Here is a 54,013-nt window from a genome sequence, read left to right as displayed (position 1 = left end):
ACATTAAATTGGAAGATTTTATATTTAAATATTACAGATTTCTCTTGGAAAATCTGAAAGATCGGCTACAGTTGAGTCACCTGCCTAAGAAACTCGCTGGAGCGGAGCAGCGGGCACCTCCTTTACGTAAAGGCACCATTTTCTAGCCTTCAGTTTCCGGCTGGCCAGCTGCCTGACTCACACTACCAAGCTCCTGTCAGAGGGGGATTTTGATTTGCCTCCCCTGACTCTAAAATTTGCTCTGGGATAAGCAAGAGCAGCAGAAAGCTACGTACTGGGAGAGTAGGACAGGGGCTGCCCTCAAAGATTATGGAATCGCCTCTGGACATGACCTTATTCACCCACGCAGAACACTGGTGAGAAACTAGCAACCTGGCACCATTGCTGTACTTAACGGCGACACTGAGTTGAGGCTGTGGACCTCTCCCTTACATGGTTTCTTCTCCACGAGCGCACACGGGAGACATCTCTTTCTAGTCTCAGCGTCAGGACTGCTATAGTGGTGTTTCCCTCAGAGATCAGCTGTGTGTTTAAATCATGTGAATAGCATGCAGGACTGTTTCCCTATGCTCAGCATCAGGCTTATCGCTCAGAAGCACTCCATGGCCTGCCTTAGGGGCTACCCTTAGGAGTAGCTCCATTCTACTTGTTAGTCTACTTTTACTCTTTTTCCTACTTTTTCTTTAAAAAATCTGAGTGTAAGATCTGCATCTTTTCAAGAGTAAGACCTCCAGTCTTCACTAGAATAAGGCAGTTTCTGGGGCAGCTTGGGGGGCTCAGTTTGTTTGGCTCAGGTCATGATGCTAGGGTCATGGGGTTGAGCCTGACATCAGGCTCTGCACTGAGCATGGAACCTACTTAAGACTCTCTCTCTCTCTCTCTCTCTCTCCCTCCCCCCCCCCCCCCCCCGCTTCTTTCCCTGCTTGTGTGTGCATTCTCTTTCTCACACAAATTTAAAAACAAAAAACGAGTAAGGCAGTTTCTGTATCCTCTGTATATCTTGATTATAGCACCTCCTATATGTTACATCTGTTAGATGTTGGCCTCCTCTACTAGATGGTGATGAAGGGGTTACATTTTACTGTCACTGTGTTACTAATACCTAGCCTAGGGACTGACACGTAGATGGCATTTATTAGGTGTTTGGAGAATGAGATTAAAGATGTTGGAGAATTGGCATTGCAGAGACCCACAGAACTGGTGGAGGGGTCCACAAGGCAGGACTTCTCAGACCAAAGGGAGGGAAGAGATCAGTTGGTATGTTCTGCTCTGCTGTGTTCCTCTCTAACTCAAGGAGCATTCCATTACTCTGGTTATGACATCACCTGAGTATACTGAGTTTGGAGAATCCACAAAAGTTTTCTGGCAGGGTAGACAGAGGTTGGGCTTTGGAGCTGATTTGGGAGTTTGAAACCCAAGAATGTGTTTTTTTTTTAAGTGATTGTGGGGAACTGAGCCTCCTATAGTTTTTGGTTCTAATGGATCCTTAACTATCTTCTCACTTTACACTGTTAGTGAATTCATTGCTCTCTGGCACGCTTCTGAGAGCAGAAATCTTAGAATACCTTCCTGTGTACATAAATACAAGACATGCTAAAACGTATTAAATAATTTTATTCTTTTCTCCTTTATATTACTAACAGTAGCCCATATTCAGCATTTTAGAAAACCTGAAGAAATTTAAAAATGGGGGTTTACACACACACGTATAAAAATATATATTCAGATAAGCAAGTATCTGTTCATCACGTTGCCCAACTTTAAGAGTGCCAAAAATAAATAAATAAAATACCTGCAAATCAAATGAGAGGGCTAGATGGTTTTGTTAAAGTTCATTTTAACAACTTTAAGTGACCAACCTGTGCTAATGAATTTCAAGTTAAAGTTACAGCCAGTTAATATGAAAGAAAACACTGTGTGTGGCTACTAAGGAGTATTCCTTAAGCAGAATCGGTCTTGTGCTTCTATCAGAACACAGCTCTGCAGACAAAGATCAAGAAAAATTCCAACTTTTCTAATAACCGCCTTATAATAGGAAAAAATGTAAAAAGTATTACCAGCTTTTAACAATGGATGTGAAAATTGGAATTGTAGGTTTATGATGTCTGAAAAAAAAAAAAGTCAACATAGTAAGATCCTTGGTAATTAACTTTGATTTTTAAAAACCTACAAAAAAACATAAAATATTTGCTTGCTGGTGCAACAGATTTAGCCCACAAGCAATAACCTGAACTATCTCTTCCTTATCAAGTACTTTAACAGTGCAAAATGTTAGCTGTCTCAGCTCACCTCATTCCATCACTGAAGCCTGAGGATGAACCATCTCAGGGAGGTATCACTACCAACGAAAATGCAAAGCAGCCAAAAAAACCCAAAAAACAAAAACAACAATGATTCACTCCTATGCCAGAGTCTCAAAGGTAGAGAGGCAGTTTCTTATATAAGAGGTGAAATAAGTAATTCAAAACGTCCATAAGCTAATGTAAGATACAGTATTGAATCTTTTGCCACAAAAACAAAGAATAATTATATTGCTATTTTGAACAGTATTCAACGTGGACAAGTAGATCTCGATGCTCGGTGGCTGGGTACTGTATATTGCACTTGGGACATTCCACCAGGCTTTCATTTAGTGCGGCAGTGGGACTTTTTGGTGAGGCAACTTTTACTCTGTTTTCAGACTCTCCTTGGAAAGTGACTAATGGCTCTGTTAAGGCAAATTCACGAAGCTGCTTCTGAAAAACAAATGTATATGAAGTAGTTATAAATTACCCAAATTACCCACAAAGTACTAGAATTGGGTGTTTACATGGATAGGTTTTATTAAAATGCGTAGAGCCAGACCTATGTGCAAGGCTGACAAAATTTGTTAGTTTTGTAAAAGGGCAAGTTCAGCAATAAAAAAAACTACACAGAATTAAGAGTAGCAAAGAATCTTAGCAGATCAAACAGGTTACACACAGAAATGATGATAATATTGTATAATATCTTTGTGACTTTCCTTTTTAATGGTTTTTTTTCCCCTGAGGAAGTCAGAATAGTCAATACAGCTTAAAAATGAATATTTTACAGCATACTCTAAAGATGAGGGACAGCAGAAAAACAAAGAAAAGTACAGGAAAATTATCCATTCTTTTGTATACCCTCTGGCTTCCTATACTTTGAAAAACAGTCATTAACAGAAATGAACTATAAATTTCAATTTGAAATATTATAAGTGGTCAAAATGGATGACTTACTAAAGAACAGAGTCAAAATATATTTTGTCTTTTACTCATAAAGAAGCTACAAATGATTTTTTTTAACAATTGCTTTTTTCTCTTTCAAAAACTGAGGAATTCTATTTGTAACATTTTACCTTCTGCAAATATTCTGCAGTACTAGGATCATGTATAAAATATGTGCTGGGGCGCCTGGGTGGCTCAGTTGGTTAAGTGTCTAACTTCAGCTCAGATCATGATCTCATGGTTTGTGAGTTCGAGCCCCACATCGGGCCCCTCACTGACAGTGCAGAGCCTGCTTGGGATTCTCTCTCTCCCTCTCTCTCTCAACCTCTCTCCCTTCATGCACATGTACTTACTCTCTCCCTGTCTCTATCTCAAAATGAATTAAAAATAAATATGTGCTAATGGGACACACATGCACAAACACAGTTACCAATAGGTTTGGTTCAAAAGCTTCTTAGGAAGATGAAAACAGTAAGTTAAAAGTCATTTCCTCATAGAAGCAATCTTATGTAAAATGTTTATGTTTTAAAAGATTGTGCGTTCAAGGTAACCCACAAAATGTGCTTAACTCAACATGCCTGCAACCGTGTTATTAGCAGAACCATCCATTATCACTAAAAATGGCATTTCTTTGTTCTTAAATAGAAAAACATGGTTTCAGTTCAGGATTTACAGCTGCCCTCCCTTATCCCTTCTCCCCCAGGCCAGCCCCTGTTTAGTGCATCTAGAGTCACAGAGGTGATCCCAGGCAGCAATAATGTCATCCTTACACAGAGGCACACAGGGCCCTCATTCTAGTGCTCTGGCTTGATGCTCAACGGGCAGGTGTGCTGCCAATGAAGCAGGGCTTCTGCCTGTTGATCTGAGAAACAGCCATTCTCCAAGCTGTATCCTCCCAGTCTGGGCACTGGTTTGATACATAAATGGGAAAATGGCAGCAAGGGAAAGAAAAAAATAAGGTTTAGTTTAACCATTCCAGACTCACCAAGGATTCCAACTGTGTTATTTGATTTCTTGCTTTTCTCAGTTCCTTAAGAATTACGTGCAGTTGGTGCTGCATATTTTGACGGTCAACTTTTTCATTTTCGAAGTCTAAAGTACATGCATGCATCTGGAAAAATACCCAGGCCGAGACAATTATGGTTAGTACATACTATCAAGTTCTCTTGACTGGGTGCTTGAATTTTTTTTATTAGCATAAGAGGCAAACATTTGCTGTGCCGTCATGGCAAGGATTTATCCAAGTACAGTGAGATGTTGACAAAGAGAAGTTTATGGCTTGGGGTTTGGTTTATCCAAGGAGCGAAGCCAGTGCTTGAGGTGAGCGAGGAGCAGCTTAAGAAGTTGCTGGTTGGAATGTGTCCTCCCCGACCCCCCTTCTGTTCTGGGGCAGGAGAAGAAGGGAAAGAGATGGCTGTTCCCTGGTTTGGAATACACTAAAAATCTCTTGTCTGTATTCTGAGAATAAATGGTATCTCTCTGAGTTCTACGTGAAGTTATAAGGTCGCCCTCTTAGGAAGATCCTGCTCGCTTAGAGTCAGGACTTCCGAAGCCATGCAGGGAACAGCAAGATTTACCGAGGCAAACATTTCCCTGGCAAAACAACTGCCACGCTGCAAGACGGGAATAAATGGCAAGTGCAGATAGTCACTTGCATTTTTGTTGTTGTTAGAGTTTATCAAAAACATTTTTTCATGACTTTCAAATGGTTCTTCATAGAAGAGTGTAAACATGAGGAAAAGTTCCATTTTCTAACAAGTTAAGCTGAATTTAGAAGCAGCCCCAGTAAGTACCTGTTGTTCCAACAGAGCTACCCTTGTTTGTTCTTCTTGATGCTTTAACAGAGACGTGTAAAGAAACTGGACCTGTAGGGTGGAAACAGAGCCAAGCTGTTATACCCGCTCTTTACTGCTTGACCTGGGATGCAGGAAAGGCTCACAAATGTCATAGTGGCTATCTGTACAAGCAGCTAAGCAGGACCACCTTGGCTGAGGGTTCCCTGAGGCAGAGACTGTGAGCCCATAAATGGCACTGATCTCTGCAGTGCACACACCCCCTTTCCTGGAGGTTCTGACATCCGCTAATATTTCTAGGATAATGAAGCTGGCGGTGCCCCACCTCCTTGCCCACAGAGTTGGAACAAAATTCCCCACCATTTCTGCTTAATCTTTTGTAAATATCACTGCTCGCACCTGCAGGCAGAAGCCGGGGTGGTAAAGACTAGGAAGGCAAATGTTACGGACTGTTTTGTTCTCCCTCTCTCAACTTCTGGATGATTAAAAAAAAATTACTATTCTAATGCCAGGAATAACTAACATTGACCCCAGCCCTTTACTTTATTTTCACATTCTCTCAGTTGACATAAGCCCTACAAGGCCAAAAAAAAGAAGAAAGACTGTTGTTATTAACTTGACACATCAATAATCTTCAAGTGAAGGAAGTTAGCTGATTTTCCTAAGGGCATACATCCCGAACTAGAGACCAGGTATGGACCCCAAATAATGATGTTTCCATTATTCCATGCTGCCAAGCAAGATTTAAATGAACGAGTTTCTGCTGAAGAAGTATTCAGTTCTAATAATCCTAATTTAGTAACTCCAACATTACTGGCAGAGACATCCTGGCAGGAAGTCGTGAGTATAATGAGAACATAAATGGTATCAGGTGATTAACTTGAGCACAGTATCATCACGATCGAGGTGCCTGCCTGGGAACCAGCACCGATTCCCCTCTTTGCTTCACACCTCTTGGCTTCTCACACACACACCTGCCTCGTCTTCCCTGAGGGCCTCTGTACATGAGCTCCTCCACAGAAGGGAATTCCTGCTCTCTTCACTGGCTCCTTCTTGCCAAAAGGCCTTTGTCCAAATACCATCTCTGCAGTGAGGCCTCCCTGGCCCCCAGTTCCTGTGTCAGATTGCCCTCCTTTATTTTCCGGAGTTCTTTAGGTACTGGTTTATGGTCTGTTTCCAGTCTAAATAAGAATCCCAGAGCAGGGCAGGAACTTGTTTTGTTCCTTGCTGGTTCCCTACTGGTTAACAGAGTCTCTGATGCTTGATAAGTACAATGGCAATTCTGAATCCTGAATCATAGAAAGTCTTACTGGTTAGGCTCACCTGAGATAAGAGCTCTTCAGATCTTTTCTTCTCTTCTTCAAGCTTTTCCCTCGCAATATCATTCTCTTCCTTGAGCTTTTGTATTTTCTCTGTCTTATGCCTATCGTCTTCCAGATGTTGTACATCTGCTTTTCTTTGTGAACACAACAATTGATATAAATCTTGAACTTCTTTCTGGGTTTCTTCATATTTTCTTCGAAATTCACTAAGTTCAAAGCTCAACTGAGTTATGGTCTGTCGTTCAACCTCAAGATCTTTTTTTGCATTTGCCAAGAGATGGTTGTAATATTTTTGCTTTTCTTCTTGAAGATAACCTATGAGAAACACATCAGGGCACAACTCACTTTATAAAATAGATAATATTCCTGTGAAGCTAAAACTAAAGACATTTCTGTAAAAAAGATATTACAAAATGAAGGGTCAAGAGATAGAGTTGATATCTGATGGGACAAGATACAGAAACTCAAGAACATTATTTGAAGTTAAACTAATAAATAGAAGAACTGAAAACAGTGATATGGCTATTCTATGGGAGGGAAAGTCACTAACGTCTAAAGATAAATCAACAAATGAGATATAAGCTCATTATTTATAGGTATACTCACCAAAATCAAAACCAGAAATGTTAAAAGCAGCTGCTCTATTGGGAGAAGGAAATAGCAACCTGTGATGGACTAGGAAGAGTGGGGCGAGTCCTCCTATATTACTATTAAATTACTTTAACAAGAGCTTATACTACCCTGATAAAACACATATACATGCAGAGAACACTATCGCCAAAGAAGAAATTAGACTTAGCCCACAACTAAAATCTTACTTTTACGTGTTAAGATATAACTTACAAAGGAATTACAGTTAAGTAACTTTGTGCCCAGTTCTTTTTATATTTTCTTTTTCACCATTAGTTTCATTTTAAATACTTAAATGTGAAACTCCAAGATTAGGAATCTTGTCTCCCTTTCTTTAGCCTTCTCTTTATATAATTCAAGCCTTCAGTCCCATTAGGACTATCAGTCTTTTTTTTTTTTTTTTTAAGATTTTATTTTTAAGTAATCTCGACACCTAATGTGGGGCTTGAACTCACAACCTCAAGATCAAGAGTCGCATGCTACACTGACTGAGCCAGCCAGGTGCCCCTGGGCTGTCAGTCTTTTAACAAGTGCTTTGCACGGGGGTTTCTCTTTTCTTAGCTAGTCACCTGGCACTACTGAACATATCTCCCCATCTATAAAATGAGAATACTGACCCTTCCTGCCCCGCCTCTTAAGAGTTCTTGTGAAACTCAATGTCAAGGAAGCTGCAAAGAACTTGACAAAAATACTGATTCATTCTTAGGAGCCTTCATTTCAATTTTGTGGGAAATTCAAGACTGAAGAATCATCTATAAGATATATTCTTTCTCCTGGGATTGATATGAATACATGCAAGGAAGCAGAGTAAAAAGGTAATCAGTGACAAGGCAGACTCTGAGGGAAATAAAGCTGGAGAAGATCTTTGAAGGCAGAGAAGGACATGCACGAAGGAGAAAATGTAATGTGCCTTCAGATGTGCCAGAGATCCATTACTCTGTGGCTTTGCCCCCTTTTATCAAAAACCAGTGAGAAAACAGACTTGCTAACATGGTATTTCTTACTTCAAGGTTAGAAGATTTGCTTACTTTACTTTCTAACACATATTTATAAAAATTTAAATTTGATGAATTTCTCCTTTTGGAAAATGTCAGGCAGGCCTATCCCAAAAGAACATTTTTATACCATTACCTTCTGATTCAGCCTTTTTTGTCTGCTGTGGGAGTGAATGAGCAGCTGTTTCTGATTTCTGTTCCAACTCGAAGATCTTGGCTAAAAGTCCTTTTACATAGGCCTCCCGCTGCTGATCATACACAAGCCACTGCTGATTTTTCTCCAGAGCCTCGAAATGAAAATGAAAGCAAACCATTAAAACGAAAGACCAAAATCTTAAAATGAGAGGGAGCCAAAGTGATGTGGCCTTTTCCAGTATGCAGACCCTCTTGTGGTTCATATAGTAGAAGTCTAGACCACCACTGCATGGCTTGCTACCTCAAAATCCATTCTAACATCAGGCTCCTTCAGAGCACCTAACACCACGGCAAAGTCATGTTCCCATGGGGTCAAGTTCATTCATCTGCTGTCTCCTATGTGTATATATACTTGCTTTGCATCTGTGCCCATGTCGTTCTCTGTAAACTAGAATGCCTCTGTGGCAGAGGTGAGGTGCGCTGCTCAGGCTCCCTTTAAGAAAGGTGGATTTCTACCCAACACATAACTCTGCTCGGGAGCTCTCCTTGGAGACGTCGACCCTGTCAGGCTTGCAGTCTGGTGTTCCTGCCCCATCCTGCCACCCTTCTTCTCCTTTCACAGGTGTTGCTGCCCAATAAACTGCTCTCCAAACTCCATCTCAGTGGCTGCTTCTTAGAGGATCAACTAAAGAGCTTCCCCCCCTCTTCATCACCAATTTTCATCATTTACATCTCTTACAACTCAAGCAAAAATCCAAAACTGGGATCACTCACTTGTTTTGTATAGAGGCTTATGAACTCAGTTGTTACACAGATCTACATATTTTAAAAATTATTTTACCAAACATCTTCAGCTTTTTATCTGTACTTGCTATGTCTTTCAAATAGTAAGTTTCTTGAAGTGGCAGACCATGCTCTTCTGAGAGGATTCCCAGCTTTGTGTACAATATGTATACTCAAGAGTTATTTGGATGATGGGATAGTATTAATATGACAGTGTCTATGTAAGTTAGCTCGTAACAGGGAAACTGATTCACTTCACCGTTACTGCTAACACTAGTTTTTCCTTTTGGTTATATCTTTCCCTCAAGAAACTAGATATGCTCTGATAGCCTTACCAGGCCACCTAGCTAAGTTCGAAAACCTGACCCCACCTGATCTGTGGCAAGACACTAGCAAACACTCCTATAAGAAGCTACATTAGCTTTAGTGGATAAAACAAGCTGGAACACCTGGACAAAGGCATGTCCTTTCTGAGGTGGTTCATTATTATCAGTCAGGACAAGCTCATATCACCTCTGATTCTAGCTCTCACTGTTCTTAACCACTGGATCCTTGGAAATTCAGTGAAAGGCAAAGTATCTCCAGTAATTGCACGCTACCCCACCCCTTTGACTCCTGCCCTAGTTTCGCCAGAGAGGTGGAGTTTTGTTAATGAAAGTGGGGCCCAGATTCAAGTTGAAAGCTAGTAAAAAAGATGATTCATCGGCTGGCACTGGGGGGGTGGGGGTGGGGGCGTCTAGAAATTCTTAAATAAGCACTGTTATGCAATGAGATAACTCTTCTTTCCTTTCTAATCTAGAAGTTCAATCTAAGAAGATGGGACTGTCCCTTTCTCGTTCTTTGCTCCTAAGAGGCTGAGGAAATAAGTCTCAATGACTATTTGTGTAGAGAGGCTGTTCATATCTAAACCTGATGTCACACGTGTAAAATGTTACAGATGAAGGGTCCCAGAAGGAGGCACACACAGTGATGTAAACACCCCTTCGTGAAGCCAAGCTCATTAGTACGGAGTGCTCTGGCCCTGGTGCCCATGCTATGACCTGTTTGCCCCCACAAGAATGCCTACTTGAGCAATGATTCACTATTGGATCTTGGTAAACCCTGTGTCTGGATTAAGAGAAAAAAGGAAAAATATGTCTATTTTTTGCTCAATAATACAAATCCTCAGTTGGAAGGCAATTTCCCCATTAAGAGAGTAAGAAGAAGCACAGGCTATCACCAAAAGCTCTAGGTTAATTAATACAATGATCACTCGTATTTTGCAGAAAAACAGCTACTCCTTATAAATTCAGTTCAACCTCTCCGTTGGTCCCCCAAAGTGCTATATCATTTTAATTATATTAGTAACAGAATTTTTGAAAGCTTCATGACACCACTTGCTGAAACTGGAGCTGTGTTCCCTTAGGCTAACATTAAAATGGTCCACAATGTGCCTCATCCCATCTCTTTAAGTTACAGCCTGGCCATTCCTGGCCTTCGCTGCCACCTTGTTGTCTACAGAACTATACACACTCTGTGCCTTGCTTAAACTCTTCCCTCAGCCCAGAATGCCCTAGAACTCCTTCCTATATCACCCACTCACTTAAATCCCACCTTTTCATCAAGTTCTAGTGCATCCGGGCTTGTCTTTCAAGGCTCCTCACCATAACTGCCCTCACCAAGTTCCCTCTCCTTTGTAAGCCAACAGTGATTTTAATGTCCATTCAGTCCATTTGGTATCTCGTACACTCATGACCTTGATTGCCTCCTGATTCTAGTTCTTATCTGAACTAGAACATGAGCCCCCAGAAAGCTGAGCCCAGGCTTGTTTAGATTCTGTAGGTTCTACTCATGTGTTCGATGTTTCCATAGCAAGCACCTGCCTGATGAGTGTTTGTGAATGATGGTGACGACATGGAGTGGAGGAACACTGACTGCCAGAATCAACAAGCATCCAAGCAAGTCTTTCAGACCCAGATTGAAGTTGAGAGTATTCAGGGAAGGGAGGAAATAGCATGAAAGAATCTAGTAGAAGTTCCTTACATACAGTAGGACAATCCATTTAGAATGATTCAAAAAGAATCAAACACCTTCACGAATCTATTACTCATTAACTAAGGAATGTATGGAAATGTAATCAAACCTCTTCGTATTGGACCTACCACAGCTATTTCTGTGATTTTAACAAGTGCGTAATATGTACCCCTCATGTCATCATTCATCCTACACCTGTTGGAATTTATTATTATCAATGGTTGAAGTGGCAGCCAGGGTGTAAAATTTCATATCCTTCAGGGGAGCCAAAAAAGATGGTACAAAGTTCTTGACAAAAATGCTGCATGATCAAATCGGACTGAAGCAAAACATACATACTGGAATACATCTTCAAAAGTGCTCAATTCTTTTTGAATCACACTGCATTTGTTGTAGGTATACTGAAAAATGGGGACTCCCCTCCCCTACAAGCTGGCATCTCCCCTAGGGAGTGAGATGGGAAAAGTGGTAAGGAATATACTGGACATTTTTGGTTGTAATCAAGGCATCTTCTTTCAGATAAGAATTTCTATCTTTAGGGGCGCCTGGGTGGCTTAGTCGGTTAAGCGTCCGACTTTCGCTTAGGTCATGATCTTGCGGTTCGTGGGTTCGGGCCCCACGTTGGGCTCTGTGCTGACTGCCAGCTCAGAACCTGGAGCCTGTTTCAGTCTGTGACTCCCTCTCTCTCTGACCCTCCCCTGCTCACGCTGTCTCTCTCCTAGAAATAAATAAAACATTAAAAAAAAATTAAAAAAAAAAAAAGAATTTCTATCTTTAAAGATATAAACAACTGAGTCTCAAGTCTAAAAAGATCTCTCTATATAAAAACTCTTAAGTCTATAGAGTTCCTCTAACCTTTGCTAGGTTCTTTCCATGAGCATCCTACAAACTCATGAGCATCTGCCCCTCTCCCTTGCTCATGCTTGCTCTCTCTCTCAAATTAAAAAATATATATATATATATATATAAACTAAAAATTAAATGAACCTGTCCATACATTATTTAAGTATGAGAAACAGAACTACAGGTTAAGATTTGAGGTGCAATATTTTAAAAAGCCACGTGGTGGCAATATTACTTTACTAAAGTAGTAAACATTTCTTTACGTGGGCCTCTTCTCAGACTCTGCGTTTGCTTGCTTCTCTAAATAGCATCAATAATTAATGGATTTGATGGACTAGTATCAATAAATGGCTGATAGTAGTTTTGCATCTTTCCAGTCATCATTATATTACTATCTCTTCCAGCTTTGTGTCCTCTACACATTCCTTAGGCATGCATTTAAAATGTCCACTCAAGTTACCAACAAAAATATAGGGCAGAAGAGGACAAAAGGGAAGCCCTGTGGAATGCTACTAAAGCTCTTCCTCCTGGCTTCCCAGAGATGCATTACATGCTTCTTGGGCAAAAACTGAAATGCAGGTTGAAATGTTAGCCTATACTAGAGGAATAAAAATGTGAGTCAATTGACAAAACTGGAATATGGCTGGTAGATTACACAGAAGTATAGTGTCCTTCTTAAATTATTATTAAAGTTGCTATCGGTACTGTAGTAGTGTAAGAGGACATCCTTGTTCTGAGTAATATATATATTAAAGTATATAGGTTTAAAGGGCTGTAATATATGCAACTCACTCTCAAATGGTTCAGCAAAAAATATTATATGGGGGGTATTGAAAGAGAGAGGTATAAGTTGGAGCAAAATGTTAACAATGTTTGAATTTTGGTAACGAGTACTGGGTGTTGTTTTATGTATCATTTTCGTCCTTGTAACTTTTCGGCAAATTACTTTTTCCAAATAATTAATTATTACCTATCTTCCCTAAATTCTGTTTAAAAATCAGATTTTAAAAATTAAGAGCAAATATTTCAACTTCCTCTTAGCTATTTGGTTTGCAAGTTAATGACATTGTACGTTTACAGTATGAATGCCATGTGATTATTTCAAATAGGTCAGCCAGACTTAAACTGTAGCAGAGAAATGATAAAGCTAGGCTTTAAGAAAGGTAAGCATGAGTTTTTAGGTCTTATTTTACCAAAACAAATACTGATTTTTAAAATAGGTGGGCAAAGCGCTCCAGGAAGCTTTGCAAGAGACTGGAGGAAGGGTAAGGGACTGGAATTGCTGGGCTCTCAAGGTGGAATAATGCTACAGTGCCTGTGCTCAGAAGAGTGACTGGTCACTTTCCTTGCTCCCTAGTCTCCTCCTGGGCTCAGAGACAACCAGAGCTAAACCATCTCTTGTTCCTCAAACATGTAAGTTAATACAGCAGCAGCTGGGAACTTGTTGGAAATGCAGAATCTTTGGCCCTAACCTTGATCAATGAAATCAGAATCCGCATTTTATGAAAATTGCGTAGTCTCATACGCACATGAGAGTCTGGGAGGCATTGCTCGGTCTATTGAAGGTGAGTTGGGTTAAATTTTACTCTACTTGTCTAAAAGTCTTTTCAAGGTAAACAGAGCAGAGAAGCACAATGTGATCCTTAAGTAAGCCGGGAAGATAACATGGAATAAAAAGACTGGGTATACATGCATAACATTTCAAAGTTACTTTCATATAAAGAATTGTCATTATCTGAGGCGCCTGGGTGGCTTAGTCGGTTAAGCGTCTGAGGGGCGCCTGGGTGGCTTAGTCGGTTAAGCGTCCGACTTTCGCTTAGGTCATGATCTCGCAGTTCGTGGGTTCGGGCCCCACATCGGGCTCTGTGCTGACTGGCAGCTCACAGCCTGGAGCCTGTTTCAGTCTGTGACTCCCTCTCTCTCTGACCCTCCCCTGCTCATGCTGTCTCTCTCTCTCTCTCCTAGAAATAAATAAAACATTAAAAAAAAAAAAAAAGAATTGTCATTATCTAAAAATAACCTTAGCTGATATTTGATGCAGTTGGTGCTGAGAAACCTAAAAATTACAGATAAGTTTAAGACAATAGCATATTTTTTTAGGTACTAATAAAATTCAAATGTTCTAGTCACTGGGGATATAGCAATGAAAAAAACAGAAATCCTTCCCTCATAAAACATATACTAATGTATACACAACGGAATATTACACTGTGATCAAAAAGAATGAAATCTTGCCATTTGCAACAAAGTGGATGGAACTAGAAAGTATTATGCTAATCAAAATAAGTTAGTCAGAGAAAGACAAATATCATATGATTTACACTCTTATGTGGAACTTAAGAAATGAAACAGATGAACATTGGGGAAGGGAAGGAAAAAGAAGAGGGTTGCTGGAGGGAAGGAGGTTGGGGGGATGGGCTACATGGGTGATGGGCATTAAGGAGGGCATCTGTTTGGATGAGCACTGGGTGTTATATGTTAAGTGATGAACCACTAAATTCCACTCCTGAAACCATTATTACACTATATGTCAAGTAACCTGGATTTAAATAAAATGAAAAAAATATATATACCAATGTAAGAGTCATGTAATAAAGTGAATAAAATATATTGTAAGTTTAACAGTTTACATGTGATGAGGGGAAAAGTTACAAAGCAAGAGAAGGGAATAGGAATTGTCTGGGAGCTATAATTTTACAAAAGTGGCCAGGTAACCCCTGGCTACACTCCCCCACCCCTCACTACTCCCAGAAAGTGACAATTAAGTATTATCTGATGAGGTGAGGAAATGGGTCCTGAAGCTATCTGAGGGAAGTGTGCCAGGCAGAGGGAAGAGAAAGACAAAAGGCAGTGTGATGCAGGAGTAGCTAGAAAGCCAGCGTGGCTGGAGAAGAAAAGGGGGAAAACTAGAGGTGGGGAGGTAAATTATTCATAGATATGTGCCTCCGGTAGGTACTGATATACACAGAATGATAAAGGTCAGAGTAACATACAACACAAAGAATTTATTTTGATAGATCTTTAAAATTTATGTTTCTTCTTCTTTATCTTAGTTACCTGTAGGTAAATTACTTTGAGAAGGCAAGGCTACTATAGGGTCCTGCTATACAGACACTGGACAGATTTAAATTCTTTTTAAAATCAAATAGACCTCAAGGTACACTTGCCAGATGAAATAAAACAGGAATCTTAAGAGCAACTTAGAGCAGGGTAGACATGCCAGTAATATTTCTAGAATCAAAATACCTACCTACTGGCCTAATAATTAACTCAAGAATGTTATACTTTGTATATCTGATACTAAAACTCAAAAAAAAAATACAACCCTGAATTTATTCAATTCCTAATTAAACACCTTACTATATTAAGACAGAGATTTGAAATAATATAGCTTCACCATATATGTAGAAATAACCTCATACCAAATTCTACAGGATATGTACTGAGTATACTAAGAATGTGTTTCCTTTTCAAACTATGAAAGCAAGGGAAGATTTTAAATGAATAGGTACATCTTGCATGAATAAACAAAAAGAGAAACTATAAATTAAATTATACCATAATAAAATAGTTGGGCAAATTCGATTTAGATGAAAAAGGGATGTTGTTGAGATGTTTGGGTGATTTCTAGGGCTTTCTAGCCTATTCATGAGACCATGATTAGAGTAACTGTCCCTCTTGAATGCCTAGAATGAGATCTAAGGTAGTAACCTAGGGAGATAATCTCAAACCATTCAGTTCTCCACCTCAACAGATTGTTTTCAAGTCACAGCATCAATGATGTCAATTTCCATGAAATTTAAGAATGAATGAATCAGTCCTCTTTTCCCATAACTTAATAAAAGGAAAATGAACTTACATCTTTCAACTGTATTTCCATTTCATGAACATTACTCATTGATGAGTTGAAGCAGCTTGTGGCCACAGTCTGAAATAAACCAGTATTAGTTAATATCATAATTTTAACAATACAAGTTTCCTCATTATATTTAGTTCTATAATAACATAGTATACTTCACAAGGGCATCCCAAAAATCCAGATCTAGTACATGCTGATGAACCATCATGCCAGGTGATGAGTACAAGAGAATGAATATCTGGAAGCTTCCTCAGCACACTGGAAGCCCCGAGATTTCGTACCTAATTTGACTTCTGAGTCCTCTGAATTGCTGGAATACCTCGGTGCATATGAATTGCCCAGTGGTTTTCACCAAAATGAGATAAAACAAAAAGAAGTGGGCTATTTAGGTGAAATCTGGAAAATACTAAATTGTCAAACAAAAGATAAAAGTTGTTTTCTAGAATTATATTTGTATTAAAAATAGTAATTGTTACTAGTTAGATTTTATGGAACTCAAAACATAATTTCTCTCCTCTTTTTTTTTTTTTTTTCATTTTCTCATAGAGGAAGAAAAAGAGAGGAAATAAATGGTTAGGTATCCATGATAACCAATAGAACTCATAAAAAGCTATATTTCACTCTCTTTAACAGCTGTAAAGAAATAGATTTGTGTGAACAATGGCAACAAATCAAAATATTTTTCTCCAAAGGTACTCTAGATACTCACCCTAGTATAAAGCCCCTCCTCTCTCTCAATTCAGTCCTCTTGGTAAAAACCATGACAGAGATAGGTCACCAAACCCCTTTCTATTTTTCCCTGGGCATACTTGGACTTCACATTCAGCCTTCCCCGTGAGGCCATAAGACTGAATTCCATCCAATGGAATGTGGGCAGAAGTGAAATATACCAATGCTAGGCCTGGCCCCCAAGCCCACGCCCCATGCTCCACACACTCTCTCTAGCTTACAGCTGTACATAGAGGATCTGGTGGAAGGACAGGGGAGCCACTAGATGGAAGGAACCTGGATCTGAGTGACTCTCGGAGTAAAGCCTCCTCCACTCCAACCTGCACTAAACTGTGACATGAGGGAAAAAAACGAACATTTATCATATTAGACCATGAGATTTGGAGGTTGTTTGTTACAGCAATAAAACAGGCTGACTAATACAGAAATTAATAGTGGCTAGCCTACACAATTACTATAAGAATACATGTTTTTAAAATTATCATTTATACCAGGATTTGTGTTTCCATATTTGAGAGTGGAGAAACTAATTCTAGAGTTTTAAGGAAAAGTTTTAGGCAACCACTTTGGATCTCATTATAATTTTCATTAGTTTTAGTTGCATGGAAATTCTCTAGAAAAGTTTAACCTCTTTAAATTCACCTGTAAAAATACTCAACTGCCCATCTATGAGAAGGCACATAAAAGTGCATAATTACACATAAATGTATACGTCTGATCACTCTGACTACTCTAAATGGGAGAGAAAGTGCAAAGACCCCGAATAACATTGAGGTATTTTATCTGAAATCTACAGATTTTCTTCTATAGGTGGTATTAATAGTTGTAATGTTAGTATTATCCAAGTATCCAAATTTATTAAAGAATCAAAGATCTGATCAACAAGAAACCATTTACAGAGCATTTACTATATATCAGGCACTGTGCTATGGGATTTAGATATATTATCACATGTTATTCCCAGTATTCTTTCACCATTTTTGGACTTCTTTATCTCCTTCACCTATTTTAATCTCCAGTATTTTTTAAAAAATTTTTAATGTTTTTATTTTATTTTTGATAGAGACAGAATGCGAGCATGGGAGGGGCAGAGAGAGAGGGACAGAATCTGAAGCAGGCTCCAGGTTCTGAGCTGTAAGCACAGAGCCCAACACAGGGCTCGAACTCACGAACTGAGATCATGACCTGAGCTAAAGTCGGACGCTTACCCGACTGAGCCACCTAGGCTCATATTTTAATCTCCAGTATTCTTATCTTGATTTTACCATTGCAGAAACTGAGGTTTAGGAGAAGGGTCTTGTGAATTCTAGCATTGTCTCTAAGGCTAGAAAGGTTATAGTCACACAACTAGCAGAACCAAAATCTGAACTCAGACCTGCCTGCCAATAAAGCCTTGCTCTTTCTGCCACACTAGTAACTTTCGAAAAAAAGAGGGGGAGCAAAAGCACTTGTGCTTGAAAAAGCACTCTTGATATTATCATTGTGTATCTCAAATTTGAAAGCAGTAACAAAAGGAACCCTATTGTCTTCATCACACAAACTACAGGAAAAAAAAAATAACAACAGCCCAAGAAAATCTTGGATGTTGTAGATACACAGTGGATTCTGTATTCCGAACATTCCCTTGTGCAAAACAATGGTCTGGGGAATGGAGGGAGCCATAATAACTATTTTTGTTTATGGAGAGGGTATCAGGCTATAAAAAAAAATACTATACTGTTTCATCATTGACAAGTGCGTTTTAACAAACTCATTCTTCACAAGAACTACAAACTGTATCAGAAAGGGGAAAAAATCTGGGTTTAAAGAAATGGCAAGTACCTGTGATAAACGAAGTGTACTGGCTTTGCTCTCAAGTTCAGCAAGCCTTGCAGTTGTAGCAGACAACTGTTTTTTCAATACATCGGTCTCTTCAGACAAGGATTTCAACAGTTGTTCCCTCCTTTCGCCTTCCTTTGTTTTCTCTTCCAGCTGTTCAAGCAATGCCGTAGTACTGTATTTGGCTTTCAGCTGCTCTCTGAGGCGCTGTATTTCTTTGTCTTTCTCTGTGAGATGATAAGCATTCTTCTCCCTCTCAGCTTCCAGGACTCGAATTATCTAGATATAAACTAAGAAGAATCTTAGAACAAAGCCAGGTCAAACATGGACATAAACAACATCCAACAAGCATTTACGAAGGGTTTATTACACATCAAGTCACCATTATACTAGACACCAGGGCCAAAAAAAAAGAGCACAAGTTCTTGTGCTCAGAGAGCTCACAGAGAGGGAAACCAATGCAATATGGTGAGTGCTGTAGTTCAGATACATGTAAAATGAATGGGAGAAGCCAGCTAAAGAAAGGCTGGCTCCTATATGAGTATGTGATAATCACCCCTCCATCCTACCAGTTCCAACCATCTTAAAGGCTGAAAGTGAGTCCTACAAGAGATATATGCTCATTATTGAACACAAAGCAACAGAACTTAAAAATTACAGAATGTTACAGCTGGATAAAAATGCATTCATTAACTTGTTTTTTGTTAATAAATGATTTGGTATCAAATCTAAAGGCTGATCTTCAAAGTACTGTTCACATTTCCAAGGATTTAAAAGATAAGGAAGGCACACTTGTTAAGTTGCTGCTGACAAAGGAGAGAAAGCATCTATGGATAGTCCATAAAAAGTTAGCAGAATGACTTCATATGCTAACAAGGTAAAAACAACAGCAAACCTCAAACTTGCATGGGGGTGGAGGGGAGAAGCAGCTATTCAAATATAAAATGGGGAAACTGAGTTAAGTGACCCTGAGAAAATGATGAGGGGATTTTAGTTGCCTCAAGCCTAAGATATGGCAGTAGTATGATACAGTTACCAAAACAAAGCCCATATAATTTTAGGCTTTTGTAGAATACAACATTCAAATTAGTAGAAATAATACTGCCATTTCAACTCATGTTTGCCACTGTGAACAATATTAGGTGCATAAGTCAGAATATGAACACATCACAAAATGTTCAGGAAAGTAACCAGGATAATAAGCAGCTAGAAAAGTTGAAGAATATGTGATTGGTCTACAGAAAAGTAAGAGGAGGAGCACCTGGGTAGCTCAGTCAATTAAGTGTCTGACTCTTGACCTTGGCTCAGGTCGTGATCTCATGGTTTGTGCTGACAGCTCAAAGCCTGCTTGGGATTCTCTCTCTCCTGATCTCTCTCTGCCCCTTCCCCATGTGCAAACACGCTCACTCTCTTGCTCTCTCTCTCTCTCAAAATAAATAAACTTATATATATAAGAGAAGGTAAGAGAAAGCAAGATTTCCTCAAATATCTGAAAAGTCGTCAAATGGATAAAAAAATAGATTTGTTCTATGCAGCTATAATAGGTACAATTAGAACAAATGGGTAGAAGTTACAAGAAGTTCAATTTCAATTGATTACAAAGGAATAAAGTTTTAACAACAAGTGCTTGTATAAAGTAGAAAGAACTGGAAAGAGATCCCTCAGGGAAGCTATTAGATTCTATCACCAGATTTCAAAATAATCTTTGTATCTAAGGGATGCCTGGGTGGCTCTGTCAGTTAAGCGTCTGATTCTTGATTTTGGCTCAGGTCATGAGCTCACGGTTTGGGAGTTCAAAGCCCGCTGTTAGCAGAAAGCCTGCTTGGGATTCTCTCTCTCTCTCTCTCTCCCCACCGCCGTCTCTCTGCCCCTCCCCTGCTCACACTCTGTCTCTCTCAAAATAAATAAACTTAAAAAGAATAATAATTGGTAATAGGTCATTTCTCAATGCTTCAATAAGTATTTACCTGAATATGTTGTTAAAAAATAAATTATTAGTTTTTAGGTGTGCCTATAAAGTAAAATTTAAAGAAATCCAATGATACTATTTAACATAGGTCATTTGTTTTCTAACTATGAACAAGGAAATAACTTTTGTGAAATAAAATAAAATTAATGATTAAGTTTTTAAAACCTTTCAGTTTTAATAAATTCTTAACTGCTTTATTGACTATGTCACAACAAACTGTAGAGACTCTGAAATGTAGTTTAACAGAAAGCAAAATGCCAATCTATAATGACTTTACCTCAAAAAATCTGAAAACAAGGATTACTTGAAAGCAACCAATATATAACATAAAATGAGTTTTTAAGCATTCACATTCAAGTCTGAACTCCACTGAACACTTCAAAATTTTTTAGTTTTGATTTTTTACATTTAGTGAATGAACAGAATAACTAAATTATATCATTACTGGGAAAAGACTTTCTCATCTCCTACAGTAAGAGTAAGTAATAAGTAAGGCTTATTATACTTTAAAAACGCGTAGACGGCCACTCACCTCCAAAAGTCTATGTCTGTCTTTATCAGTCAGCTTTCCTTTTCCACTTGTGATTTCATCCACTGATGTTTTTAAAGCTGCAATTTCTCCCTTAAATTCTTCTAATGCAGTTTCTGATTTAGAGTTATTAGGCTTCAATCCCCATTTACCTTTAATTAAACTTTTGGGACTTCTGGAAGACATCTCTGAAACTGTAAAAATAAAAATACAATTATACTTTATTGGTCTAAGTTTAAAAGGCTTGGTTGGAAAGGTCTAATAACCTATTTGCTAAATAGAAGAATATTTCTTCCTCAGTAGAAGAGATATAGCCAAACCAAGGGACTGGGAAAGGCTTCTGGCTTGCTGGTAACAATATTTATTCTTTAATTTGGGTGGCAGACACATGGGGAGAATTCACCTTTTAAAAATATGTCAACTTATCTTGATATTCAGTAATATACAGAATTGTTGAATCACTACATTGTACACCTCAAACTAAACAGCACTATATGTTAACCACACTTGTATTAAAATTAAATGTTAAAAAATATGTCAACTTGGACACATGTTTTGTGCAGGATTCTGTATGTGTCTTACTACAATGACAAAGTTTCATTTAAATAAAAAGATCAATGATTAAACCATCAAATGAAGTCTGAATGAAACAGATCACAAAGACATATTTTACCCAGGAATAAAAAAGTAGTGGTAAATGATATGATTCTGAGCACACAAGCAGTGAAATATCATTATCTGACATAATGATATGTCTTGTTTTGGAAGATATGGTTCAGATCTACGTAAATAGTCAGTTGAGAGAGTACAGTGAGGCAGAAGTGAGGAGATCCTAAGATCAGACAATTCTAGGAAAAAAAGGTACAATATTCAAGAATTAAGAATAAGAGACCAAATTGAGTAAGAAGCTTAGAATTTGCTAACAGTATCAGGTAACAGTTTAGAAGAAATGTATAATGTTAACCCTAGGAGCAAAATATATAGTGAAAAATACTGTACATTTTAGTAAAGGTAGCTTTAATTAAGGAGATTAAAAGCATTTTTCTACCTATGGATCCCAAGATAAAAATAATGGTGGTGACTAAGGTAAACTAGAGGAATGTGTGCATTCCATTTGTGTGTTAAAAAAATATTAGAAAACCTAATTTACCAGGCAGCATCATAGGTGCTAGGTATAAATGGGCCAAAAAAAAAAGAAAAAGAAAAAAAGGGAAAAAAGAAGACGAAAAAGGAAAGAATAGACATGTTTTCTTACATATTGGAACTTTCAATCTAGTAAAGGAGGCAAGACATAACAAGGACACAAATACAGATTCTCAAGTAGTAAAGTTGATGCTATATAGTGATAAATGATTCTGGTAAAAATAGGGGAGACCTACTTCATTAAGGTGACAGGGGAAGGCCTGTCTGTGGAAGTGATTTTTGGCATCATTCATCCAGTATGAAATCAGAGAGCCTGAAAACAGCAGAACTGTGTAAACTGAGTGGAACAGACCATTTAGCAAAAGGTTAGTCCTGGATTTTTGCCCATTCTAAGGTGAAAGACTGAGATAACTGTAAATCAACTAAGACCAATGCAAGGTTATGGCGTCTTGAGAACCGGCTGCCACAGGAAATTTCCTATAAGCTTCTGTTAGTAACACATGGTTGACTTGATATAATGGGTTGACTTGACAGAAAACTACTTTCCAACCAAGTCACTGAAACACAGAATAGTGGAACTACAAGGATCAGTAGAACTGGAAGGAACCTATGGACATTTGCTTCCTGACCCCTGGACAGAACTTTTACCATGGATTGTTTCTAGCTTCTGGACTAGACCCTGCTGGGATCTCCCAGCTCCCCACCATTTACTCCTCCCAACCTCCTTTCCCTGTTTTTTTCTACTCCTATGAGGCCAACATTCACGAAGTTCACACTGTTCAAACTACATCCTGTCCAGGACACCCTCCCTCTGTATAAGCTACACTGGCCACAGGACACAATCTGGTACTCGATTGTCCCATCCTACACCCACTTTTAAAATTTGTTCAGCAGTCGTTTCAGGGGCTGAACCTTGAATTATTTTTGTCACTCACAGAACCTAACAGCCGCTGTTCAATAAATATTTGTTGATTGGCTGAAATGATCTAAGGCATGGTGGACAGGAGGTGGCCAAAGAAATACTGCAATCCAACAACCTGCACAGGCTCCAAGTGGAGGCGAATCTTACAAAACTCCTCACATGAGATCTATGTGGGGAAACAGAGGTAAAGAAAAACTGCGGAACGAGGCACTTTCTTTTTCTCACCTCCAAAGTGAAGATGTCTGTAAAACAGACATGAACGTGCTGCCTAGTCGGCAAAATGCTGTACTCACGAAAGACCTCGGCCAAGTCACTTGGCCTCTCCGCACCAACAAAACAAAACAAAAAAAAGAAAATGGCAAAGAGGGTGATGATACCCACCGCAAAGCTGAAAGGAAGGATCGACCCGCTGACGGTCGTGAGGCTCCCCGATGCCAGGCACGAAGTGAGCGCCCGGGAAGGGGACCTATATCAGGGCGAGCGGAGACGGAGTCCAAGCGGACGCGATCTGTCCGCTGACCGCGCCTACCTCGCCGTCCGGCCTGGCCCGGGGGCTGAGGGCCCTAGCAGCCCTCGCCACCCTCGCCTCCTCGCCGCCAGCGGCCCCTGAGGCGAAGCGCTGCGTTAGCGTCCGCGCAGACACACCCCGCGGTGCGGACGCCGCTTCCGGGAGTTTGAATCCCGCGGCTGCGGGGCGGGGCACGTCACTGCCGGCGGGGGCGCGGCCGGCAGGACGGGGGTCGCGACACACGCGGCGGGCTCGCGGCTCCCCGATTGGCTGCGGCCTCTGGGGGGCGGAGCCTTAACCCTGGATGCTTGCTCCGACGGAGTGGGTCCGGCGGGGTGGGGTCAGGGGCGGGACGGAAGACTGGAACTCCTCCCCACAGGTCCGCAGTGCTATTTTGGATTTTTTTTCTGGGTGTTTTTTTGAGATCTCAGACCTCAGTCTCGGTGTTTCTTTGTAAGGAGCTGATTTATGTTTGTCTGCTTCGGGGATGAAGCACATTACTGTGTTCAGTGAGTTAAACCCAGTAACTGAACGGGGACTAACTGGTTCTGTGTCCTTGAGCATAATTTGCCCTTCTGGGTACCAGTTTTGCCCTTTATAGAACGGGAGAACTGCCTTCCTCAAGAGAGGACAGCCTGTCTTCTCATTGGGCTGCACCTTTCCCCTGCCAAAAGTCAGGGGTGGAGCACTGGAGAGTGTAGCAGGTGGAAGAACTGATAGGCACGCCCAGACTGAACTCCTAGAATACTAGCCCTGTAAGAGACTAGGCAGCCTTCTGCTCCAGATTGCTGCCCTCCCGCTTGATGTTTGTAGGTCAAATCTGGGTCATTCTTAGCTGCCTTCAGGGCTCTATTGCTACGAAGGGGCACAAAGAGTGGTTGGCAGAGCCTAACATTTCTCTCCTAGACCAAGCATAAACTCACCAAGATTTAAAAACAGGATACAGGGGCACCTGGGTGGCTTAGTCGGTTAAGCGTCCGACTTTCGCTTAGGTCATGATCTCGCGGTTCATGGGTTCGGGCCCCGCGTCGGGCTCTGCGCTGACTGCCAGCTCAGAGCCTGGAGCCTGTTTCAGTCTGTGACTCCCTTTCTCTCTGACCCTCCCCTGCTCACGCTGTCTCTCTCTCCTAGAAATAAATAAAAATATTTTTAAAAAAAATAATAAAAACAGGATACAGTAGCAAAACGTCCTGGGAAAACAGTGTCATACACCAAAACTCTAGGTTAGGACTGCGTTTAGCTCCTGACTTGACTGTCTCTTACTGGATGTGTGATCTTAGTTAAGTTATTTAACCTCTTTGAGCCTCGTTTTCCTGATCTGTAAAATAATGTAAATAATAATATCTACCCTATAGAATGGATATAAGAATTAAATGGGAGAATCTGTGTAAAGTGCTTGGCATTTAGTAAATGCTCTGTTGGCCTTACCCATTATTGCACAAAAAGTAACAAACTCCTATGTAACTAAATAAAATGGACTGGAAGCCATGTAGAGAATTTTAAGGATTTTTTTTTAAATGTAAAAAGATAATGTTTGGTTCCTGCTTCCAAAGAGCTCACATTTCTGATAGAAAAGTGACTAGAATTGGGCTGTTTCACATCTGTTGTGTTAAAGTGTCAGATGGGATTGGAGTGGGAGGAAGTCCTGGCAAAAGATAAGGGAGGTTGCGAATGATATACATTGCCCACAGTTGCAAGGGCAAAATTAGTTTCCATAGAAATTTGCAAAAAATTTTAGAGTGACAGAGAAATCTCTCTGCTCAGTTTAGAACCAAAATGGGAATAAAGAAGAGAGGGAGATGGGGGAGGGGGAGACAACTGTGTGAAGAGGTGTGGCACCAGGCAGACTGGCAGCTTGGGGCAGGTGCCTGGACCTGCTGGGCCAGACACCTCAATTACACATTTGTTCCCTGGTCCCTTTCTCCTGGTGGGAGCTCTCCCAGTGACTGGCAACCCCCCACCCCCGAGGAAGAAGAGCAGGCAGGAGGCTCACTGAATTTTGTAATTTTCATTTATTATACCTGAAAATCAACATTTGCTTTTCACAGACAGGTGCCACCAGGCCTGAAGTGTGAGGAGCTGTAGTTTGTATAAGCCTCACAAAAGTGCTAGGGCTTTGATGCGAACACTTCACTCTGAGGAATCCTAGGGCAAAGATTCGGAGAGAAATGTAACAGCCAAGCAGACTGAATATTTATTTCAGCAGGTTAGCTTATTTTCTTCCCAGCAGGAAAATCTACTTGCAAAACCCAAATGGTACCAAAAGCCTGCTGAATGTGTTTAGCCTTAATAAAAGCAAATAGTGGGGCTGTTTGTTGTAGGTAAATATGATCAACAGCTTTGAAAGATTAGTCTTTCCTAAGACCTGAAAGGATGCTAATGAATGCCCAGAGCCTCACCAGCAGATACTACTGTGCTTCCCAAATACATTTTCGACAATGTTAGAAAATTTCCTTCTGTTCTGTCCAATATGTACTACTAGATACATATGGCTGTTGAGTGCTTGAAATGTGGCTACTATGATTGAAGAACTGAATTTTTCATTTTACTTAATTTTAATTTAAAAACCTGGTAGTTGATTCAGTTATTGCAAAACTTTTAAGTATGTTTGGAATAACTTTGGGTAGGGAAACCTATTTTTTCAACTGTAAATTTTATGAAATCTAAATACAGCTGTATTTCTAATGAAAATTTCACTTCTGAATTGAGATATGTGAACTACATAGCAGATTTCAAAAATTAGCATGAAAAAGAGATATAAGATATTTCACTATTAATTTTTTATATTTTTACATGCTGAGATGCGGGGGCTCGCCTGGGTGGCTCAGTTGGTTAAGTGTCCTACTTCAGCTCAGTTCATGATCTCGCGGTTTATGATTTCAAGTCTCGCACTGGGTTCTGTGCTGACAGCTCAGAGCCTGGAGCCTGTCTTCAGATTCTGTGTCTGCTTCTCTCTTTGCCCCTCTTCTGCTCGTACTCTCATTCTCTCTCTCAAAACTAAAGAAACATTTAACAAAATTTTTTACCTGCTGAGATGGTATTATTATCTATATTTTGGACAAAATAAAATATATTAAAATTAATCTCACTACTACTGTTTTTTACCTTCTTAACTGGGACTTTTAGAAAATTCAAAATGATAAATGTGGCTTATGTTACATTTCTATTGGTCAGTGTCAGTATGTACATGATAAATGTTCTTTAAATGCAGGAAGAAAAGGAACAAGGAAACCTCTTGCTTCCTTCCAGTTCAATTTCCCTTCAGTAAGGATTTTTTGGAATAATGCAGATCTAATCATGTCACACACTTAAAACATTTTATTGACACATCTTTGTTCTTGGCATAAAAAAACAAATCCCTACTTTGTTCTCTCAGGCTTAGCTGGGCTAGACTGACTTCCCCAGTCTGATCTCAAACCAGCCACACTTGACACCTTCCATTTCTTGATCAGGCAGATTTCTTCCTGCCTCAGGGCCTTTTCCCAGGAAGTTCCCACATCCCTGATGCTCCCACTATTATCTCTTTTCCTACTTCCCTTTCAGGTCTCAGCTCAATCCTCATTGCCTCATGGAAGGCTTTTCTGCCTCCTAGAGGAGATTTTTCTCTCTATGCTTGCTACTTCTTCAAAGCATTTGCTATAGTTATAATTGCACATTTATTTGTTAGTGATTCTTTGATTGGTGTCCTTTTCCTTCACTAGACTGCAAACCCCTTGAGGAAGTTGTCTGATTTTGCTCACTATCATATCCTCAGCACCTACCATCACCGTGCTTGAACAAATTAGGAAGCTAATCACTATTTGTTCAAGAATGAATGAATGAATGAATGAATGAACTGACCAGGGTGTCCTGTGCCCTAGACTATCGTGGAGAAATAGGCAAATTCTTTATTCTTCTCCTTTCTGTTCTCAATCTTCCTTAACAGGCACAAAAAAAAAAAAAAAAGCGTCATTTTAGAGCCCAGCACTTTCTCTGGGTCAACCCACTGCTCTTTACTGGGTTAGAGTTCATAGTCAGCCAGGAAGGGCAGCGTTCTAAATCAGTAAATAAGGAGACACCCTTAGCATTTAGCTGAGATCAAAGCAGCCCTATCAGTAAGTAACACGTTTGAAAGCCATTTCCGGGGCAGGTTGGGCAGATTTTCTCTGCTGACTAATCTTACTTGGGGAGAATTCTTACTAGCCAGTCAGTGATACTCTTGACATGGTTTTCAGTTCCTGGTACATTCTGTTTGATGAGAGCAGCTCCTTGGGCACTGACAGCTCTGCCTGTGTTAGCCCTTTTTAAATTAATTTTCAGTCTGTGGGGTTATTAAAATGTTTCATTTGTATCCAGAGAATTGGTATGTAATTTAATCATTTTGTTTCTCTGCTGAAAAATGCATCTCTAGTAAGTCCCCACTGCCACTAAGGCATGGTGTAAGGAGGTTAAGAACACGAAGTCCAGAGACAGACTGCCTATGTTTACATCCTGGCTCCATTTGCTGGGAGAACTTGGGCATTGACTAACCAAACTAGGCCTCAGTTTCTTCATCTGTAAAATGGGGATGATGAAATGGTAATTACCTCATAGGATAGAGCAGTGGATGGATTAAATGAGACAAAATAAAATGCTGAGGATAGTGTCTGGCACAGAGCAAGCACTCATTAGATGTAAGCTGTTATTAACAGGGCAAACAAGTCTCTCTGAGCTATTGCCTAGGCTCACTGCTTGACTGTTCACCTCACACATGCCATTCTGCCAACATCAAATAATTTGAAGTTTCTAATGCTCATGATGTATATTTGTTTAATTCTATTTCAGGTCATACATATGTCAATTCAACCTTTAATACAGAAGTCCTTGACTTAACAGCTTTACGATGGTACAAAAGCGGTATGCATTCAGCAAACACCGTACTTGGAATTTTGATCCCCCCTCCCCCCCCCGCGGGCACAATTCATTACAATCTTCTTTTGTGACGCTGGTTGGCAGCAAACTCAGCTCCCAGTCACCCACACCATCACAAGGGCCAGCAATCCATACAAATTACAACCATTCTGCTCTCATGTAACCATGCTGTTTTTCACTGTCGGTGCTGTATTGAGTAAATCACATGAAATAGTCAACACTTTGTGTTAAATGATTTTGCCCAACTATAGGCTCATGTAAGTGTTCTGAGCACGTTTAAGGTGGGCTAGGCTAAGCTATGATGTCTGGCCAGTTAGGTGTATTAAATGCATTTATGATATCTAAAGCATTAAATAATGACTTAGGATATTTTCAACTTATGATGATGGGCTTATTGGGATGTCATCACATTGTAAGTTGAGAAAGACCTGTATTCAGTCCAGCTGCCATGTCCTCCAGAAGCCCACCCTGTTTGCCCTTGCCTGCCCTGTTAGATACCTGTCTTCTCTGTTTCCCTCTATCATTACACTCATCCCATTGGGCTATAGTTACCTTTGAGCTTCTTGCAGAGAGAACATGTGTGTTATTCATCTTTGTAGTTAACATTGTACTTAACATCAAGTGGATTTCCAATAGCTGTTAGCTGAATAAAGGCACTTGTGTATGAATGAAGCATTCTTACAGAAGGATGATTGGGAGGCATTTGTCTATCAAACATTTTGATGAGGAATTGTTGTTTCCATAAAAGTGAGCACAAAGCTTAAAATGATTCTACTTTTTCCCTGTTCTGTTTTTTCTAGGTTTATCTTAAAATATTTGGAGAAGTTCAGATTTATTCCTATCTCCCCAGTTGCCTTGAAAAATGACAATATAATGGTGTCAAGTGTTATAAATTATTTTGTTCTCTCCTGCCCTCCATGTAGATTTAGGTCACTGCCAGGTACTTTTTTAAAGAAACAAAATTTAAATATAAGTGGGGCGCCTGGGTGGCTTAGTCGGTTAAGCATCCGACTTTCACTTAGGTCATGATCTCGCGGTTCGTGGGTTCGAGTCCCGCGTCGGGCTCTGTGCTGACTGCCAGCTCAGAGCCTGGAGCCTGTTTCAGTCTGTGACTCCCTCTCTCTCTGACCCTCCCCTGCTCACGCTGTCTCTCTCTCTCTCTCTCTCCTAGAAATAAATAAAACATTAAAAAAATTAAATATAAGTTATTTAAAAGTATTGTCTACTCCTGTGCAAAACCCTTTAATTGAACTACAAAAAGTAGGGGCGCCTGGGTGGCTCAACTGGTTGAGTGTCTGACTTCAGCTCAGGTCATGATTTCATGGTTCATGGGTTCGAGCCCTGCATGGGGCTCTGTGCTGACCACTAGCTCAGAGCTTGGAGCCTGCTTCAGATTCAATGTGTCTCCCTCTCTCTCTCTTTGACCCTCCCCTACTCACGCTGTCTGTCTCTCAAAAATAAATAAAACATTAAAAAATTTAAAAAAATAAACTACTAAAAGTAGTATTTTTGTTCTAAAAGTCACTTTAGTTATCAGCTGAAATAATTCTTTTTTAAATAACTTTTTAAGTGTTTATTTTTGAGAGAGAGAGAGTGCACGTGGGAGGGGCAGAGAGAGAGGGAGATGCGGAATTTGAAGCAGGCTCCAGGCTCTGAGCTGTCAGCACAGACCCTGACATGGGGCTCAAACCCACAAACCCCAAGATCATGACCTGAGCTGAGGTCAGACATCCAACAGACTGAGCCATGCAGGTGCCCCTGAAATAATTCTTAAGGAAGTATTTCAGCAAAGAGATCTTAACAATGGACCCTCTGTGCATGCCAGTTTGAAAATTGCTGTTAGATTATACCTAACATTCTGCAAAACTGGAATTGGAATAAGATATTATGAATCTTCATTTTTCTTCCACCCTAACCCCTCTTTACTACCCCTTACTTTGCTCCTTACGTCTAGAGTTTTTGCCAAGAATCTCCTCTCTTCTCTTTCTTTTTCTCTGGTGAAAGCAGTAAATGATAGACATGTGAGATCTGACATGTAGCATATAGTTGGAGAGGTTCATCAGGTCAGAACATAGACTTATTCTCCACTTAAGCCCCAGCCCAAATCCCCCAGAAACATAGAAACAAACCCATACACATCTACATATGACCTAAGTTTGGGGAAAGGACAAATTCTTCAATAAGTTGTATTGAAGCATTTAAATATCCATATTTGAAAAAATGAAATGTGACCTTTAACATAGTAAATTACAAGTGGAATATAATCAACTACATAGCAGAATGCATGCACTCTGATACAATTCTAGTCATAGGTTAGATCCTAAATGTGCTCATGCACATTTGTAGCAGGAAACATGTACAAACATGTTCACAGTAGCCGTGTTTGAAATAACCCTAATGTTCATCAAAAGTAGAGTGGATTAATAAAATGTGGTACACTCACACAGTGAAATGCTAGATAGTAAAGAGCAAACAAAGTAGTTACCTGGACGAACCTCAAAATGTAATATTGAAAAAAGAAGCCATTTCATACTATATGATTCCTTTTATCCAAAAGTCATAATATGGCAAAGAATTCATTCGGTATGAATATATGTATGTGTGTATTACATACATAGGTATAAAGATACATGTATTAAAAATTCATAATATATAAAATAATTCATATTATCATATAAAGGTCATAATCAAGCAAACTATTTTGGGGGTAAACACTATGAGGAACAGAAACTGTTACCATAAAAATCAAGATAGTGGTTACCTCAGGGTGGAAGGGAGGAAGGTAGATGTGACATATGGGTTATACAAGGGGCTCCTGGAGTGTTGGCAATGTTCTCTATCTTGCCCTGGATACTCATTTGTTAAGCTATCACATTTATGTGGATTTTTTAAAAATATATTTCACAATGTAAAGGAGATACAAAAACTAGTCAAGCAAAGTAAACGTACTTTGGCTTATATTCCACCAAAATACAGTCTATTTAGTCTGTCTAAATATATTTAGTCTAATATCATCCATTTAGTCAATAATGTGTATAGCATTGGTTGATTGTTTGTATAAGCCATTGAGAAACTCTCTGAGATAGAATTCCTGTAGAGAAACCATGCTCTTTCAATGCACTTGAAGCATTTGCTTACAAATGGTCTTCTTGGTTGTATGAAGGAACCCCTGTGTTTCTTCACCCTAAGTTCCTAGCCTTTTCTTCTGAAACACAGTGATTTAAAGCCAACTTGCTTTACGGGAGATGCTAGGAAATCATGTTCGAGCATGAACTTCTGTACGTGGTTCTGTACGTGTGTGACTTAGTGCATGCTCTGTGCCAGGACCCCGCACTAGACCTTAATCTTATCACAACTTTACCTCAGATTAGATAACCGCAGAAGAGAGGAGGTTAGAAACTTATAAGGTGACATAACTCAAAAGTGGTGAAGCAGGGACCCATACTCAGGTCTGGCGGGCGACTACCCCAGGCATCTTTTAGGATCTTAATCATCAGGCTACACCACCAACACACCCTCAGGGTCACAAAGCGTTTTATTTGGCCAAACTGTAGTCAGCCTCCTCTGAACCTTCTTTGTGCACTTCGTTGTAAACGTCAGTTTAACAGAACCCCCCCTTCCATATCTGATCACTCTTAACATCTGACGGGGTTTCTCATTCTCTCCCATCACCCCGCTGATATCTGGCCATCCTGACCTACCTTTAGCAAGAATCCTGTTAGGTCTGTTTAACCAGAACCCCTTTTCCCTCTGATGTTTCTTCCTAGTTACTTTCCATTCAGGCCCCCACCCTGACTGGCCCCCACCCTGACTATAAATTCCCACTTGTGATGCTGTACTCAGAGTTGAGCCCCATCTGTCTCCTTCACTGCAAAATTCCATTGGAGTGGTCTCTATACCTACTGCGATGACCCCCTTCTCTTGAATAAAGCTATACCATGCTTTAACAAGCGTCATTGAATATTCTTTGGCAAAGGAAAGAAAGGAGTGGAAGACACTGCTGGGATTAGCGGTGAAGAGTGGAGAGCCCCTTCTCCATTTCCATTGAAGATTGATAGACCAGGAAAACTTAAGTGCCCCACTTTTTTTGAAGAAATCCTAAGCCGAATCATTTTGTAAAGCAAAAGATCAGCTTTCACGACACCAATTTTGCAACCCTTATTACCGCCTCCGGATTGTGTTTATTTGGAACAAACTCAGTTATTCCTCTGCTTTCCAACAGGGGGCACCCTTTAACTGTTTTTTTTTCTTTTTCTTTTTTTTTTAACCTTCCTCTAAGTGCTGAGTGGGTATGTTCAGCAGCACAAGAGAAGAAACAGCAAAAGAAAATTCCAAAAAAAGACTAAGTAAAGTTTTAAAATTCCATGAAGCGCAGGAAACAATGAACGGCGTGGTGTGGAAAACCAATTAATATTCGGCTTCACGAATTTTTGCTAAAAGTCAGCGGCGTCGTGGGCGTCTCCTGACCTGGCCACATTTTTTAGCGCCAATCCACGTCGGTTTCATTTGTTGCACATAATTATTTTTAGTTGAGGTTTCGCCCTTTTCACTTCCACATTTCCCAAATTCATAAGCGGGTGCCTGCAGTCCTACGGGGGCCCCTGGAGTTTGGGTATCAGTTTACACGTAGCCTTCAGTTCACAATCCGTCTGAGATCCACCCATTCGTCTCTCCCGGCCCCCTCCCCCCCACCCGTGCGCTTCGGACTGGAGAAATCTGCCGTCTCCACCCGCGGCGCCGCGCGCAGCCCCAGCGCACACTCCGCGTAACTCGTTCGCTGGCGCTTGCTTTCAGCCCACGAAGAGCCATGCTTCGCGTGATTGTGGAGTCTGCCAGCAATATCCCTAAAACGAAATTTGGGAAACCGGATCCTATTGTTTCTGTTATTTTTAAGGGTAAGGAAGAGTTTTCTTCTTTTTCTCGGGTCCTGCTTTGGAATGTTAGTTTTGTGGGTCACGTTCTTTGACAGGCTGCGTTTAGTCCACGGGTGTAGCAAAGCCTCTCTGGAATTAAGCTAGATTGCTACCTGTGCAGGTGAGCCGAGAGGACCGATTTCTGTAAAAGGCATTTTATTTTCTCCAGGGTTCTGAGACTCCTTGAATGACCGGATGTTTTAATTCTGATAATGTGATTTCCGTAAGCCCGTGTGTAGGGAAATATGTATTTGTTAATCCCTGAGTTTTAAGTCTTAAAAAGACCTGTGTTGGTTCAAAGTAAGTTTGAGCAGTCTTGTGTGCATTTTTATTGTCTCTGCTTTCAAGAAATGGGTGACAGAGGAAAAAGTGCAATTAAATTCTTCCAGGTACTATTACTCCATACATCAGCCCACTCGCTGCTACTTTGACCCCCCCTCCCCCCCGTGCCCCTCCGCTTCTGAGAGGTGGAGCGAAGTTATTGTTTTGGGTTAGTTTGTTTTCATGTTGTTCTGTGCCATTTCGTAATTGTTCTTCATCTCTCCAAACTTGGAGACTGTGGGTTCCATTGCTTTTAAATTGCTTATAGAGGAAATAGCTCTGAACAAAGCAAGTCTGTAGTTTGGGCATCTACTTTACTCTTGCTGAATAACCTTCAGCAAGTGACCTCATTTCTCTGGATGTCAGTTCTCTTTTCTATAAAACACTGAGGAGGGTTTAGATTGGATAATCTTTAAAAGGCCTACTGTAATTCCAAAAGGTTGTTTTTTATGACATTGAATTGCAGTGGAAGGGGATAGGAGTGGCTAGTATGATGGTTTGCTCCCATGCATTGTAAGCGATTCCAGGTTGGGCTGGAGTGATGTGTCTAAATCTGAGGTTAGGAACTTTATCGTTTTCTGTTTGTCCAAAGTCACTGGTAAGATATCCAACCCACTTCTCGGCGGGAGGGATGAGAGACAGAGGTGAGGACAAAAAGAAGGGGAGGCTTGATGGGCACAGGGTTCCTGACCACGCCTCTGACCACACCTCAAACATGTCTCTCTTCCTCCAGGAAGCAACTACTTCTCCCTTCCAGTTTCTGATTTATCTATGCCTTTCTCTTTTCTTTCATCTATTTTATCTTTTTTTCTTTTTAAACCTTTCTCCATTAGGATGAGCAAGAAAATGAAATGAAACCCAAAGCTGTCAATGGTTATTTAGTAAAAAACAAAACCAAAAAAGATTCAGAGGGCAAATTTCAATTCTTTTCTTTATTATTTATTTTTTTAAATGTTTATTTATTTTTGAGAGAGGGAGACAGAGCATGAGCGGGAGAGGGCTAGAGAGAGAGGGAGACACAGAATCCAAAGCAGGCTGCAGGCTCTGAGCTGTCAGCATGGAGCCCGGTACGGGGCTTGAACTCAAGAGCCGTGAGATCATGACCTGAGCTGAAGTCAGACGCTCAACCAACTGAGCCATCCAAGTGCCCCAAAAGTTCAATTCTTAAAAGACAACCTGGTTTGAGAATCTCTTTAGTGAACATCAGATAGTCATGTTATAACATTGTTCACTTATAGTCATGTTATAACAATGTTCAGTTCTTAAGTCTTTTGTTTTTCTTTGAAGTAATTGCATAATAGGGATATAACATGAAAAGTTTGTACCTTCATTGACATGTAAAGACACATAAAAACATATTGGGTTCAACCTGGTGATATCATTATTTGAGGCAAGTCATATAGATGATAGAGAAATTGGAGTTTAACACTGTATTGAAATCTGACTTGTATTTTGTCTGGAAGGTATATGCATTGGTCCAAACTTTATCTTGTCATTTGCAACAGAGTGGACGGAGCTAGAGAATGTTCTGCTGGGTGAAATAAGCCTGTCAGAGAAAGACAAATACCATATGATTTCACTAACACATGGAAATGAAACAAAACAAAGGGGGCAAAAAGGAGACAGTGACAAACAGACTCTTAACTAAGAGACAAACCAAAGGTTTCCACAGTGGGGCAGGGGATGGGTGAAACAGCTGATGGGGATTAAGGAGCGCACTTGTGATGAGCACTGGGTGATATGTGGAAGTGCTGCTCTATATTGTACATGTGAAACTAATATTACACTGTAGCATTACTAACTGGAATTTAAAATAAAAGATAACATGAGATTTTTACAAAAAAATAAAACTAAATGGCTAAAAACATGCCTGAAACTATCAACATAAGCACTCAGTTGAAAGTAGAAAACTTCAGTTAAATTGGGCAAATATAGTCTCTCCAAACAATTATATTTATTAGGTCATATAACTTGAATCTCTTTTCCAGTTTCCTTTGGTTGTGCAAATTAAGTGGGAAAGTCAGTCAGTGATTCATCTGACCAGCAACCTGACAGCAGAAACTCTGAACTCAGAGTAGGAACACCCGAACTCTGGTTGATATTTCCAGAATGATCCAGATTTAACTAGCTGGGCCTCATCTTTCTCAGCTGTGGAATGATAGGAACTGATCTTCTGGAGGTTCCTTCTGGCTGTAAAATTCTATCATTTTATAGCTCCACTTATTGAATACCTGCAGTCAGCAAGATGTGGAAGGCAGAGCGTTAGGTATGGTAACAGACTGAAAACTCTGGGATGGCCAACCCTTCGCAGGTGTACCTCCCAGTTTTGAGCACTGTGTGTAGTTAAGTAACTGTAAGTGCTGACAGGACTAAGGATGCTTGGTACAATGAGATGTGCTTCAGAGGGAACAGTGCCAGAAACGCTTCCCATTGTGGTGTGGAGGGGTAGAGTGTGGAGAGTGAGATGTAAAAGGCCCTAAGAGAAGATCAAAGAAAGCCCTTGTACTTACTGAAATGTGTAAAATTCTGACTGTTGAGTACATCAAATAGCAATAAAAAGCAACTCTCCTCAAACTTCAAGATGTAGAAAGAATGTCCAAGTGACGGGTGTTAGTGACCATGACTGTATAGACGCTGAGGCCCCATGAGACTAGTTACAGTCTAGTAGGGAAGGTGCTGCACTGATAACCAACGGGTTTAGAGTTGACCTCAGTCTGCGGTGTTCACTCCTCTTCTGAGGTTGACTACTGAACTTCTTAGGACCTGGTGTGAACCAGGAGGATTTGGAAGTTACTGGAGCCCCCACTGAGATGCCGTTGGTATTTTGCAGTGTAGGAGTAGATTATGAAAACCGTAAAGCTTATTTGATTTTCACATCCCTGGGGTGCACCAGCTTCCCTAAACTAGCTCTGAATCTTAAGGCCAGAGCGCCTGCTAGCCAGAAGTGGCCATTCTCTCTTGATTCCCATGCCAGGAGCCAGGCTATGAAGCTGAATCTGGCTGAAAGTAGATTAGACAGATGCCTGCGGCTTCTCTCAACTCCAAGACTTTGTGATTCTCCCAAACATAACAGGTTTAAAAATTTTTTTAATAATATTTAAAACGTTTTATCATAAAAAAATAGTGCAATGTAAAAAGACAACAAGCAGTCCCTTCTGGATTGCACAACTCGAAAGTAGAAATTCTTGCCACGTTCTTCCTGTTCTTTCTCTCCTGCCACTCTTACTACCTAGGAATAACTACTTTGAACAGTTTGATTTGAATTCTTCTTAACTTTCTGCTATAGACGTGCAACTTTTTCCAACATCTCCCTGTTAACAGTGCCCTTGCTGCAATGGATGTTGTTAAGAGTGCACTTCTGTGTGACTTTGTGCATTACTGAAGGACAAGATTCTCTTTTTTGTAGTTGTTGCCTTTTGTGTTATGGGTTTGGGTTTTTTTTTCTTTTATCTTTTAAAATATTTATTTTTGAGGTGGGGGAGGGGCATAGAGAGAGGGGAAACAGAGAATCCTAAACAGACTCCATGCTGTCAGTGAAGAGCCTGATGCGGGACTCAAACTCACGAAATGTGAAATCATGACCTGAGCGGAAGTCAAGAGTCAGACACTTAATCAACTGAGTCACCCAGGTGCCCCTTTCTTTTTTTTCTTTTACAGATGCTTTTGCAGGTTATTGCCATGGATTTCCATTTTCCCTGTGGCTTATCTCTTGCTTTGGTGTCAAATCTCTCTGCACTGGATTGATTGAGAGGAAAGTTTCTTGCAGTCCTTATGTTGCTGTGCTTTTCCAGTGTGGCCACAGTGCATTCATAGGAAACATTCAACTCTAGGGAGCATCATTGTTGCAACTGTAGCATTTTTCTCATTCCATACTTGTGATATTGTCCATTCGATCAGCTAGAATTTTCTCTTCTGGTCCTGTGTAGATCATTGCTTTGTGAAATGGCTCTGCTATTGTCCATATGGTCACCACGTAATTGTCCTATTGTTATGTATTTTTCCAGGTACTTGTTATTTCATTTGTACATGTTTTTGGAGTGAAATCCTTGATATTTCTAGGAACCCCTTTCAAAGAGCTTATCGACTTTATAGTCTTTAGGAGGCCACTTGACCCCTCTAAGAATCCTTTTCTTTTCGTTTGAAAAATAGTTTGAATGGCTTACTTGAAGGGAAACAGATCTGTAGAGAGCCCCCAAGGCTGTGATTTATGCAACAGAGAATTTTCTGACTATTTTTAGCAAAAAGCATTTTGCTATTTGAAAATTTATAGTTAAATATTCAAAACTAACCTTTTAAATAAGCAGAAAAGAAAAAGGAAATTCCACTTAAGAAGGATGAGGCATGATGGGAAAAAGATCCAATGGTTCTTATTCACTGTCATCCGTGACGGCCCCTGATGAGCAGCCCACACGGTGACTTGGTTTACCCAGATACACCATAGGACTAGTCAGGACTCAAGTGACAGTCATGCAATACTGGTACTCCTACAGAACTACTGCCCTGCATTTACTAAACACTCAGGAAAGCAGAAGTGTTTAATTTACTGAGTCATTTCCCTCCCTTCCGGGAGTACAGAACTTGGAGAGTCACTGCCTAAGGAAAGTGTCCCCACTCTACTGAATGAATCATGGGAACTCTCAATGGTATACTTCCTAAAGGCACATTTTACAGGCTCTCAAGTCATTTATAAAGCCACAAATGCCTTTTAAAAATAAGTTAATGTGGTTTGTTTTTCTTCCCCTCTTCCACAATGTATCTTATTTATATGCGTGCCCTCAAAGCATGCCCAAAGTTGCTGGTATTTGTCTGGCTTGGGTTTACTGGTGAGTTTTCCTGTCCCCATGACATATGGCCCTGCCAGAAAGGAATGAGATTTTTATATCCTCGGCAACCCCTAGCACATCACTGATGCTGAATATGCATTTTAAATGTTGACTATGGAAGCGAGAGCTGGCAAGAGCTTTGAGACAGTTTAGTGCAATAAAGTCATTGATTCTTGGTCCTGAAAGGGACCATCAGAAGCCTCCCCATCTCCCTTCTCTCAGGAAACATTAAACTAAATATTGTCTCAGGTGCTTTGTGGATGAGGTTTGGCAAAGAGTCACTTCACACTTGCCGGAACACTGAGCATAATCAATTTCTAGCACCTGCTATCCAGGGGCAAATTGGTGTTGCAGTACTTTTTTTTTTTTTTTTCAAAGTTTGTTTATTTATTTTGAAGGGGGGAGGGGGTGAGAGAGAGGAAGAGAGAATCCCAAGTAGGCGCAGAATCCCAGTTCTGTCAGCGCAGAGCCTGATGCCGGGCTTGAACCTGCGAACCATGGGATCATGACCTGAGCTGAAATCGAGTGTCACTTAACCGACTGAGCCACCAAGGTGCCTGATATTGTAGTACTTTTTGCATTCTTGATCTTGCAAGGAAAATGTGAAGCTGTAAGCTTTTATGTTGCAAATTCATATGTGAACTGTTCAGTGGAGTATACCAGATAATGCATGTACCATGACATGTCAGCGGTTGCCTATCCTCTGTATAATTTCTATTGAACACTGTTCTTTTGAATAGGAGTGTGCTGTGAGTGTTTCTGAGCACTCAGAAACAGCCAGAAACAACTGCTTGGACATCTGGCACCTTAAGTTTTATCAGCAAACAGAATAAGGCGTTGGGTTGCAAAGCCCTTTGGGCATTAGGGTGCAAGTGCCCTGGGCTTTGAAGCCAAGGAGGCCTGATGAGAATCCCATTTCCTGCCCCTTACTTCCTATGGGTTCATAGGCAAATGAATTAAAACTTTCAGCTTCAGTGTTCTTAATAACACCCCCTACCTTATAGGATTGTTTGAGGATTAAATGAATATACATGTGAAATTGCACGTGAGAACCCCTAAAATTCCTTCCCTGTTTGATAACATTTACTTTTACAGAGATCTATAAGCACCAGATGGTATGTGAAGAATAGGTCTAGAAAAATATACATAGCATGACTTGGTCTCCTAGGCCTAGGAAATCAACTAGTTAGAACACAAGAATGAGATACAAACCAGAACAGACATAGGGAATTACAATGCTAGAGCATAAGGAAGAGAAATAAGCTTTGTGGGGAAGTATCACTTGACTCAGTCTTAAAGGATGAGGCAATTTGACAGAAATAATGAAAAGGAAGACATTCTAGGCTTTGGAAAAGCACAGAAAGGCCAGGGAGCCTTGGGCCCATGTGGTGAGGTTGACAGAAGGTAATCCAGTGTGGTTAGGGATTGCACTTTCCTTATAAGCCAGTGGCGAGACACTAGGCAGCATTGCGAGATTAGTCCTAGTCAGGGTGACTAAACAGAAGATCTACTGGTTGAGGCAAATGCTTTGCAGGGCAGAGGGAGCTCATCCCCAGGCTAGAATGAGAAGGAAAGGACTGACATATAAGATACTGAAAAAGCAATATGACTGAGTTAAATTAATAAGAAAATTGCCTTGGGCAGGCTAGTTCTTCACATTCTTCTGTGAAACAGGACCTCAGCCTGCTTTTCCTCTGGCCAGGGTGCGCACCCTCTAGGCGAGTGCAGGGCTGGGTGGGGTGGCTTTGCAGGAGGCCAGCGTGAGAGCCCAAGCTACTGGACAGGAGGGAGGGTAGCCACTAAGAGAAGAAAAGCAGAGAAATAGAAAGGGACAGGAAAGACAATTGTCGCTGTTTTCCCAAAGGCCAACAGGGTGCATTTCTTCAACCAAGCTGGGCTGTGGTCTCATAGAGTCCTTCTCCCCCTAGCCAGGCGTCCTGCCTGAAGGGTGAGGTGTCGTGGCCAGCAACTGCTTAATTTCAAGGAACGCACGCCCACAAGCTTGCTCAAGTAAAGCATGGCTTAGTCTTTCTGTTTTTTTTTCCCCCAAAGTTAGAGAGAAATCTCACAGAATCTAAATCATGGGCCTCACAGGAGCTGGAATTATGTGAGGCAAGGTGGCATTCGGTCTCTCTCCCCAGGGACTATCGGGCCTTATGTCTCCGTTCTTTCCTGCACATGGTGTCTGTTTTCTCTGCACATCGGCTGCCTTCGTGGAGTCTCTGATTCCTGCTTCCCTGCAGTTGGCAGTGTGCATGGAGCTTTGGGGTACTGTGGGGTGACTTGGTCCCAACTCTACGTCTCCTATGGCCTCAGTGTCTCTAGTTGGGGATCTTTAAGAGAGATACCAGTTGGCTCATTTTGAGTCAGGTGTTCACTCCTGGTCCAATCAGCTGTGCCAGGGGATACAGACACACAAGGTGGGCATCCCAGATGTCTCTGCTACACAAGATGAACTTTGATGGCCTAGACCATGAACTACCTGGCCCATCTCCCTCCAACTTGGGCATTTGACCTGCTTTGCCATCTTTCATTACTATCTGACCAACCTCACCTCATCTCCTAAAAGAGCCTCCTTCTTTCTGTAATCAGCACAATTCAGGTAAAATGATGAGTTTTGGACCGGGCAGACCAAGTTTCACTCCTGGATTTGTCATTAGGAGCTAAATATTTTTGGTTTTGTTTGTCTGTTTGTTTTGAGAAAGAGAGAGTTTGAGCAGGAGAGGGAGAGAAGGAGGGAGGGAGAGAGAGAGAGAGAGAGAGAGAGAGAGAGAGAATCTCAAGCAGGCTCCACGTTCAGTGTAGAGCTGGTCATGGGGCTCAATCCCATGACACTGAGATCATGACCTGAGCTGAGATCAAAAGTCAAACCCTTAACCAACTGAGCCACCCAGAGGCACTCCAGGAGCTAAATATTTCTGAACAACTGTATTTCTGAGCTTTTATTTCTTTGTGTATAAAATGAGGGGAATGATACATACCTCACAAAGGCATTGTAAGGATCAACAATGATAAAATATTTAAAGCACTATCATAGTGTCTGGCACATAATTCAGACTTTCCTTGACCTATGAGGGTGTTACACCCCATTAAGCCAATCCTAAGTTGAAAATATCGTAAGTTGAAAACGCATAGGGATGCCTGGGTGGCTCAGTCAGTTGAGCACCTGACTCTTGGTTTCAGCTCAGGTCATGATCTCACAGTTCGTGAGATTGAGCCTCACATTGGGCTTTGCACTGACAGCATGGAGCCTGCTTGGGATTCTCTCTCCTTTTCTGTCTGCTTCTGTCTCTCAAAATAAAGCAATAAACACTAAAAAAAAAAAAAAAATGAAAATGCACTTAATACATCTCACCTAAAGAATAGTAGCTTCACAGAGCCTACCTTGAACATACTCAGAACACCTACATTAGCCTTCATCATCTGGACAAAAATCATCTAACACAAAGCCTGTTTTATTTTGTTTTATTTTTTTAACGTTTTATTTATTTCTGAGAGAGAGAGAGAGACAGCATGAGCAGGGGAGGGTCAGAGAGAGAGGGAGACACAGAATCTGAAACAGGCTCCAGGCTCTGAGCTAGCTGTCAGCACAGAGCCCAACGCGGGGCCCAAACCCACGAACCATGAGATCATGACCCAAGACGAAGTCAGACGCTTAACCGAATGAGCCACTCAGGTGACCCAAAGCCTGTTTTTTAACAGAGTTGAGTATCTTATGTAATCGTTGAATGCTGTACTGAAAGTGAAAAACAGAAAAGTTGTATGGATGCAGAATGGTTGTAAGCATATCAGTTATTTCCCCATGTGATTGTGTAGGCGACTGACAGCTGTGGCTCGCTGCCCCTGCCCAGCACCGTGAGAGTATTATACTGCATAGCACTAGCCCTGGACAAGTCCAAATTCAAATTTCAAAGTACATTTCAACTGAATGTGTGTTACTTCTGCACCTTCATAAAGTTGGAAAATTGAGTTGTACCATCGTAAGTTAGGAGCCATCTGTAGTTGTATGGCAAACACTCACTTTCTACCCTTTTTTATGCTCCCTCTTTACCCATTGCTGGGGTGGGGCAATACAAAACCCTGGGGGACGTCTGAGGGGTGGCCCGAATGTAGAGGAATAAGTGGGATGCCCAGTAGCTGTAGTGCACAAGCAGTTTGAAGGCAGAGCCAATTAAAAAAAAATTTTTTTTAATGTTTTATTTATTTCTGAGAGAGAGAGAGACAGCATGAGCAGAGGAGAGTCAGAGAGAGAGGGAGACACAGAATCCAAAGTAGGCTCCAGGCTCTGAGCTAGCTGTCAGCACAGAACCCAACGCGGGGCTTGAACCCACGAACCACGAGATCATGACCTGAGCCGAAGTCAGATGCTTAACTGACTAAGCCACCCAGGCGCCCCAGGAAGGCAGAGCCAATTTTTGATTCATCTGTGAGAGCACATTGTGACTTCTTGACCAGGCCCATGATAGGTTCTTTGTTGTTTAAATTGTGGTTCAGTGTATATAGCATAAACATTACCATTTTGATCATTGTAAGTGTACAGTTGAATAGCATTAAATACATTCACGTTGTTGTACTGTCATCACCGTCTTCTGTCCCCAGAAGGTTTTCATCTTCCCAAACTCTGTAGTACTCATTAAATAATAATTCCTCATTCCACCCCTCCCCATCTCCTAACAACTATCATTCTATTTTCTGTCTCTGTGAATTTGACTGTCTAGGTACCCCATTTGAGTGAAATCATTCCTTTTTTTGTGACTAGCTTATTTCACTTGGTGTAATGTCCTCAGTGTTCATCCATGTTATAGAAGATGTCAGAATTTTTTCCTTCTTTTTTTTTTTTAATATTTTATTTCTGAGAGAGAGAGAGAGAGAGAGAGCGAGCAGGGGAGGGTCAGAGAGAGGGGGGACACAGAATCTGAAACAGGCTCCAGGCTCTGAGCTGTCAGCACAGAGCCCGACGTGGGGCTCGAACCCACGAACTGTGAGATCATGACCTGAGCCAAAGTCAGATGCTTAACCAACTGAGCCACCCAGGCGCCCCAGAATTTTTTTCCTTCTTGAGGCTGTATGTATATACCACATTTTGTTTATCCAATCATCCATCGATGAGCACTTGGGTTGTTTCACTTTTTGGCTATTGTGAGTAATGTAGCTCTGAACAATACTGTTTTTTGAGTTCCTGCTCTTAATTCTTTTGGGTATATACCCCAAAGTGGAATTGTTGGATCATGTGGTAATTCTATGTTTCATGTTTTGAGCCACCACTACACTGTTTTCCATTCTGACTGCATGATTTTAATAACATTCCCACCAGCAGTGTGTAAGGTTCCACATCCTCACCAGCAATTGTTTTCTGGTTTTGTCTCAGTTTGTTTTCATGTAGTCATCCTAATGGATATGAACATACTAAATTCTTAGCAAATCTCAGTTGACTTGGATTTTGAACCCACACTTAGTGCAGTAACTGAGTAAGAAACTCTGTAGTATAGTTTGCAGCCTCAATGGCCAGCAGCAAGGCAGCCCTCTTGTGAAGGGGAGCCTACTTGGCAGGGGCCCAGCACTGGCCTGAAAGAGGCTGATGGCTTGTCAGCCAGTGGAGCCCTGGCCCTGTGATGTTTGCGTGGCTGAGGTCATGCTAAGAGCTATATAGCAGAGCTGTAGGCAAATGGAAAATAGCCTTGGTTCTTTGTAGTTCTAGGTCTTCTGGTTGGTCTGGGCTCCCCAGGGCATGGCTGGAACCAGCGGTCACTCACCTGTGCTTCCCAGCAGCACGCCCTGACAGGTCCCTCTGTATTTGTCACTCAGAACATCCTGTACTCCTTCATGGCACCTGTCAGAACAGATAGCTGTACCTTTGCTGGCTTATTTGATTTCTGTCTGCCTCCTCCGTCAGACAGTAACCTTCATGAGGGGGAGTGACTATGTCTCTTTCCCCAGCACCTAGTTTAGTGCTTGACAGATGGTAGATGATCAAGAAGTAGTTATTGAATGAATGGTCTGGCTTCCCCTCATTCACTCAGGTCATGTTACCAGACCAAAGTGGGTCCCCTCTTTTGGTGAGTTATAGACAAAGACTACACCATGTGGAGTTGCCTCTCAACATCATCTTTATTGGTACAAATAAGGAGATCATGGGAATAATTCCATAGCCATGGCAGACTCCTTTATTAGGGATGAATATTCGGGGGGAAGGGACTTTTAACCTTATAGTGAAACTGAAGTAACTGTCGGGGGCACTTTCTGGTTCATCCATGTAGGCATTCTCCTCAACTGTTTCTTTTCCTCTTTAGCAATGTTTTAATTAGCTTCTAAAAGACGAAATTGATAGGCAGAAGCTTTTAGGAATTTCCTGAGTTGAGGAAGTCAATCCTGAGTTCAGGGGGTCAATTGTGAATTCAGGGGTCAAGGTGTCTCACTTGTGACAGGGTCTCACAGGCCAGAGGGACCAGATGGGACCAAAGGCGACCAGATCTCTCCACCCACAAACTACAAAACTGATCTTGGGTTCTTAAGACTTCAGAATTTCCACAGGCTGCACCTCAAAGGAAGCTGGAAGGCAGGAGAATCGCAGCCTATCTCTGACCTTGATACTGGACTTTGGTCTTATTAATGGCAAGAAACTTCTCTGAACCTCAGTCTTTCTGGCTGTGAAGTGGGTATAAGACCTACCTCTGAAGGTTGTAAAAGTCAAACAAGATGTTTTAAACTACTTGAACTAGGAGCACCTGGGTATCTCAGTCAGTTAAGCGTCTGACTCTTGGTTTCGGCTCAGGTCATGATCTCACAGTTTGTAAGTTCAAGCCCCACATTGGGCTCTGCACTGAGAGCATGAAGCCTGCGTGGGATCTGTCTCCCTCTCTGTGCCCCTCCCCCACTTGCTGTCTATCTTTCTCTCTCAAAAATAGATAAATAAGCACTTAAAAATAATAAAATACTTGGACTAAAATTAGATGTTTACTGGGGTGCCTGGCTGGCTTTAGTGCTCTCTCTTTTTTTTTTTCATGTAAGTTTTGATCTCTGAGCTTTGAATTCAAGCCCCACACGGGGTGTAGAGATTACTAAAAATAAACTCTACGTTGATCTCACCTCTTGAAGTTTGGCTCTCTTTGCACATGGAAAAGTGAAAAATTAGTGGTCTAGGCTAGGGACTAAGGAAGTAAGGAGTTTGCAAATCAAATGAGGCCAGCTGATACAGGACCTTTATGCTCTCCCTTTACAAGGTGAAGCTACACATCTAGAAAGGAGGTCTAGGTTGGGCTCATATTTTGTCAAAACAACGAGTTAGTTTGGTGAAAATAAAATAGAGCTTTACTCATTGTATTTACTTCCTTCAGCAGTCACTTATTTGTGGGCTCCATTCCTGAGAACAGAGCTATCTACTGAAACATTCTGGGATGGTGGAGATGTTTGAGATCCGCCCGGTGTGTTGTGGTAGCCGGGAACCACATGTGCTGCCCATCACTGAAATGCTGCCAGTGTGATTTGAGGAATTGAGTGTTTAATAATTTAATTTTCATTAATCTAGATGTACACAGCCACATGGGGTCATTGCGCAGCAACAGATAGTGGAAGACAGTTGCAGCAGTGAGGGGCCGGGGACTTCCTCTCACACACTGATGCCCAGCGTCTCTGAACTTCAGTTGTCCCATCTACAAATTGGACAGGGTAGCAGTCCCCACTTCAGAGGGTGGTTGTGAGGATTAGCATGATTAAAGGAAAGCACTTAGTAGAAAGGGCTGTTAAAGTGTTCCTTGTTACTTAGGTCTCCAGAGATTCTACCATGGTGGGGGGCCGCAGATAGCCCAAGTGCCAACTACTTGCTACATCACCACCACCATCCATTTATTAAAATCTTATCCTATGCCTGCACCTGTATTATTTTACTTAATCCTGATCGCATTTTTAGGAACTAAGTCTTATTATCATCTTCATTTCACACATGGGGAAACTGAGGCAGAGGCCGGCCAGGATTCAACTCAGGACTGTCTGATTCCAGAGTCTCCAGTGTGCAGTCCCTGAGGTCAACACGGGTAAAGCGATAACCCACAATCTGTTCCTTAAACAACCAAGTCAAATTATGAATGCTTCCTTTCCACTCTGAATGGATTGCGTTGTTCAGTGTGTGGGGATTGTTTGGACCTAGCCTGAAAGAGGAAGAATGTGTACCCAGAACACAAGAACTTTAAAAAAAGAAGAAAAGTAAAACCCAGCCCTCCTGGGGTGAGTTTCCACAGGGTAATGAAAGCCTTTATGACTTGCTGTGACTCAGAAGCTCAGAGCAGACATAGCTTAGCAGTGAATCAGTTCCTCTGATAATCAAGTCGGAGCCATTTTATTAGTGGAGAGTAAAACTCTAGCATATTACATGTAAACTATTAAAAATCTAATATTTGAAGGGCACCTTAACCTCGGTCAGTTAAGTGTCCAACTTCGGCTCAGGTCATGATCTCACAGTTTATGGGTTTGAGCCCCAAGTCAGGCTCCTTGCTGACAGCTCAGAGCCTGGAGCCTGCTTCGGATTCTGTGTCTCCCTTTCTCTCTGCCCCTCCCCCACTCGTGTTCTGTCTCTCTTTCAAAAATAAATAAACATTAAAAAAATTTTTTTAATCTAATATCTGAGTGGAAGAGGAGTCTCCTCTTTACCTCACCTCAGTTCTCTGGTTTATTACCTTTTACATCCCAGTAGCACAACTTAAAAATTTTTTTTAAATCTTTTTCTTTACCTTTCATTATCAAAAAATAAAAAATTTTCTTTTTGCTGACCTGTCCTCATGGTCAGAAATTACTGCCTGAACAGCCCCTATCCCCCTCCCTTCTCTCTTTTGCTGTTGTGTCTCCTTACTGCTTCTCTTGAACATAAATTCATTCAACAAATATTGATCAAGAGTATACTCTGTCGGGCTGTGTGCTCAGCACTGCTGCAGGTGGGATCAGGAACTAGCCAGACTTGCCCCTGACTGCACGCAGCTCATGGTGCAGCTGTGAATCCAGCTAGAAGTCTGTGAATTCAGAGTTCAGCGACTTTAAACTCCTGGAAAGTTAATTTTTTTTTCATTATTTGCAAGTTATAATGATGATGAGAGCTAGTAAGTGCACTAAGTGCTTCATGTATATTTATTCACTTAATTCTTACTGAAAAAATGAACTCCCTCTTTTTACAGTTGAAGTCCCTCTTTTTAGGGTTTTGGGGAGGGCATGTGGCCTTGGTCAAGGTCCCGGAGCAGGTTCTACACACATGCCCACTGCTGAGACTATAACACTTCCCTGTGGGAGGCTGGGTCTTGGCCAAGTGCACGGCCCACCCTGGCCCACCCTCAGGTAATGCGCAGAGGCTCAGGGCTCTGACTTGTCTGGTTGTTAGCATTCAGTTGCTATCACCTTCCCATTGTATTTCCTTCGATAAGAGTCAGCCCTTGGGGCATGTTGCCAGAGCAATGCTGGGGGCCCTGGGGCATTGGTGCCTTTGACCTCTGGGATACCTCTGACCTCAGAGATTTTGTCTGGGGCTCCTCTGGTTTGTCCCAGTGTGCTGGACACATTATGATGGTGTTTCCTCTATGACATAGCTTAAGGAAGGGCCTCTTCCCAGGGCACTGAGACTAAGTTCTGTGTTCGCTCCCATTGCTGTGTATGTATATGGCTTTGTGCTCTGCGTCTCTCTGGACTAAGTCTACTTCCATCCCCATGGCAGACACTCCCAAATCCCAACTCTACCTCGTACCTGTGGCGACTGATCAGCCTAGCTCGCTAAAGAGCCCAGAGATGAAAGCCAGCCCCAGTATAGGAAGGAGACCTGAAGGCAGTCTTGATTGACTTCAAGGATTGAACCATTGGCAATGGCAAAAATCCCATTGAAAGATTATTTACTATGGGACACCGAGATCTGAGGCTCAGCAAAAAATCAGCCTAAAGTAGTGCTTTCTGCTTATTTTCAAAGTCCTTTTCTGTGACTTTCGTTTTCTCTTGGTACTACATCCTGGAATCAGTGAGGGCAGGGGAACACGACCCTCTTCAGCGTGTCTGATGGTGGTAGTTTCTGATTCTAATTCTGATCCAACACAAAGGAGTGTCCCCTGTGTCCTAGACACCCTCACACTTTCTCGTCTCATCTTCAGTACAACCATGCAGGGGGCTTCTTCAGCTGCTTTTACAGGGTACTTGGGCATTGAGAGGCCCTTCTGAAACTCTAGGAACTTTCCATCTCCTCAAGCTGGATTTGAAGTAAATTCTCCAAGTAGCAGCCTTCATTCATTCTCTAGCAAATTGTCTCAGAAACATAACCAAACAAAGGAAGGAGAGGTTAAAAGGCTAGGCGCCAGGACACTGGCATTCAAATTCTGGCTTTGTTTCTTACTAGCAGGTGACCCTGAACAAGATACTTAATTTTACTGTGCCTCAAAATAAGGATAATAATAGTAACAGGTAACATATACCAAGCCCTAAGAAGAGTTCCTGGCATACTATGAGCCCTATGAATGAGAGCTATTATTCCTGGACATTAGGTACCAATATTTATTAATAAATAAAAGTAGATACAGAGATATGGAGACCTGGCTTAAAGTCACACAGCTGGTAAGTGGTGAAAACACAGAGCAGGTCACCTGGCATCCTCAGCCCTCAGTAGAAGTTAAGAGCACAGGTCTGAAAATGAGGCAGGCTTGGGGATGCAGCTCAGTTCTGCCACTGACTAGCTGTGTGGTCCGGGCAAATCACTTCACATCACCGAACCTCAGTTTCCGCATCTGTAAAATGGCAGTACCAATACCTCTACTGTGAGAATTAGATGTGAATATGTTTAAAGTGCTGGGCACAGAGTGGATGCTCACATGCAAAACAAACATACAAGCCCAAGAGGCACGTGGTTCGATCCTCCCTCAGGGCAGCCAATCCAGGGGTCTGGCCGACCTGGTACCTGTCCACCTGCAGCCCTGACAGATGACAGAGCTGGAACACAGCCCCCACCCCCCTGGGGGCCGCTGTTAGGAAGGAGCTTCGTATGGGGTTGTTCCCATCGCCTGGGCTTCACCACATTTCTCTGGGAGGATTCGGTTTTGATTCAAGAGCTTGTCTGCCTGTGAGGGCATCTCCAGAGGCCGATGGGGCGCAGGCTATGGAAAGTGGAGCGATAACCCTGCCTGCCTTTCTGTTTGGGCCTTTCTGTTTATCAGCAATATCAGTGACTATGTCAGAAATGTACCCAACAGCCTTGCTTTGTATCATAGCAGCCGTTTGGCCAAAATAAATGCCTTTCCCCAGAACTCGTTTGACAACATATCCTGGAGCAGTCGGGCAGCCGGGGTGGGGAAGCACAAAGTCAGAGAGCCACCTTTAGCCAGGTAGACCCAGATGGGCTGCCTGTCTCGCGGCTCCCCCCTGGTCCCTCTGCATCCTGAGGGTGGGAGGAGTCTCCTGTTGGCCCTTCCTTATTGCAGAAATTCTCCCAGATGCCCGTGGCTGCCAGGCTGACTGCCGGGGACGAGCAGTGGCTGTCTGTCTGGCAGTTGCCCTGGGTGAGCCTCGGAGGTCTGGAACGGAGCCAGGTGAGAAAACTGCTCCACCAAGACTGTGCCTGGCATCACTGGGCGCTTCCTCTGGTCATGGGGCCCTGGCCTCCAGGGCGACCTCCACAGCCTGGGAGAGCCCTGGGGGCAGCAGCGGGTTCTGCCCAGCTGTCAGAATACAAAATAAAAGCTCCTTCATTCAGTGCTTCCTGGGTGCTGGCCCCTATGCTGAGCATTCCGTATTCATTTGCTCACTTAATCATGAACGCAACCCTGGTTATAATACACGAGCATGTGACATGAAATTCACTCAAATCACGGAGAAATTACTCTGAGGGGAATAACAATACTCATAAACTACAGTCCCCGCCTTCAAGGAGTCACTGGTCCTAATCCTCCAACTCAGGCAACTGTCCTGCGTCTCTGCCAGAGTCTGAATCCCAGCTCTACCACTTAATGGCTGTGCGACCTCTGATAAATTGCTTAACTTCTCTTGTCTTGGTTTCTCCTTTTGTAATTGGGGATGATTATTACCTTTTAGGGTTGTTGTAAAGGTTAGTGAGACACTCCATGGAAAGCTCTGGAAACAGTGACCAGTTCAGAGCACTTACTAACTGTTAGCCATGGTTGAATGGCATCAGGGGGTCTGCGATTTTCTAGGCCAAATAGTGGATGACTCTGTATTTGTCTGTGAATGTTTCTTAAGACAAAAGTGGCCACAACCTAGGACCCAGAGAAGATGAAGTATTTCTGAATGGGAGGTCAAGTTTAGATGCATGGCTGGACCTAGAGATCTTGTTAATCTACTTTGCCTACCAAAAAGCTGAGGTACTTAGAGGAGCTTTGTAAATGCCCTCCGACCCCCACTTCTCCTGGGGCCATGTCAGTAAGACACAGCAATCTAGCTAGGGAGGACTTGGAGGGACTTCATAAGTCACATGTTCCACTAGATCTGGTGACAGACTTAGAGATCATCTAGTCTAAATTCCCCAGTGTATACAAGAGGGACTCTGAGCTCAGTGTTTGAGCCTATGTTTCTCTGACATAATAGCTCAAAGAATCAGAGAGTTCGCTGATTTAAAAGTCCAGTCAGAAGAGCTGAGCCAGGGGCACCCGAGTGGCTCAGTCGGTTAAGTGTCTGACTTTGGCTTAGGTCATGATCTCACCATTTCCTGAGTTCGAACCCCACGTCAGGCTCTGTGCTGACAGCTCAGAGCCTGGAGCCTGTTGCAGATTCTGTGTCTCCTTCTCTCTCTCTGCCCCTTCCCTGATCATGCTCTGTCTGTCTCTCTCTCTTTCTCAAATAAATAAACATTAAGAAGAGCTGGGGCAAGTCCTACACTTTGCCCTAAAAGGAGTATGAGCATCAGTGAGATGGCATGTCTTTGGAAGTACTGAAAAAGTGTTACCATTGTAGATGCTATTATTTCCATGGGCACCTGGTGTTACTCATTGTAGTAGAGTTCTCCAGAGAAATGGAACCAGTAGGCTGTGTGTGTGTGTGTGTGTGTGTGTGTGTGTGTATGTGTGTGTTGACAGAGAGAGATCAAGAGACTCATTTTAAGGAAGCTCATGTGATTATAGGGACCGGCAAGCCTGAGATTTGCGGGGCAGGACAGCAGGCTGGAAACAGGCAGGATTCTATGTCAGCCCTGAGGCAGAATTCCATCTTCTCTCTGACACCTCAGTTTTTGTTCTAAGGCCTTCAGCTGTTTGGATGGGGGCACGTCCACATGATGGAGAGCAAGCTCCTTTACGTAAAGACGACTGGTTGTAAATGTTAATCACATCTATAAAATACCTTCACGGCCGCATCTAGACTAGAGTTTGACCAAACAAGTGGCACCACAGCCTCGACCAGTGACACATGAAATGAACCAGCCCTCTCAGCACAAATGTAGGCCGGCCAGCCTTAGGAGTCATGGTGCCCGTGGCACCTCGTCCAGGAGAGTCCAGCGCGTGGTGTAGTAGGCGCCCAGCAGAGGAAAGGGTTCCATGCGAGAGGGCGTGGCGGCTTCGCAAGGAGCGTTTGCTCAGTTCCCGGGGAAACTGTATTCAGAGGTTGGCATGCAGGTTAATTACGCAGCGGTGACCTTCAGCAAACTGGGAGAGAAGCAGGCAGGCGTGACTTATCAAAAAACAGGAAATGTCCCAAAGAATGCCTTGAGTCATGGTTCAGTGTATTTGGCGTTTGAATCAGTTGTTATGTTCTGGGTCGAAACAATTTAATTCCTTTCCATAGGAGGAAACTGTCATCTTAATAAAATTAGAGATGAGAACAGGGGAGGTAGGTGATGTGGAAAAGGGGGAAAGAGCTTCCTGTAATTTAATCTGATGTTTAGCATCTGCAATTTAGGCTTTAAAAAAAAAAGTGGTGAAATTGAATAATTGAATAATATAAATAAGTGGCTCTGTGGCTGCTGGTAAGAAAGAAATTTATTGGGGTGCCTGGGTGGCTCAGTCACCTCAGCGTCTCACTCTTAATTTCGGCTCCGGTCATGACCCAGGATCCAGGATTGTGGGATCGAGCCCTGCATCAGGCTCCTTGCTGAGTGTGGAGCCTGCTTGGAATTCTCACTTACCCTTCCTCAGCCTGTCTCCTGTACTCTCATACTCACTCTCGAGCACTCTCTCTCTAAAATAAAAAGAGAGAGAGACACAGAGAGAGAGAAAGAGAGAGAGGAATTTATCTTTGTTTTTTGGCTGACATTTATGTGTGAACAGGTTTTCAATAAAATATAATGTACACACATTCTGATAAAAGTTAGAGCCTCCTTTTTTGGAAGAGTTTGAGCTGGATTTCTCCAGAAGGATAGGACCCAATGCTAGCATGTAATCTTTACTAACTAGGGACATGGGAGGAGCAGCAGTTGAATGCATGGGCTACAGAATTAAACTAGTCCTGAGGTAGAGTGTTTCTTCCTAGCTCTGTGATCTTGGGCAACTTAACTAATCATTCTGGGCTCGTTTGCTCATCTGCAAATTTGGGATACGTGGGCTTGCTGGGAAAGTTAAATGGAATGATGAATGGGCAGTATTTAGCACAAGTCTGGCCAGGAGAGAGTGCCCCCTATCGGGTAGCACCATTGGCCTAATGCAAGTATTTGAAGTGGCCTAAAGTTCCACTTGAATAGTCCCACCTGGTCGTGGTCAACCTGCACCTGCTGGGATTTGGTTGGTTCCCTTTGTTCTCTATATACAACAGAATCATGTGTTCAGGAGCGCGTATTGGAAGAGCTGTTATGCAACTGGTTTTTCTTGTGGGATTATGAACCTCTTGAAGTTCCAAAACCCAGTGTCTAACACCCTCTTTACCAAGTGGTTTGTATCTGCCAAATGAAGCTTTGCTTGGTATTCGTGGCTGCACAGTGTGGCCATAACCTTCCCACATGGCCTGATTACCTCTGCTTCCTTCCACATTCCCTTGGCTCCAGGCAAATGGGCTGTGCAGAGTCCCCAAACATGACCTGTTCTCTCTCCCCTGTGGCTGACACACTTACCCTATTGCTCCCACCTGGAGTGACCCTTTCTTCCCAGCTCCACCTTTTTAATCCACGTTTGTCTTTCAATCCCCAGCTCAGCCTCTGCTTTCCTTTATGAGGCCTTATCTGGTGCCTGCAGCCTGAAGTCACCTCCCCTTTTCATTTGTACCCCTTCTGATGGCAACTGCCCCCTCTTCCTATATCAGTCACCTGTGGCTACATCTGCCTCCCTGCTGGAGCACCTGAGGGCAAGAACTATATCTTGGGTATCTTTGTATCTCCCCCAGCGTTTAGCTCAGTGTCTGGCCAGTGATATTTCAAAAATATTTGTTGGGTACAAGAATGAGGAAATGCTTTACTGTTGGTGGAAGAACTCACTTAGTGGACCTTTACCAAGGGCTGGGCTATGAGGTCCCTTTGCCTGACCTGGGCAGGCTTTCTTCCCATTATCTCCCTCTGACAGGAGGGAGCTCCAACCTGAGAATGAAGCAGACAATAGCATGGTGGGCTTTTTGCTGTTTGCTGAAAACAGTCATCAAGGTTCGTTTGTCGTTTGGCTCTTCTCTGCCATAGCCCATGAACTCCATTTGTGGAATGTTTTAAGGCCAAGGACAATCTTGTATCCTTCTGTTTCCCCAGTTCTTAGCACATAGTAGGTGCTTAATAAACATTGGAAGATGAATGAATGAGCAAGTGACACTCCCTTTTTCATACCCCCAACTGCTGACTTTGAGATAGTCCTGCCCCTGTGGGGAAGGGATGGGAGATCAGTACTAGGCTCAGCACCAAGATCTCCCAGTGCAGTGTTTCTTCTTGTATGCTGATTCCCAGGCCAGTAACCTGGCTTGAGATTTTTTTTTTTTTT

At 41.8% G+C, this 54,013-nt stretch overlaps 2 protein-coding genes across 6 annotated transcripts in view; one reads left to right on the top strand and one right to left on the bottom strand.

Annotated features, from left to right (window-relative positions):
* Window positions 1-1,597: 1,597 nt before the first annotated feature.
* Window positions 1,598-23,363, bottom strand: CEP55 (centrosomal protein 55). Of its 3 annotated transcripts, none has more exons than XM_039230298.1 (9): window positions 23,092-23,363; window positions 20,649-20,839; window positions 18,151-18,426; window positions 15,601-15,669; window positions 8,104-8,254; window positions 6,344-6,657; window positions 5,021-5,092; window positions 4,213-4,338; window positions 1,598-2,735 (listed from the first exon to the last, which is right to left on the bottom strand). In XM_039230298.1, exons 2-9 carry the CDS (start codon window positions 20,829-20,831, stop codon window positions 2,535-2,537), a joined length of 1,392 nt encoding a protein of 463 aa, XP_039086229.1. In that variant the 5' UTR covers window positions 20,832-20,839; window positions 23,092-23,363; the 3' UTR covers window positions 1,598-2,534. The 3 variants fall into 3 exon arrangements, with proteins under 3 accessions (XP_039086229.1, XP_039086230.1, XP_039086231.1); XM_039230299.1 differs by having other exon boundaries at window positions 23,240-23,363; XM_039230300.1 differs by lacking the exon at window positions 23,092-23,363 and adding an exon at window positions 22,936-23,021.
* A 9,501-nt stretch (window positions 23,364-32,864) lies between these two features.
* Window positions 32,865-54,013, top strand: part of MYOF (myoferlin) — a 156,252-nt gene continuing 135,103 nt past the window's right edge. For 2 of the 3 annotated variants that reach the window (XM_039230277.1, XM_039230276.1), the window contains exon 1: window positions 32,869-33,003. In XM_039230277.1, the coding sequence (XP_039086208.1) occupies window positions 32,916-33,003 (88 nt within the window). In that variant the 5' untranslated portion in view covers window positions 32,869-32,915. Of the gene's footprint in view, window positions 33,004-54,013 lie in introns of all 3 variants that reach the window. The other variant, XR_005528089.1, reaches the window with a different exon arrangement.

Source organism: Hyaena hyaena, unplaced genomic scaffold (assembly GCF_003009895.1).
Source record: "Hyaena hyaena isolate Hyena2069 unplaced genomic scaffold, ASM300989v1 scaffold_44, whole genome shotgun sequence".
Taxonomy (NCBI): Eukaryota; Metazoa; Chordata; class Mammalia; order Carnivora; family Hyaenidae; genus Hyaena; species Hyaena hyaena.
Note: the sequence above shows the minus strand (reverse complement) of the source record. Positions and strands in the feature narration are given on the sequence as shown.

Bases quoted from the DNA above. Each gene is read 5' to 3' on its own strand.
- CEP55 (XM_039230298.1), bottom strand. From the start codon at position 20,831: ATGTCTTCCAGAAGTCCCAAAAGTTTAATTAAAGGTAAATGGGGATTG. The intron at 8,255-15,600 runs GTAAGTTCATTT...TTTCATTTCGAG, and splicing joins TGGAAATACAGTTGAAAGAT to GCTCTGGAGAAAAATCAGCA. The intron at 5,093-6,343 runs GTGAGCCTAACC...TCCACCCTACAG, and splicing joins CTGAAGAGCTCTTATCTCAG to GTCCAGTTTCTTTACACGTC.